The following is a 55,227-nucleotide window of genomic DNA, read 5'->3' as shown; positions in this document are numbered from 1 at the left end:
GGAAAAAATAATTCAGCAATCATTTTGATATGCACGAAATTTTTTGTAACAAGTTGATAATATAGTTGTACCCAAATAGCCGTGACACTCGTAATGATGATCATTTTAAGTACGACCGAATGCAAATATTTCAAAAATTTTACCCATGAGTATGCACGATATCAGTACTTTTTACAGTCAATATAGCTTATATAAATAAGAGAAAGATACATAAACAGTTTTACAGTTAGGAAGTTAGAGAGAGTTTTCTTTCATTCTAATCCCTTTCAATTATGTAACAATTATGTAAATATAATACGTAACATATGTAAAATATTGAAATAAATATGTTTAAACTAACAGTTATGAAAAAATTTATAAAAAATTCTGATATGGACACTTAACTTGATTTTAATGTTAAAACTACTTTATTTTAATGTTTAACCTATGTACAAACATTCCACACACGACAGTGTTATATTTAAATATATTTTCCTACTATATTCCTCATATCGACCAACTTCATCTTAACAAAAAAGAAAGCATCCATTCGTTGATCATTTGAAGTTAGTCATTTGGAAAAGCCTTTAAGCGGTAGAATATGAAATTGATGTAAGATAATTAAATCTATAATTATGTTGGCGAATAAAATATCTAACAATAAAATTTATGATTGCCTTGTCGAGGCAATAATAATCGTTCTTACTGATAAACTAGTATAAATAAACGGTATAGTTTTTCAAATGCAATTTAAATAACTCTTTTTGTTTCTAATGGCAGATTAACATAATGTTCATCTTCATCATACGCAATTTACTCTATCCGTGTTGGCCCATTCATAATCAACCCATGTTGGCCCATTCGTAATCAACATTATTAAAGTAACTCTTGTAACTTTGAAAGTTACTGTTATAATTGTCTAACTTCCCTTCTGAACGGAAGGTTCCGAGTGCTGAAAACTAACGATTATGTATACATGCTCGCTCTCATTACTGGTCTTTGTATCCGGTGATTTTAATGTTCATACACCTTTATTTTGTCTCTTTCATCAGTTACCTTTGGCATTCTATAAATAAATTAATATTTTAAAATATGTCTATACAATTAATCCGATTAACATGTTAAAGTATTTGTTTTGTAACAGAAGTATAAAATGATATATTATATCTTCTCCAAAAGATGACAATCAGCAAAATAGAGAAAAACAGAATCCCTAAAGAAGGTCCAACACAACACAATTGAAAATGTTGCAGGCTCGGTTTGATTGAGCCTGTTCATGGACGGTATTGGAAAGTGCAAGTTACCGTCCACGCCCCCTAGCACCGGCTTAAGCAGAATTCAACATTTAACACGAACATGGTGAAATTTTGAATTTAGAAACATCCGCAGATGTGTTCATACGGCGGTTATCATGGAACCTTCAATGTGACACAGTAGTGCCATTCCATGAAAAGCGGCGTATGGTCCCCAAGTAAAAGAATGCTTTTGCCCTAAACGAGAAAACAATGGGCGGAACTAAATAAAATGGAATTTTGAAAGGGGATCTGAGGTTATGAAGCCTGCATATCACAGATAAGACGTCAAAAGACAAATTTAAAAAGCAGGCAACATACCCTAAGGGTGATTATACAGTATTCAAGCAGGAATACTGGAACCACCCAAGATGAAAATGTCCAAATAGATGAAACTAAAAGTACCACATTACATGTAAACACAACAACAATGTCGTGCTGAACGATCTTCAAGGATCGAAAATATAACATCATTGATTAAATGTACGGGGAGACTTTTTACAGCCGCCACACGGCACAAATAACACGGATGTGACAATAAAATAGAGAAAAACAGAATCCCTAAAGAAGGTCCAACACAACACAATTGAAAATGTTGCAGGCTCGGTTTGATTGAGCCTGTTCATGGACGGTATTGGAAAGTGCAAGTTACCGTCCACGCCCCCTAGCACCGGCTTAAGCAGAATTCAACATTTAACACGAACATGGTGAAATTTTGAATTTAGAAACATCCGCAGATGTGTTCATACGGCGGTTATCATGGAACCTTCAATGTGACACAGTAGTGCCATTCCATGAAAAGCGGCGTATGGTCCCCAAGTAAAAGAATGCTTTTGCCCTAAACGAGAAAACAATGGGCGGAACTAAATAAAATGGAATTTTGAAAGGGGATCTGAGGTTATGAAGCCTGCATATCACAGATAAGACGTCAAAAGACAAATTTAAAAAGCAGGCAACATACCCTAAGGGTGATTATACAGTATTCAAGCAGGAATACTGGAACCACCCAAAACCACAGATAACTGCTACCATAAGGCCAATTATTGATATTATAATAATTAGCAGATCGTGATCGTCAGCAGGCGCTGAAAAGATATCGGACCAATCATTTTTAATTGAAGATATCTACAACTTGTGTTCTGTTTTTAAATATACATTTACAGGTCTTGTTATTCATTTTAAATCAATGAAATTATCTGTTGTACCCATTAAATAATTTTAAAGAATTAACAAATAATGCGGTTTAATATTAAAGTTAAAAAAATGCAATATAGTTTCAACCACATGATAAACGTTACGAAGAAAATGCATACATCAATCAATTGATAACATTTTGCACAAATAAAAGCATACGTTCGGTGTTGTTTTCTTTTGATTTATCGCCATTGCCTGGCGTGTCAATAACCTCCGTAACACGTCCCGAAGATTTTTTTCCAGTGTAACTGTGGTACTTGGATATGTCATGACAGATGAATCTTCGCTAGTTGACGTGAACTTGACACTAGCAGAACTTACTTTATTACCTTTATATTCGATTGTCGGTGTCGACTTTCTGCAGTACTTTCCCGTACAGTTGTGGTAGCTTTTGGGGTTGTCTGTTAAGGCTGAACTATAATCTTTAAATATTAAATGATGTTAGAAATCAAATGACAAAATTAATCATATAAATATCGACATTTTATTTAATTAAGATAATGTGTTATGCTTGATTAACAAACAATTATCATACACCATGTAAATGTGATAAATAAATTATAATTACCAAAACAATATATTTGATGACAATTTTATGGCAGATCAAAGAAACATTTTGCAAATAACTCTTCACAATTGACAGTCTTAACCTGTCGCTGTTAAAACAACAGCTATCAAAGTCTCTGAGAAAGGAAGTACGATTTACCACACGTTCTGCCGGTTCTGGGTTCTGACCTTAAAACAGTATGAAATATTAACCAATAACAAAGGTCTCTTCTTTTTATGTTTTACTTTTCAAAAGGACATTAAGTAGGTCATAATGTGAAAGTCCAAAAGTAAAAACATACCCCATGTCCGAAAGATAAAATCGTCATGGCATTTTCATTGTAACCTGTTACTTAAGCTTAAAATGCATTAACAAAGAAAACAGGAACAAACAGACATGCAAGTGTTAGTTTTGTATCGGGGTTTTATTATGTTGGAAATTTAGAAATTATTGAAGAGCAGATGGATTTCGTAAGCATGAGGTCTATTAGAAAGTATCAATAATAAATTAATATTTTAAATAACAAAAAAAGTTTACTCTTTGCTAGTTGCTGTAGCACAAAAGCGCTGAAAATTGATCGGCTTTCAGCGTTATTCAGTCTTGCCGATGAATGGCTGTCGATGTAATCATTAAAAAAAGGCGAATGGCCGATGACGTTACTAAACTTGTTTTTGACCCTTAAACTTTAATACCCTATAACTTTAACAGAAAAACATTTTTGAAGGTATGGTTTGAAATATTTAATAACGAAATGTTGACGTTTACGAATCGTATGATAACAGGATTTATTATCATAAGAAAATATTAGTTTTTGTGACTTTAAAAAAGGCCGCATCTCATCGGATAGTGTGGTTATTTTCAGTCAAAATTCACGTGAAGTAAAGCTTGCAAAGAGTCAGAACTTTTTAAGCATGATCCTCTGGATGTTGACTATAAATCCATAATATTGATTTACTCGAACAAAGTTGGGATATGGTAAAAAAAAAGATGAATACTTACTGTTCGTCGATTGTGTTTGCTGCGCCGACATCTATATACTGATACAGCTGTCGACGCTTGAACTGCTGTCTGCACATTTAATTGCACGGTGTGATGACATTATCTTTGGAAGTTGCATTATACGGAAAAATAACTTTCAGACATTTTCTTTTTATTAAATTATACATTTGTTATTGCTTGTATTTTTTTGTATAGAAAATCCATTAAATAAAAAAAAAACAAAAAAAAAAAAAAACAGACCGACAGCCGAACGTAGCATGTAGTCTTATTCACAAACCATGACGATGTCAAACATGAAAGCTATATGATTTCAGATTTTGATATTCATCATACCGAAATTTTAAGTATTATTACATATCATAAGTATATTATGACTGTAAATATTTTCCCATATAAATCATTAAAATTATCGGATGTTGTGATTATATCGCTGACGTTAATATTGCAAAGAAGGGGAAAACCGGTAAAAGTAATATAAATATGAGCTGATAATTTGAAAGTTTTCTTTGATATATTTATTGTCAGTTTATGTACTCGTTCAAAAAATCATTAATTCAAACATATAAGTATGCATAACTGGTTATTCGGGAAGTTGAAGATAAAATATTGCCTCACGCTAAATATTTGTACTTGTTAGGCTTAAAGGCACATTATGCCTTAAAAGCAATGGGTTCTTAATTCTTAAGGAAAGACAACATGAATTTTATAATGTTTCAAAAATACTTGTAGAACATGTTAGGTGCTTATTACCTGGCGAAAGTAGCGCTAAATGTGAAATTTTTTGTGATACAAATATCAAAATGTAACCAAAGTTGTATTTTGATTTCGTAAAGAATACTTTATCAATACAGCTGTACTCTGAAAAACTGAAAATTACTAGCATTTCTGGGGCAGAATGGACCTTTATTTTTTTCGTCACAAATTAAAAAGCTTTGTAAAATAATCATTATACATTGTTTTTTTTTCAAGTTATTAAATTCTAAACTTTGCGTTGACAAACTAAAAGACTGTTGACATTTTTTAAAATCAATATTTACGAATAAATTAATGATTTAATATGGGTCTAACTTAAAGCTTTCGGTGCTTTTTGACAAACATTCAAATAAAAATATTTCCAAGTATCCAAATATTGGCGCAATAAAGTCTTTACAAAATATGTTATAATATTTTAGAAGGAAATGCACTATTTTATATTATTTTACTTTACAACGAAAAAAAGAAACAAAACTCATTCGTGATATTTAATCTCTTAACTTTTCGATATTTATTTAATACACGAATAATCAATGTGTTTTATAAACAATACGAATATATAATAAAATATCCAATTATATTGGTGTTAAATAATAGCTGCATATAGCTCCCAACGAATATAGCTCCATGGAGAGTTTGATCCGATGGCACCAAACTATAATTGTGAATTAGCATTTAGCACGCACAGTATTAAATAGTGCTTGAACATCATATGTCGCAGTTATGAAAAAACAAAATAGCATGGAAGTTATTTCTTCGTCGAAAATAGAAATCATACCTTTAAACTATCATTTCGTTTTTCTTAAGTGATAAGCATATTGAAATAAAAGCAGATATCAGTTTTTCTTTTGATTTTAGAACCATGATGTATTGTTTATTATTCAAATGAATTTGTTGCTTTAGGCTATCTTGAAATTTTTTTCTATTTAATTCAACATTGACACCGTAACATCATAATAAAGAAATAATTGAAAATGTAACAAAAAAAAGGAGTTGAAATAGCCAATATAAGTACTCGCTACTAGAAATATTAGGAGTCATCGACTAAGACGATAAATTTCTGACATAAATAATAACATTTATATTGACGAATGTGTCTCTGAAGTCTTAGTTTTTTTAAAGATAAATCTCCCTTAAAGAAAATTCATCACCTAACGTTCAGTAATTCTTTTGAAATCCTGCTTGTTCTCACGCCCGTTACGAAATGTATTCAATCCTTCATTTAATTTTGATGCGATAAAGCTTATCTGGACCAATTGATATTGTTTTTTCCCTTCTATATGCTGGGTCATTTGCTGAACCTTTATTCGTGTATATAGGAATGGTAATACCTTTACATCAAGCTTCAGCGACATTGTCACTAAGAACAAACAAATTAAAAATCTTAAGATATAAAGTTTTATTTGGAATATTTGATATTTTTTATCTGACATTATCAGTATCACCATGTTTATTTTTTCTTTGTTCTATAACTTTCTATATCATATCTTTTTCTAAAATAGCAAACAAAATAAATAAAAGTATTATCAAAATAAAATTAATGAAATATTTATTTTCAGAGATATTCAAATTACTAGTGTTTCAATGCTTTGGGAAAACGTCTAATGATATTTAATTTCTTACTTAAGGTATAGTGTTACCTAAAATTCTAACCTTATGGGCCGTCATCATACTCTCTAATTTTTTGTATCATACCCTGTTATTCTTAGGTTTTTGCAAATGAACACCCGTTTATTTCTTGAACTGTCCTACCACGAAAATTAAAATATATTGTCAAAAATGCCAATTAAAACGCTATGTTACTTTTCTTCAGGAGAGTTGAACAAACTGTTCGAGTAGTAGGAATATTTTATGTTAAAAAGTGATAGTTAAGTAGATGGGAGGTAGGGACATGGATCTTGGACGCTACACGTCTTCTTGATATGGTAGACATTTTTGCCAAATCAAAGTTATAACACAGTACATTCAACTCTTCTAGTGAGAATGAGTACCTTCAAACTATGAGTGTGACTTTGACCATGGAGATAGGGACATGGGTTTTGAACGTGACAAGCCGTCTTGATATGGTAGACATATATGCTACATTATTTAAAAATCCTTCCACGTATGACAGAGTTACAGTCCGGACCCGAATATGTGTACCTTTAAACTGTGAGAATGTGAACATTTAAACTGTGAATAAAACCTTGACATTATAGGTAAGGACATGACTCTTAAACACGACACATCATCATAATGCGTAGATATTTTTGCCACGTTATTTTAAAATCCTTCAATGCATGACAAAGTTACATTCCAGGCACGAATGTTGTGAAAGTGGTGTATATTCAACCTAAACCTTTAAGAAAATTACATGCGTCCTAAAAACGGCACACCATCATGAATGTGGTAGACCTTTAAGCCAAGTTATGTATAATATCCGTCAATGTATGACCAAGTTACAGTTCGGACACGAATGTTTTATAAGTGGGAACGCACAGACAGACAGTCGAACTATGTGATTAATGACGCCCTTTTAGGTGATAAAATTATAATAACATGGTCGATTTTGAAAAGAGTTGTAACATTGAATGTAATTTAACAAACTAAATTTTATGCTGCTTTTTAAAGTAGGGTTTCAAGCGTTCAGTCGGTTTCGTTTATATGCCATCTTTCTCTAAAAGAAATATACAACAACCTATCATTTTCAAAATATATTTATTTTTAAAAAATCAAACCACATTTTTAATTCTAAAGGCAAAAGTATTATTCACTTTAAAAATGTCAACTGAACACAAACAATTATTTTAATGTAAAAAACAACATTTGAATAAATAGTATCTGAAATAAAAAGAAGCCGCACCTTTTCTAAAATAACATCTTATTTATTTGTATACTCTTTTTCTGTTGAGTCACTATTGGAGTGAACATGTTCATTGTGTGTTATAAATATGGCGTAAACAGAAACCGAGCGTTAGAATTTCCATTTTGTTATTATTTCTTCTTTTAATCTGCATCTAGTAATAGTTGGTTACAGTGAATTATGATTACAAAGTAATTATGAAAAACATATTTTACTGTTCACTTAAAAGATTTTGACTAATGAGAAGATTTCATTTTTTCAAATGTTATATTTTACTGTTTACTTAAAAGATTTTGACAAATGTGTAGATTTCATTTTTATTCAAATGTTAAATTTTCAGATGTCTAAAAAGAATAAATGGTTAAAAACTCGAAAATACTTGATCAGTTATGCACATTTTTATAAAACTTTCGAATACGGACACTTATTTTTAATTTTAATGTTAATCACACGTACAAACATTCCGCACACGACAGTGTTATATATAATTATATTTTCCTCATATCGACCAATTTCATCTTAACAAAAAGAAAGCATCTATTCGTTGATCATTTGAAGGAAGTCATTTGGAAATGCCCTTAAGCTGTAGAATATGAAATTGATGTAAAAAATAACCTGTTATTATGTTGGCGTATACTAACTTAATTATACAATTTATGATTGCCTTGTCGAGGCTTTGACATTCGCACATACTGTTAAATTAGTATTATTAAACCGGTACAGTGTTTAAAATGCAATTGAAATAACTCTTTCTGTACTTATGGCAGTGTAACATAGTGTTCATCTTCATCATAATGTACTCTCTCCGTGTTGGCGAATTGGTAATCAACATTGGCACAGTAGCTCTTGCAGCTTTGAAAGTTACTGTAATAATTTCCTAACTTCCCTTCAATCTGAACTGCGGGTTCCGAGTTGTCAAAACTAACGATTCGGTATACATGCTCGCCCTCATTACTGGTCTTTGTATCCGGAGATTTTAATGTTTCATACACCTTTGTTTTGTCTGTTTCATCAGTTACCTTTGGCATTCTATAAATAAATTAACCTTTCAAAATATCTTTATACAAATAATCCGATTAAGAAGAAGAAGCATTTGTTTTAAAATAATTCAAAGTAATAACAGAAGTACAAAATGATACATACCGTCTTCGCCAAAAGATGACAATCAGCAAACCACAGATAACTGCTACCATAAGGCCAATTATTGATATTGTAATAATAAGCAGATCGTGATCGTCAGCAGGCGCTGAAAAAAAGTTTGGTTTATAATATTATATTTTAAACAAGATATGTCTTTAATAAATCTACAAATATTGTTTGGCTTTTTAGTACGATATTTACATGTCTTGTTGTTCATTTTGAATGTTTATTTGTTATACCCTATCAATTATTTTAAAGAATTAACAAATAATACGGTTTAATCTTAAAGTTAAAAAAATACAATGTAGTTTCAACCACATGATAAACTTTGCGTAGAAAATGTCAATTATTAATCAATTGATAACATTTTACGCAAATAAAATCATACTCTCTTGTGTTGTTGTGTTTGATTTATCGCCATTTGTTGACGTGTCAATAAATTTCGTATCACTTCCTGAAGTTTTTTCCGGTGAAGTTGTGGTACTTGGATATGTCATGAAAGATGTATCTTCGCTAGTTGACGTGAACTTGACACTAGTAGAACTAAGTGTAGGACCTTCATGTTTGACTGTCGTGGTTGGATATTTCGTTTGAATTTCTGTAGTACTTTCCAGTACAGTTGTGGTGATAGTAGATTTTGTGGCTGTCTGTTGAGGCGCAGTGGTAGATTCTGAACTATAATCTTTGAATATTGAAAGATGTTAGAAACCATAAGAAAAAACCTTATTAAAATACATAGAGGACATTGAATGAGTGTAGTTTAATACTAAATTTATTGAACGAGTTGAATAAAATCATATTATGCGAGCCTCTGGCGAGCATAATATTGTTTTATTCAACGAGTTTAATAAATTGAGTATTGAATCTAGACGAATATAATATTCTTTTTATCACATACATAAAATAAGAACAGTAAACTTAAAATGAGTAATTTTTCAACGACGCGTTTATAGTGTAACGCTAACATTAGCGCGCTTTAACGCTATGTTTATATATAGCGCAAATGACGTCACGTCAAAGTGTTATTACACTAGTGTAATATCGTTTTTATTAAATGGCTTTATTACACTCCTGCGCCGCGGTTTATGTGATAAATTAAGGTAATGTATTTTACTTTATAAACAATTCACAATGTTTAATAATCATAGACCATGTACATTAGTTTTGCATAGAAAATGCCATACATTAATCAATTGATACAATTTTTTCGCAAATAAATACATACGTTCGTGTGTTGATGTTTTTGATTTTTCGCCATTGGTTGATGTGTCAATAAACTCTGTAACAATGCCTGAAGTTTTTTCCTGTTTAGTTGTGGTACTTGGATATGTCATGACAGATGAATCCCCTTTAGTTGACGTGTACTTGACACTTGCAGAACTAAGTTTAGTACCTTCATATTTGACTGTCGTGGTTGGATAACTTGTTTGAATTTCTGTAGTACTTTCTAGTTCCATTGTGGTGCTGGTAGCATTTGTGGCTGTCTGTTGAGCCGCAGTTGTAGATGCTGAACTATAATCTTTAAGTATTGAATGATGTTAGAAATCATATTAAGCGAAAATCAATCATATCAATATCGACATTTTATTTGATTAAGATAATGTATTTTGCTTTATTGACAAACAATTCGCTATGTATTATCATCATACACCATGTAAATATAATAAATGAACTATAATTACCAAAACAATATCTTTGATGACAACTTGATGGAAGATCAACGAAACAATAAGCCATGTACTCCTTACAATTGACAGCTGTTAACCTGTAGCTGTTCAGACAACAACTATCAAAGTCTTTGAGACAGGAAGTACGATTTACCACACCTTCAGTCGGTTCTGGGTTCTGACCTTAAAACCGTATGAAATATTTAACAATAACAAAGGTCTCTACTTTTTATGTTTTACTTTTCAAAAGGACATTAATTAGGTCATAAAGTGATTTCCGGGAAACTTATAAATTACTGAGTCCGTAATTTTAGGCATCAAAATTTTGATATATTGTAGTTTACATTATGTTAATTCATATCATAAAAACTAATCTATTTTTAGTAGTAACATTTTGTTTCGGTTAATTTAAAAATTGAATTAAACCTAGTATATAGATTTATTATTATTTTATCAATAGTTTATTTACTCTTCTTGTACTCGGAAAATGTTGGCTTTTTGCCCCATCTAATTCCGGGGAACATACAAAATTTTACAGTTACAACTTAATAAATACAACAACGCGTTGATCACTCTTTTGTGAACGGTAGTGATCCGTAAAGTGATAACTGTACCCGAGATGAAATGGCAAAAAACTACATTTGCTGACTTTTAAATAATATAATGTTATCTGCAAATCTTACCGTTCATCCAGATAGGAAACTTTGTTCCACACATGTACATGCTCGGACAACTTGTGCTCATCAGTGTTTTACTTCTGTACCATTGGGATATATTAATTGAATATACGTCACAAAATGTCCAATGTGACGTTTCCGTTGTCATCACAAACGTTGGATCTCTTGATGATAAATTCGGAATACCTGGAATCTCGGCACTGCATATGTCTGAAAGATAAATTGATAATGCACATGTTACGACGCATTATCGAGATACACACTTATTATTTTCTTTATATAAGTATGAGCTTCTATTCAAAACTATTTTCATTGCATTTATCTTAAAAAATCATAAAAATTGTTTTTGTTTACATTTTTTTAAAATCAATTATTGTCTATCTATGTTTTTGTTTATTTATACAATAGTCCACGAATTTACCAGTATCTATTGGAAATATTTGTCAATTTCGACAAAAAACCTATAAATAACTAATGACGAATATGGAACAAAAAGAAAAAAGCTGTTTCGATGCTCTTGCTGAACTACTTTTCATTAGATTTAAAAACTAATAGTTTTATCGTTATGAATGAAACTTAATGTCCAATTTCGGACTGAAACTTTAGGATATGAACTACCAAACAGCAGATTTGTCCCTATCTTGAAAATCAAATCATAATTTTGAACATTTCTTAAGTAAATTAAATAACACATATACCTTTTGTTGAACTGAAGCAATCTAAGGCAGCTGCACCTACAGTTATAAAGACATAAAAATCCTGATGCATCGATATCATTACCTAATATTAAAATTGACATATCATATTTGTAGATAAAGTTGATTAAACCACTTCATAAAATGCATGGTATACTCAAGACAAGTAGAATAGTGGTCATACATAAAGGACTAACTGAGATTCTTATTAATATTTTTTGTATTAAGGAAAGCAATATTCATATTAGGTTTCTCATAATTAATTCAAACATATACTCGTACTAAAGAAATTTTATCTTGATGATACAGCTTTAAATCATATTATGTAAGAGCAAATTTAAACGAAGGAATCCTGTGTCTAGACTTTATATTATTATAAAATTTAAATTAAAGGTAAGAAATACTATTTTTTTAACGACAAATTATTAAATATATATGAAAATTAGCCTGTATCTAACCTGTAAAGAATCCGACACTTAGAACAATCAAATCAACATAAATATACATTTTGCAAGCGTACAGTGAATATGTAATATTTCCCTATAAAAGAATCAACCCATCTTGAAGAACATTATGATATAATTTCACTAGTAAAGTCTACATATTCACAAAATAACGCTTATTTAAGATTTTAAGACATCCGATCATAACGTTATCTAATTTATCTAAAATTTTCTTCCTGTTTGACAAATAGTCGATGCATGGGTAGTTTTATGTTAATGTTGTTAAAACAAATTTTAAATTATATTGATATAAAAACGTTTGAATTATTACTTTCTTATTATTATGAACTTTGCGTTCATTGAACGCCGCCTTTCCTTATTGATCTTGTTTATCATATTTTCTGATTTTCGCACATCGATTTGCGTTGATTTTATTATATCTATATTGAGAAATGGAATAGCAGAAATTATATTAATATTAAATGTACTAATTATTTCCCGTAAATGAAGAAATGTACTTGTGAAAGCATGACACAATTATCTTTTCTCGTCTCTTGTATATGATAAAATAAAATGTTTTGCTGCTGTAAAGTTAATAAGGTATAACCCACTTTCTGTAATTATCAGACCTTTGTTCTAATATTAAAATGTTAAGGGTAAAATTCTGGAAAAAGATATATCCCTCGGAAGCGGATATTATAAGAAAATTGAAGACTCGCTTTAATTGAACTTGTTAGTGAGAGATAATGTGAAATTTAAATGTTTCACTGTTGCAACGTATCGTATATTCAATTCAATTTTATTGTAAATTCAAAACACTACAGCTAGATTATGTACATTTTAGAAAAATATTTTACAAAGGCAAAAAAGGAACATTGTGAGTGGCGTCGAAATTTTTCTTTAAAAGTAATAAGGTCATTATCCTATCTTTTGAGTTATCTGACCCTAGAATAAATTTTCGATTTGTAAGAATTACTTGATATTTTTCAATTACAGTCTTTCTACCTAATTATGAAACACAAACACTGTTAGTTTAATAAACACACACCTTATATAAGGTATTTGTTAAATTTAAGCTGTAAATTGATAAAAAGCACTATGTCGTTTACAATAACATTTTTTTTCAATACATGATAATTTATCTCTGTATACTTGCCTGCCGTGTATAACAACATACACTACATAATTTATAACATGAATTTATTAAGCATTCACAAAGGGGTATTTCTATATCTGCAATAAATTTTATCACATTGAAACATTTTTATTTCAAATAGCACAAAAACCGATTGAACCGGGTGATGCTCCCTGAATAGGTTTTAATTATGTCCCGTCCCGGACAAAGTTCAAAATGTAAAAATGAACAAAGGGCACTGCATTTCTACCCAATGAAATCTATCTACCTACAAAATTCATGTTGATATCTCTTATAGTATAAGGGTTATGTCACGGACAAAGTTCAAAGTATAAAAATGAACAAAGGGCAATTACTCCAAATTAAGGCTAGGCAGAGTAACGGTTCTTTTGCACTGCACTTTTACTCAATAATATCTATCTACCTCCAAAGTTTCATGTTGATGTATCTTATGGTTTTAGAGTTATGTCCCGGACAAAATTTAAAGTGTAAAAATAAACAAATGACAATTACTTCAAATTTAGGCAAGGCAGAGTTATGGTTCTTATGCACTGCCTTTCTACTTAATGAGATCTACAAAGTTTCATGTTGATATCTGTTATAGTTATCGAGTTATGTTCCAGACAACGAAATGAACGAATGGCATTAACTCCAAAATTAGGCAAACCAGCGTTATGTCCTTGGCAAGATAAACGGACGGACGGATGGACAAAGCAGCGACTATATGCTCACTCTTCGCTCAGCGTAAAAATCAATTAAACAAAATTCATATCTTTTTTCTGAACGAAATTCATCCCCTTTCCAAATTCATCCCACCTTTTTTGTTCCGCCAATTCTTTTATCTTTTAGGGTACATGGATTCTGTACCTTGGGTATATACGCCGCTTTTCATCGAATGGATCGAACGTGTCACATTAACGGTTTATCAAAATTATCATCTTAAATTAACATAACCAGTTTAAATGAGTAGTGCACACGTGAATATTTATCATTTATGTGTTCTACTTTCTATTTCAAGATGTAAAATGATAAGTCATATGACACATAGGGACATTCTATAAATATTTTTTTTGGAATTTACCATTAACGTTTTTTTTTAAAGTGAAGGACAGTCCTTTTATATTTTAAATAGGTCATATATTTTATCATACAAATTACCATCAATTATTTATTAATTACCTTTATTTTAGAGACTTTTCGAAACCTATTGTTTATTCATCTCAACTTAACAAAATGAGCAAAATGTCATTTTAAATGTTGAATTCTTCTCAGGTCTGTGCTCTGTTTACCACTTTCGTCAATGAACAGTCTCAATCAAACCTTGCCTAAAACAATTTTGAATTTGCTATAATGAGAGAGTATTAGAGATTCTTCTATCATTTTCTAAGTTTCACACCTTTATCATGCACTTCTAAGGGCGACGAAAAATGGTCCCTTACACATGCTGACTAGTTTGAGATTATTATTTTTGATGACTGCAAACCGTCCATATACATAATGCTTAAATCGTGTCTAGCTCACTTTATTTTAATTTTATGATTTTATGCCATGTCTTATTTTCTCCGCGTGCGAATGTGGACCAAAAGTTCATTATCTTTGGAAGGATATGCCTTTATCCTTGCCATTTATTGCACTAAATAATACATTACAAAACAGCTTGGCTCATATCCTGCTGTGACAATAACCTTTGAGTCATGAATGTCACACATTTTCTACTCTACTAGAACTCTACTGGTCGTGTTCATGTGAACGAAATATGTTATTTTTTGAAATCCCATCTGACATGTAGAAGTTATGAATCTGACAAAAACCCAAACTGCATATTAACTATGATTGGACCTTGACCTGGGTCTTACATAAATAACATTAAGCTATTGTATTCAATCCATTTATTCGTCATAAACAATTCTAATACAAATAATTTTTTTTTTATTCTGTATATATAACAAAGGTTACTAAAGTGAATATAAACATGTTAAAAAGGTATTTGAAAACAAAAGGAAACAGAACACTTCAGTAACTGTAAAATGAGTATTTTTAGCATCATATTTGAGCATAATATATCTTTAATAGAAATAATTATATATTGTATAATTATAATTCATATCTAAAAGCAATATTGCTATTTGCGTCTTCTTTGCAAGCGTTAAAGATCCTGCATGTTGTTATTAAGCATGTAACAACAATTAAGTGAAATATATATATTTATATAAGTAATCTCCAAACATCCAATAATATGTTTAATTTCTACTGCAAACATTTATTTGCATTATAAGTAATCTTTAAAATATATGCATTCATTTCTTATTGAAAAATTTGACTTCAAATAAATTTTTAATTACCTCCCTTTATTTACATGTAAATTCGGTAATATCTTTATAAATAATGCTTTTTTACAACTTACAATATTGATAAAATCTTTATTTGAGCATCATATTTATGATATAAAAAATCATAAAATTGAGTTACAGGATCTTTAAGAGACTGTACAAAACAATAAAAAATCAACAATATAATTATACTTGCTGTAATTTTCTTATGAGCAATCTCTTTGTATCATGGTTCTTATTTGCATATAATTAAAATGTAAACAGCGAAAAACAAATGATGAACATTTAAAATACAACACAGAAAAGGAAATAAATATAATGATGAACGTGTGTTACATAAACAAAAGCTGTCAGAGCGCTTGAATTTTAAAAGTGCTTGATTGAAAAACAAGTGATAGCCTTCAATAATAAAGACGAAGATTTTATTCGAAATACTATAGTCTCAGATATTTATATAGGGTCACTTCACAAAATCCATTCAAAATACTTGTCTGTGTTATGGGTCTTGGACAGTGATCTTATTATAGCACACTGGAAAATAATTTATTATTTCGAAATCATTGATTAGATTTCAAGTGAATACCTTCAGTTATTTTAAAAGATTAAGGATGCACAAAGTCATCACTAAGAATTAAGTTTACATAACCCCTTAATCTGATGACTACCAAAACAGAATTTGGTTTGAGGAAAGGGATCTCCAATAATGATCTCAAATATATTTAATAAGTATCTAGCGAATACCTCTAAGTTGATGGTTAACATTGAATGCAAAACTTTAACCATGATTTCTCTTAAATCACAAAGGGCCATTATTTAGTCAAAATGCATGTCAGAGTCATCTAATATGATAACGAAGGAATATGTAAATGCAGATCTAATTTGTATTTAAAATTGACATTTAACGCACAAGGCCATTATTTAGGCAAAACCCATGTAAAAATGATGGACTTCTGATATTGACTAGAAATTATGTTGTCAAAGACATGTATTAAAATTCATGTGGATATCTTAAATCGTTTTCTGAGATTGATGAACATGCAAAACTTTAACCAATAATTTTCTAAGTTTACAAATAGCCTGATTTATGAACTTTGGACAGCCACCTTCAAGTATGATCATGAAGAAATGTTAAAAAAGATCCAAGTGAATACCTTATTTTTGTTTTTGAGATTGATATTGCATGCAAAACTTTATGTTTATCTCGAAATCCATAATCGAGTCATGGGTCAAAGATTGATGAGTTTTATTACATGCTTTTCGGTGAATGATAAAAATATATTAGTGCAATAAAAACTATTAATTTCACTGTTATAAACAGTGAAATTATCAATTTGCTAATTTCACTGTTTTGAATGTTTGAGCCCGTTACGTTGTTTCAGTGAAATACAAACGTTCACAGTACTGGAAACTAGCTTAATGACGTGACGTCGTAAATGATGTCACATTGTATTATTATTTTGCGCCCTTTTCATTTAGTACTAGGTTTAAATCTTTTTAAACGTTTCTTTGCATATAATAAAAAGATTATTTGTTTAGTTTAATGTAAGATGGAAATATTTCACCTCGTGAACACCAAAAGTTCATATTTCATTCGTGGTGCTCACTCTGTAAAATATGTTCCGATCTTACACTGAACTAAACAAATATCCTCTATACAATGTAAAACAAGAAATAGCTTATAACTGTAAACCAGTGTAACAACGAGGCCCAGCCCATTATTCTTCTAATAATCAAACTAAATACATGTTAAAACAAACGAAATAAAACAGATAATGTACAATTGCAGGGTGAAACACAGTTACGTTACACTATATACACGTTTAATACACAGAATAAAAATATATGGATGATGTAAAGTAAAATCAAACTTGCTTTACGCTCGACAGAAAATAATATTTAGCAAAGACATTTGTAATACAATGTTATGATTTGTGTGAAACGATTATAATTTAAATGTAAACTTCAAACTTAATAGTAGTAGCAAAAAACAAAACAAAACATTTAAAAAACGATAATAATTTAATACGCCTCAATTTAAAATTGAACAGGTACACGAGTTTAAATTCTTCTATCAATTAACATTATTTTTAATTACTTACAGGTTTTTATTTTTACTCAAAGCTTTTTTCATTTATATTAATAATAATGATATATTTTTACATGAAATGCTAAATAGATATGAATAAGTATTTAAATCATTATGTTATATAACATTCCTTTAAATTCTATTCTATTCTATTCTATTCTTAAACGTTTTTTAGCTTACTTTCAATTTGTTTATTATATATTTGAACTATCTTTTCCTTTATACATTTTTCTTAGAAAGCAATATTCAATAACATAGCTTTTTATTGTAAGTATTAAAACGAACAACTGACAATCAAATCAAAATTTCAATTTTAATATACAACATGCGCACATACAACAAAAGCAAAATGTTAACACGTCGTTTTGTATGAAAATCCATAATAAATTCAGTATTCTTCACTGATTATTATACTGCATATAATGTTGTTGATTTCCCAGCTTACAAATTCCTTCGAGATATAAACGTAATTGTGACATTGTGAATGTTAATGTCTAGTAATGTCCATACTTGCAGGCAGGGTACTCAACAAGTATATCCACTTGATCTTCTGAAGTTGACGTCATGATCTGGGAAGTAACTGTCCGGTTTGAAAGTTCGGCCACTTAGTTGGTTTCCGTACGAACCAATGAACCAATGACCTGAACTCTTAAATCTGAAAAGTTGTAAATCAGCCATTTGACTTTGTTTAGATTTAGAAAATCGTGTTTTATTTGTATGATCATAATTGAAATATTCATTCGTATTGAAAAAAAAACGGAAGGAAATCTATCGTTTAGTAATCTTTATAGGTTTTTAAATAATTTGATTGTACAATTAAAGATATGTTTTATTGATTGTTATACAAATAAATATGCAAATATTAAAAGCGAGAATTACTCATTTATAATCTGATGATTGTTGCTGTTATACTCCAACTTGTCCTTGATTCGTATCTTACGAATCGTTAAGCAGGCAATTAGCATAATGATGATCGGCCCGACTATTGCACAAACAACAACAATGACCACAAACGTCAAACCAGCTGTAAATAAAAGAAATATGAAATGAAGCAAATATAAAGGTAAAAGACAAATGAAAGACTTTCGTATGATGAACAGTATTGACAGAGCTATGCAATGTTTTCCCATCTTTCTCATCAAATATTTGAAAAATATGGATAAAATGATAATATTTATTGTCAATAAAAAGCTAAGCATTAATGAAATCATTCATACGAAGCTAAAGATTTAACTTCGTTACAACATTATTTCATCCTAATCAATTATCATTTTTCTACAACATTTAAGATCTTAACTGATAAAACTATGATTCATACAATTATTGTTTTACAACAAACCGGGCAAGCTTTAGGAAGATTCATATTTGATCCATTACTTACATTCATCATATACTTCTTTAAACCTGCAATTAAATATCACCTGTTACAGTACACTTCCATTTGACAACTTAATAATTCAATAGATTTCAATTTTCTAGGCAATAAAAACAACCTGGTTTATTTTACTTCTCTAAATAATTTTTATGTTAAACACGTTTAATTTTATATCTTGCTTATCTTTCATCTTATTCATGATAAATGACAATAAAGTGATAACCATAGATAACAAGTCCATAAATTAGCAAAACTACAAGAAAAAAACCTAACGGCATTCAAGAAATCAAAACTGTTAATCTATACTTACACACAAGATGGCTGTCTGTTCACTACAGAGCAATGGTGATAAGGAGGGCACATTCCTTTGAGTGTTTCGTACATTTTACACACTGATTTATCATCTGATACTGAAGTGTTAGTAACTGAAAGATAAATTACATTCTTGTTAGAGTTAGTTACACTGGCAAAGATTACAACAATTACAATCATATTCATGGTACAACACTATATATTTTTAAATTCATTTGTAAATTAAATTTATCAAAGCAGATGAAAAAAACCTAGTATGCTTCTTATCTTTGCAACCTGAATCAAAATAAAGATTCGGTTATATTTTATCTGTTTGAAGACAAGCTAAAATAATCGCTTGGTTTAAGAGAATACTTATGATTATTTTCAACATATAATTAGACTCCATATAAATCAAGAAGGAAATATTCATAATATTTAATTTATAAAAAACAACTTGCAACCACTTACCTGTTACATCATTAAGTTTCAAGGACGTTGCTGAAACAGTTTCATTTAATACTTTTATGATTTCTCCTCCACTTAGCAGAGCTATATTGACCTCGGTTATCTTAGTTGAAGCAGCTGATGTATCGTTGGCATATATCAACTCATAATCAACCACCAAACTTCCTTTACTGAGAAATAAACAGTAATTTTATATACTTATACAGTAGTACTATAATTTATTTATTCAGATATCAGGTATCACAGGGTGTTTCCGGATAAAGTTAATGCTATAACTCCTGTACTATTTATCATTAATTTAAAGAACAAGAGCTCCGCTAAGGCGAAGCAACTTACGCTCGATGGGAATTTTAGAAGAAGGTATCAAGTTCAAGATAGATAGCTTAGCACAGTAAGGATGATGTTTCGTCAAATGTGAAATATATGCAAGAGAAGATAATTTAAGATACGTGTGTGCATAAAAAAGGGCATAACTGAGTTTATAATGAATTGATTGCAGATAAAATCAAAATCATAATATAACAAAACATAATATGCATGCCAAATACAAATACAAACATTGATGTCCTTCAAAAATTATTCTAATGAAATCAATAATTTCGGGAAAAATTATCTTAAAAAGGGGGGATAATTCTAAAAAATATTTTTAGTGTAGCATGAAATAAACATAACCAGTGTTTTGATTTAACATTCTTTCATGCCAAATAAAAACACAATCACGAAATTTCTTCAGAAAAATTATCCTGCGGAAACCAATAATTTCGCAGAATATTTGCTTAAAAAGGGACATATATAGTCAGTTGCTTGCTGCGAAATTCAAACTTAATCTTTTTTTTTCATAAAGTATACTTACATGCTAAGTATAAACATAATCGTTGAAATTCTTTAAGAGTTATCATATCTATGGACGGACAGACGGAAAGACAACGCCTTAGCACAATAAAAACAACAATTACCAGAAACGGATCATTATATTATATAAATTACCTTATGCTTTTAATTACTAAATCTTTCAATGTTTCTCCCATATAATCTTTGTATAGTGTCATCAGCTGAAATAAACAAATCAACGATTTATAAAAACGCAATAGTATACAACAACAGCAAAAAGAAAATAAAAACAACATTTGCACAATAAAAATAATAAAAAAAAAACATTCCAGTACATATACGCTACATAAATAAATGTTTAAAAGTATAAAAGATTTGTTGATAATTTGAGATAATAACAATATCTGCTTAAAACACAGGAAGCAGATGTGACATCAAACAACACGAAAACAAATGATTATTATGTTATTTCAATGAATGTTAAAAGAATACCTATACAAGTTTAGCAATGCAAATAATGGGAAATGCACGTCAAACTGGTTTACTACTTTGAGTTTAACATTATGTTCAAAACCTCACTGCAACCGCCAAGACAAAGAAGTAAGGCTCTTGTTTTTGTAAAGAATTGTTTAAAAAATGTTTTTGTGGTGTTGAAAAATACTTTAATTATAAAAAGTTGCAAAATACGAACTTTTAGTATAATTACCTGATTTTTTACATCATCTTTTAATTTTGGATCTGTAACATTGAAACTTGACTGGACTGGAAATATCATGGTGACAGAAGCTCGTGCCAATTTCTGATTAGGGGACTTGGTTGTTGTCTTGATTTCTTAACAATAAAAGTGCATAATAATAAAAACTATTATGAACTTAACTATAGCTACTTCGAAGTTAATAGTAGTCACCTAATTCGTAGTCATAAACGATTGTTTCATTTGTTAAAAAAGCTATGAAAAGAAATATTGTTAAAGTGACATGGCAGTAAATTATGTTGTTCTGATTATATAATTAGAAAAAGCTGTCTCACCATTATCACAATCGGTTCCGTCATATCCATCAACACATGTACATTTATAGTCATTTACAAGATCCTTACACGTAGCACCATTTTTACATGGGTTCGGTGAACAATCATTTACATCTAAAAAAATCAAAATCATAGTTTTATTATTTTTAGGAATATAAACATCCAAAATAAAATAATAATTTCAAAAAATTCAAACAATAAAGACGAGTTTTGTGAGAATCGTGTTAAACGGGAGAAGACAAATTTCATTTCATATTGATATGTGATAAATGTATGAGTTATTCTAATCATATATAAATAAACATTTAAATAAGTGCATCTTCTCGATTCAGCAGATGGATATATCTAGACATATTTAGCAAGATTTGTTGGTTGTGCTAACAATAAATTCACTACAATCTTCCATTTAATCCGGGGACACATTCGTATAATATATACATGTATTAAAATATTAACTTAATATCCATTTTTATCCAATTTTATAGTCATGTGTAACATAAAATATCCGGATAAGAATATGATAATAATATAATTTTACTTCTAATATATTCTTATTAATTTCTGGCAAACTTACTAATATCACAGTTCTTTCCGTTATATCCATCAGCACATGTACATTTATAGTCATTAACAAGATCCTCACAGGTACCACCATTTTTACATGGGTCAGGTGAACACTCATTTATATCTGTTAAGGTATACAGTTTAATAAAATTAGTGTTACAAGAGTTTAAATGGACTTTACTGTTTTGCACATCTGCCTATTTTTTAACGTTTTTTTCCAATAGATATTTATTTAACTTTAATATTTTTGTTGTAGAAAATTAGATATAGAGATTCAAAACAAAAACATATGACATTTTCTACGAATGTTCACAATATTCTGATCGTGTATCAAAATAAGAAGTGTAAACTATTTTTGCAGTTTATGCCATCAAACCCAGCAACACATGTACATTCGTATCTATTAACAAGATCCTTACATGTTCCACCATTTTTTACAGGGGTTGCTCGAGCATTCATTAATATCTGAATAGGGGTTTTTATTCGAATATAAAAGTCAAAAATTTGATTTATTTTTGCAAAAGACGATAGAATAAACTTTTAACTCCTTTTATGAGGTTTATATTTTTGTTTTACAGTACAAAATTCCACGAAAAAATTTCCGTCGGTTGGATATAGAAACCGTCCAAAAAAACAATTTTTGTTTCAACAAAGTAAAATCCCCCAATTTCAAAATTATCTTTTGGCTTTTAATTTTTTAATTGATTTTTAAACCGAGTCTATTTTGAGAAAGATAGCTTTTTGATTCGTTTTTTTTTTCAATTTTTTTTTCCCAAATTTTTTTAATAAAAATTTTTAAACTTTTTTTTAAAAATTTTTTTTTTTTCCAATTTACAGATCACTAAGAGTTAAAAACTTAAGGTTTTAGTTCCTTTTTTTTTTAGCAAGAATTTCTCAGTTTTGTTTTCAAATATTTTGCAGGCACAGTTACTACTTTTGTCATAATTTAGCACATTATTTAGAGTTACACGATATCATTAAAAATATGACTTTTTATATTTTTCTTGTCCTTCGGGATCATTGATTCTATCACATTTAAGTGTTGAAAATTAGTTTATACAAATTTATTTTAGTTCGATTGTGTTGGAGGCTATAAGCTTATTGAAACACTCTCGAAACACTTGTATTTTTCTTGTCCTTCGGGATCATTGATTCTATCACATTTACAATTTGAAAATTGAGAAACGCTCAAGCTGGTGAGTACTCCGGTGCTAGGGAAATTGAGGGATGTTGAACTTTTTAATATCCGTCATGTGCAGACTCAAACCGAGTCTGCAATTTTCCAGTAATTTTGCTGTTTTTAATGCTTTCGATGGATTTTTTTCGAAATATTAATCAGATATTTAAGTGTAAAACAAACAGACGTGTAATAAGTGTAATCATACTATTTTAACATTCCTTTTTGTCTTATTCAGGAGGACATTGAAATTTTTGACTCATTTACAGGCTTTAGAATGGAATACAAATGCCGAAAACAGGATAAAAAACTGAGCTCTCTGTTAGCCTATCTAGGGCTTTCTTTTGCACGATCACAACAATTGAAAATTTACCAAATAAATAATTTTATTTTGATCATACAATCAAACAGTAATTTCAGTCTCCGTGAGCATTCTAGCATCGGTCCGCCTAGTCTCTATACCTTTGCTAGCTCAATGTTTGTACATTTTTGTAATCTCATATTGAAATCAGTGATACTTTGGACGAATTATTCCAAATATAACGCATGGGAAATACATCACTTAGTTAAAACAGGTCAAAGGTAAAAAGATCGTCACCTGCTGTGATGAGGTAATGTAATAAAAAATCCTTAGTTGCTATGAACCAATATCATGAATTAAAGAAATTCATTTCTGTACCATTCAGACATATTAAAAATAATACAAACTATTTGGGACATAATTTGATTTAATATGACAAACAATTTTCCCGTCTTTCAATTGACGATCAACATAAAGTGACATTGACCTCGAGTCTAAATGATATTGACTTAAACCAACTTCTTAATAAAGCGATGCTACGTCACATGTATTATGGTTACGTCAGATCTTAGGAAACGTTGATGGAGCATTATATGAGAAAAGTCTCCTAGACTTTCCAAACTACTCAAGTGGAGAGACATACCAAGATGTCAACATCAGCGAAGGACTTACTCCTGAACAGAGGAAGCAAGACCTATCAATATTAACAGTTTAGCGAAGCACTTTCAGAGCGAACAGGAACAACTCCACTTATAGAGCACCACGTTGAATTAACAGACAAGAATCCTGTAAGAGTGAAGCAGTATCCTATACCATATGCTAAGAGACAAGATGTAAAAAAACGAAATACAAGACATGCTAAAGGCTAATGTGATTGAACTATCTGTGTCACAATACAATGCATCAATAGTCATAGTCAAGAAGAAAGATGGAAGTAAAAGGTTTTGTATTGATTTTAGAAGACTGAATACTGTCACCAAATTTGACACCGAACCATTTGCAAGCGTTGATTACATCATGGCAAAGCTGAAAAATGCTAAGTTATTTACCAAGATCGACTTGTGCAATGGTTATTGGCAAATCCAAGTTGCCGAAAAATGTCGCAGATTTACAGAATTTGCAACGGATAGAGGGAATTATTAATATAGGAAAATGCCTTTCGGCATTGTTAACTTTGGGACCACATTCAACAGAATGATGCAGAATGTATTGTCAGGATGTGATTATGTTGACAACTGTGTTGACAAAATGATAGGGCAGACAACAACCTAGACGGAACATATGACAATGTTGCGGGTGCTCTTCCGAAGACTGGCATAAAGAGAGCTTACCATAAAACCATCGAAGTGTAATATAGGATATAACAACATTGGCTTTACAGGACATATGGTGGGAAATGGCATTGTTCAAATGGAAAGGTAAAAGCTTACAAGAATCAAAGAAGTAGAAGTGCCAAAGACTAAAAGACAAGTTAGAGCGTTCTTAGGACTTGCCTGGTCTTACAGGAGATTTATAATATCGTTTGCTGAGATTGCGGCACAACTAAAGACTTAACGACGAAAGGCCTACCGACAATATAGATGGGAGATAAAGTCAAAACAGCTGCAGCATGTCTTTAAACCCAGCGCAGCAAGTTGAAGGAGTGCACAATATTTTTTAAAAACGAGGGGAATGTTTCAAAACAAAAAAAACTTCTTAACTAATAACTAAAATTCCCAATACTTTATGAAAGAATCAAGTTACCGCTCATTTCAATAAAAATCTCATAAGTTATAAAACAAATTAAATCTAAAGTACCGACAATACCTTTGAAAATTTTTACCTCTTTTTCTTTCCTTAAACATCCAGATGTATCAATTCAAAAGACACGACAATGAGTAGATATATTTGATGAAATTTTTGACATATATATCTTTAAAAAGAGTTATTTTCTATATGCTAAACAGAAAAAAAACGTTTTCTCACCAATGTCACAGTTAGGTCCGCTATACCCAGCAAACGCATGTACATTCGTATTTGTTTACAAGATCTTTACATGCACCGCCATTTTTACACGGGTCACTCAAGCATTCGTTTATATCTGTTTAAAATAAAGGAGATAGCTGTGTATCAATGTGATATTAATAAAGTTTCATAAAGAACAATGTGAAATAATGCGTCATTTCCTAATGAAATAAGTGCAGTTTATGTTAATTTTGTTAACTCTGATATAATATTGTCTCCTGTTTCATACCGTAATGTTATGACATAATAAATAAATTTGTCTTGGGCGCTAATGAAACAATAACAAAGAAGGATAAGGATAACAAAAATGATCGGAAGTCTCCATTCAATTACCTCAATCAATTTGCTGTACTATTCCAATAACACGATAAAGGGTATTTTTTATATTAGTTATGCAATTATAAAGACAGATTAAAAAGCGTTTTCTCACCAATGTTACAGTTAGGTCCGTTATACCCAGCAACGCATGTACATTCGTATTTGTTTACAAGATCTTTACATGTACTTCCATGTTTGCACGGGTTACTCAAGCATTCATTTATATCTGTTTCAAATGATTTGCAATATTTTGAAATTGTGGAAAAATGTGATTTCATTTTACTTTTTACTGCCTATTGATACGATATTACTCATTGATAAGATAGTCAAGATTGATCTATTTTCATGAACAACATAAACTATTAATTTTGCGATGAAAGTGTGTCTAATAATTTATAAGACGATATATAGTATTTCAGTAATATTGACAGCAACAAAAATTAAAAAATAAGAGATAGAACAATTTCTTTGTTTTTTACTTTACTTCAGAATAAAATTTGTCAAAAATATAAAGGTAAATATGACAAGTAAATTAAATATATGCATACCATTTTCACAGTTCATTCCGTCATATCCAGCAACACATGTACATTCATATTCGTTTACAAGATCCTTACATATTCCACCATTCTTGCAAGGATTGCTCGAGCATTCATTGATATCTGTTTAAAATAAAGGATATAGTAATGTCTAGAAAGATGTCACAATAATAACAAATCTCCAGTTTTTATCAGAAATAAAAGAATTAAAGAGTCGTTTCATATTTGGGGAAGAACAGGTTAATGTTTGTTACATTAACTGTAGTAACAACGAAACATTAGATGTTATACTGATAATGATATAATGTAATATGAGTATATCTATTTCCCCATGAAACAATAGCAAATGTGTCAGGAAAGGAAAACATTCGTACATTAAATCAGAAATCTTATGTAGACATTTAAAAGACACGCCACCGGGTAGATATATTGATGTTATTTATGTAAGAAATGCAGTTATATTTATCTTTGGGAGAGTTATATTCAATGTGCTTAACAAATATTGCTTTTCTTACCAGTGTCACAGTTAGGTCCGCTATACCCAGCAACACATGTACATTCGTATTTGTTTACAAGATCTTTACATGCAGCGCCATTTTTACACGGGTTACTCAAGCATTCGTTTACATCTGTTTAAGATAAAAGAGATAGCTGTGTAACAATGTGATATTAATCTAGTTTCATCAAGATCAATGTGAAATAATGCGTCATTTCCTAATGACATAAGTGCAGATTTATGTTTTTGTTGTTAACTGTTATAAAATATTGTCTTCTGTTTCATACCGTAATATTATGACATTATAAAGAAAAAATTACTTTGCGGGGTAATATTTAAAATGCCTGAGTAAGGAAAAAATCTTATTTATTTTACTTTGTTTTTTTGCACTTCTAATTGATTTAGAAGTTTAAAAAGTGATCTATTTTTTTAACAAAAATAACCCTTTTCCATTTTATTTTCCCTCATAATCCCGCAACCCCATGTACATTCATAAATTTTTTAACCCAAAATCCCCTTTCATATTCCACCTTCTTGGGAAGGATTTTTCCCCCAGCATTCCTTTATATCTGTTTTAAAATAAAGGAAAATAGTAAAGTCTTTGAAAAAAAGTTTAACAATAATTTAAAAAATCTCCCCGTTTTTTAAACAAAAAACTTTTTAAAAACTGGGGGAAAAACTGGTTAATTTGTTATATTAAAATGAGTAACAAAAAAAATCAATATGTTATATTGATAAATGCTATGATGTTATATCATGAGCATATCTATTTCCCCATAAAACAATAGCAAGTTTGTAAGAAAAGGAGGACATACGTACATAAAATCAGAAATCCTATGTAGACATTTAAAAGGTACGCCACCGGGTAGATACATTGATGTTATTTATGTAAGAAATGTAGAAATATTTTATCTTCGGAAAAAGTTATATTCAATATGCTCTACAAATAATTTTACTTACCAATGTCACAGTTAGGGCCGTTGTACCCAGCAACGCATGTACATTCGTATTTGTTAACAAGATCTTTACACGCACCACCATTTTTGCACGGGTTACTTGAGCATTCGTTTATATCTGTATAAGATAAAGGAGTAAGCTGTGTATCAATGTAATATTAATATAGTTTCAAAAAGTGAAATGATACGCATATTCCTATTTAAAGAAGTGCAGGTTGATTCTTATTTTCTAAACTGTGATAACTTGTGTCTCCTACTTCATGCCATAATGTTATGGCATTGTAAAACAACGTGCCTTTAACGCTAATGAGACAATTATAGAAATGTTCAAAAAATCATTAAATTACCTCAATCTATTTGCTGTACTTTTTGAGTGACACGATTTTAGGTATATCATTTGATATCAGTCATGTAATAAATGCAATTTTTAGAAACAGAAAGATTTTATACACTTAATAAAAAGCGTTTCCTCACCAATGTCACAGTTAGGTCCGTTATACCCAGCAACACATGTACATTCGTAATTTGTTTACAAAGATTCTTTAACATGTACTATCATGTTTTGCACGGGTTTACTCAAGCATTCATTTATATCAGTTTTCAAATGATTTGCAATATTTTTGAAAATTTGGAAAAATGTGATTTCATTTTACTTTTTACTGCCTATTGATACGATATTACTCATTGATAAGATAGTCAAGATTGATCTATTTTCATGAACAACATAAACTCGTTGACATCTGTTTCAAACGGTTAAAGAAATGTAGAATATTATAAAACTCAGAATTCAACTGACGAAACAAGAGCCGGTTGAACCTTGTGATGCTCCCCGAATAGGTTTTTAACACAGAAAAGTATACCTTTAGTAGTTTAAGAGTTACGTCCCGGACAAAGTTCAAAATGCAATAATTCCAAAGTTAGGCTACTACTCAATGAGATCTATCTACCGACTAAGTTTCTTGTTGATACCTCTAGTAGTTTCACAGCAATGTCCCGGACAAAGTTCAAAGTAAAGAAATATACAAAGGGCAAAAACTCCAAAATAAGGCAAGGTAGAGTTATGGCGCTTTTGCACTGTACATCTACACAATGAGATATGTCAACCTACAAAGTGTCTTTTTCATATCTTTTATACTTTTAGAGCTATGTCCTGGACAATGTTCAAAGTTTAAAAATGAACAAAGGGCAATAACTAAACAATTAAGCAAGACAGAGATACGTATCCCCTTCCCCTGTGCGTAGTAACTACTTAAAATTTTTGCACAGCAAAGCGTCCCGCCCTTTGTTTTAAAAACTGTTTAATTTAAAAAAAATACAATTTTAGTTAAAAAAAAATATGCACTTCATTCCCATTTTTCTTTTTTAAATTTTTAAACTTTTATTTTTTCAGAATTAGACAAAAATTTTTCAAAAAAAGGGATGCGGGAACAATACCCCTTAACTTTTCTTTAAAGAAAGGGGGAAAAAACCCACCTATTTCACCCGTTTTTACCCTCAAACCCTCAAAACAATGGCAAAAACCTCCCCTTTTCTTTTTTTCCCCACGGCCTTTATTCTCACACGGGTTACTCAGACATTCATTGATATCTGCAATATATAAAATGTGTGAGTTGTTCATTTATATAACATTTGTAATTATTGCAATAAACAATTACGTTGTCACGGACGACTGATAAAGAATTATAATAATACACATTTTTAAACTAACTAAAACAAAGGTAGCATTATTGTTAATCAGAATAGAAATGGACATGTTTCCTTATTTGAAACACTGAAAAATAACCACCACGTACTTGTTGAGCAATTAACACCAAAGAAGCCAGCCACACATGTACACGTGTATCCGTTTACACGATCTTGACAGCTACCATCATTTTTACAGGGATTCGGTATACATTCGTTTATATCTAAATGTTTTAAAAATAATTTTCAAAATAACATTCAATTATTTTCTAAAGTTATGGTTAACATCATACTACAAATTCAATGTATTCTTCTCGTTATACTTATACAAGTGAATACCAGGCAAACAAATGTTCGTGTAATATACGACTTAGATTTTTTTGTCTTTGTGAACAAAGGGCACATATGTGTTTTACAATGTCATTATAAACTAAAGTGGATAACATTTTTGATGTTCTGTACATAGTCAAAAGTACATGGACACTATTGACAAACACTATTAATTGAATGACATTTTCTGTATTCACTGTGTAAACCGATCATACTAAACAAATACTGGTGGAAAATTAACTTACTTATTTCACATTCTGTTCCTTCAAAACCAGGAGAGCAACTGCATGTAAACATGTTGATCCCGTCCCTACATTCTCCGTTATTTTTACACGGGTTTGGTGAACATTCGTTAATATCTAGAATATTTATAACATATTTTGATAATAATCTATATGTACGAAGTATTCCTTGACTTGTTTTCTTATTTCGCATTTCTAAATATATGCTTGGTCTGATGATTTTAAAGTGACGCTGATACCGTTAAGGTCATAGGGCATTTTTTTCAGGTACCCTGGTGCATCATTTCAGTTTTCCGTATGTTAAGTGAAAACTTCCTCAAATAAAATAATCAAAGAAAAGTCCCTAACGGAAAAGAACCCACAGCTGTGTAGGACAAATGATTTAAGTCGGCAACCTTAACAATGTGACATTGAGGCATCTAAAACACATAAGATTTACATGTGTTTGTCCATCTTACAAATTAATCTTATTATTATATTTTATGCAAATCGCGGTACAATGGTCAAGTGATCACGGGTTCAAATCCTATCAAGGACATTGCTAATTTCCGTGAGCAAACAAATTACACTTTATTGCTTAACTTATTACACTCAGGTTAAAATAGGCAGGGTTATTTCTTAGCGCCAGAATGTGGGGTATAGGCGGAATGGCTGACTTCCTGTGGGTATCGAAACGAAAAGCTGTAAAGCCAGTATATGAAACATAGACTATGAAAGGCATTTTACTTTTCTATTACTTATAACAGTCGTGCAAATCTTTATAGAATACCGTCCACGCCCCTTGCATATGCTTAAGCAGAATTCAACATTAAGACCTGAAAATGATGCAATTTTGAATTTAGAAACATCCGCAGGTGTGTTATCATGGAACATTCAATGCAACACTTTCGTTTCCTTTAGAAGCGGCGTATGGTTCATAAGTAAAAGAAAGCGTTGGGCGGAACTAAGCAAAATGGAATTTTGAAAGGAGATCAGAGGTTATGAAGCCTGCATGTCACATATTAGACGTCAAAAGACAAATTTAAAAAGCAGTCAAATTATCCTTAGAGTGATAATACAATATTCAAGTAAGAATACCGGAACTACCAAGTTGATTAAGGTCAAACCTTTTCAAGCAATGTTACAAAGCAATTGTAAAAACAGAACAAAAACATGTACATCGTTTCTTTGCTAAATTAAACCTTCAATTGTAATTTTCAAGAAACTTATTTTTGAATTCACTTCTATATACTTTGAATGATATAACACTATAGAAGTTCGAAGAAAAGGTAACCTTTCTCTAGATTGCTGACAATAATGCAATGAATGGCATTGCAAGTAGCTATAAAAATTGATAATCTCCGAGCTGTTACATAAGATGTAACACAGCCACATCGTGCCATGACTGTCATTCAGATACAATTCTTACATAATCTCACGAAGTGAAATATTACTAAACGAACCGATAATAGAACACAAACTAAATCATATTGTTACACTCCATCTCACCATTGCCACAGTCACTTCCATCATATCCAACGACACATGTACATTCATATCCATTGAGAAGATCTTTACATGTACCACCGTTCTTGCAGGGATTGGAGTAACACTCGTCTACATCTGTTTGAAAATAATAAAAAAATCATGCTTTTTTCTTAGTTTAAACACTTTCCGAATTCACACAAATACAATCAAATATGATAACACAAATCAAAACATGCATTCAATAGAAAATAATTGAAACAAAGACAAGGTTCAAATATTCCATCTTCTTTTCCGCACTTACCTTGAATAAGCAATATGCAACATTTCAGTATGATACATTAAAGATATGGACAAACATTGAAATATAGTTAAATACTTAATTATATTGTTATATCAAGTGTAATAAGAATATTTATGAACAAAACTCACTGTTTTCACAATGAGTGCCATCATATCCTTGATCACATATACATTCATATCCATTGATAAGATCTTTACACATTCCACCATTGCTACACGGATTTGATGAGCATTCGTTGATATCTGTACAATTATTAAAAAAGACCATACAACATTTATTTGTATTGAAATTGATAGATAGATGTTTATTTTTCCTCATTTACAAAATACGTACACGCATTTCAATGCAATGCCACCGGTGAATATCAAATGTGCATAACATGTTGTTTGATTAATTTTGCTTTCTTAATAATTTTTTATAGCAAAAACATTTAAAGTAAAAAATTCTAAAACGCTGGTTGAAGATATTATGCTCAAATTTGATATACACACTACAGGTAATCACAGTATGATTACATAATGTCGTTAGAAACTTGCAGTTTTGTTATAGAAAGAGCATCAAAACACGAGACTATCTGATTGGTGCGAGGAAGCGTTATCAGATTGCCGAGTGTTTTGGTGTTCTTTCTATTTTGTATCATTATCAAACATAAAAAAACGTTACCTCTTGTCACAATATGAAACCCCCACAAAAGTAACTTATAAACGAGCATCTGATTTATGATATTTCTATCGCTTTCCCCTTCTCTGCCATCACAATAAGTAAACCCCAGCAAAATTTAGTCAATCAATGGACATGTTCTGGAGTGCGGTTTACTTATACCTGCACTCCAAATAACGCACTGTGCATGTATATGTATACAATTTAACTCTGACATAATTTCAACAGATATGTCCCCAAACTATGATACAATATAAGAATATACCAAATCAATATGACAAGTAATAAGGAATGCAGCTTGTCAAACATAGTTTATACTTTTGCTTATTCAAATTAGACATATTCTGGAATAATTTACAAGATTTTCAATATATTTCTTAAACAAAAGCATTTTTCTAAAAAAATAAGGATAATATATCTTTAAAATTGTTATACCTTATATCTGAATAAAAAATACTTGCCATTATCACAATTTGATCCGTCATATCCAGCAGCACATGAACATTCATACCTGTTTACAAAATCCTTACAGGTACCTTCATTCTTGCAAGGGTCAGAAGAACAATCATTTATATCTACAATGTAATAAATGCTAAAACAATGTCACAAAGATAAAAGCTATGTCTTTGTATACCTTTTTCTATAAACATTAAAGATATACTATGCTCATTTTTTGAGTAAGCTATTTTTATTTCAGAAATTTATTAAAATCTAGTTACTTCTTTCTGAATATATCTAATTATATTAGATATATAATAAACAAATGTTTGAGAAGCTGAATTCCCTATTACTTGTCAAATTAATTTAGTTTATTCTGATAAACACTGCCAGTGCTTTAATCATACTATGTAATCATACATGTACTGTGATTACCTGCAGTAGGTTAAGTTTAAAACGTAACATATTGTCTATGTGTGTATTCAAAAGATGTTCATCTTACCTTCCAAAAGAGACTGTACAGTAATTATCAGTTTGTTTTTCAAATATCAAATTTAAGCATAATATATTTTTTTAGGCAAAAGTGTATTAAATAATTTAATGTAAGTAAAATATAATCTGTAAATAATAAAAATTGTCGTTTTATTGCTTGAAAAAATAAGACATCTGTTGCCCAGCAAATGTTTTATTCCTCACCATTTTCACAATTATTGCCATCGTATCCTGGCACACATGTACATTTATATTCATTGACAAGATCATAACAGGTAGCGCCATTCATGCATGGATTGCTTGAACATTCATTGATATCTGAAGCATAATGTGTTTGTGTTTAGAAACTTGTATTTTAATTTATTTGCAAAAAAGTGAAAAAGTAAAGAATGACATGACTTTTCAAACAAAAATGACATACCTGTTTTGATAAAAGTATAAACAATGCAGTAACATTAGATAATCATGTTATTTTCTTCTAATGAAACTCTCTGAACTTTGCGTTATGCATTATTATTATTTTAATGAACATATCTTACTGTTTTCACAATTTTTTCCGTCGTATCCATCTACACATCTGCATTCGTAACTATTAACAAGATCGTCACAAGTACCGCCATTCTTGCAAGGGTCAGGGGAGCAATCATTTATATCTGTATAAGGACATTAATAGTTTAGATTGATAAAATAACCTTTATATAATGCATGATAATAAGTAATAAATCTGGTTTATCAGTATATATTTTCCAAATGATCAAGGCTTCTACCCCGCTTCACAAACAATACATAACTATAAACTTTGTTTATTTTGTCTTCTTAATGTATAAAGATTATATTTCTCACCATTATCACATACAATTCCGTCGTATCCGGGCGTACATATACATTCATATCCGTTTAATCGATCAAAACACGAGGCTCCATTTTTGCATGGGTTGCTTGAACATTCATTGATATTTATAAATAACATTCAATTTGTTAATTAAATAAAATAAATCTTTATAGATTCAAATCCATTGGAGGGCAAACTTGATTTTTATAACGTTAACATTATGGTTTTAGAGCAAGTTAGATGCCTTTTATCTGAGAAAAGAAGAGCTTAACGTGAAAATATTATTCAGAAAGTAGCAAAATGTAAACTGTATGTGACTTTCATACAAGATACTGTTTCACTATGGAACATTCATTTATATCTAAACGGAACAAAAAATAACGAATTTGAAAAATCGGAAAGAAGGGATGTTGAATACGTGAGCAATGACCAGTTTTTGAAAGAAATAAAAATTGTCCTCTTCAATTAACAGCTTTTGTAAGTTAAAGGTTCCATTGGAATAAGAAAATACAATACTCAATATACTTTATATATGTATAAACTGGTACTATAGTAAATGTTTGTTTAACAGAAATTAGGAATATCAATAATGCTTGATTTCATATCAATAAGTATTAATCCAATATCTAAATTAACCATGAAACATACTATATAACTTATTCATTATCTCTCATGTACAGACTCAATCAAACCGAGTATGCTGTTATCATGTTATTTTGTTGTGATAAATGCTTCCGAGGTACAAATTTGCTTCCAAATTTTCACAGAAAATGTCCCTTATTTGCAAACCTCATACATTTAAGAGATTTACCAAATCAATTGTTGATAATATTGATAGTGATAACAATTACTGCTGTCGCAATTCATTCTTGTTCAACCAAGAAATATGTAAATAAGTACATTTATTTATTAATAAGAGCTTTACCATATTGAATTATACGGAAGCGACACAATAGAAACGTTTATGATTTATTGAATAATAAATCTTTGTTCGTATTAAATATAGGATTTTCTAATTATGTACTATTATAGCAGTTTGCTCCATCATATCCAGACGCACATGTGCATTCGTATCCATTTACAAGATTCTTACAACAAGCACCGTTTTTACAAGGGTCGCTGAAACATTTATTTATATCTAAACGGTACCAAACGAAGACCGAATTTTGTAAAATCGGAAGGAAGGGATGTAAAATAGGTGATAAATGATCAGTTTTGCAAGTAATAAAAGTTGTCCACTTTAATAAAAAACTTTGTATGATAAAGATGCAAGAAATTGCAATACTTGATATACTATGTACATGTTTTTATTCTGAATCAATGATTCCATCGTATCCAGCAGCACATGTACATTCGTATTTGTTTACAAGATCCTTACAGGTACCACCGTTCTTGCAAGGGTCAGGAGCGCAGTCATTAATATCTATTGGGAAACATGATTAATCAAAGAATGCATTACTTTTTTTACTTCATTTTATTTCTATTTTAGAATAAAACGTCATGATTTGAAGTAAGTGTCTATAAAACTCCACGTTTGAGTCCGCTCAACTCATAATCTCCATTTCATTGTAAGAAACTGATCTATACATCTTCCTGATGAGCAGAAAACTTATTCAATTGTATCGAACCACTGATTACATCATGACAAAGCCGAATGAATTAAACAATAATGATATTTAAACAGGTATTTACTTGTTTTCATGAGATCTCCGTGGCCACGGGATGATAACATTTTATCCCGCATATCACATCAGTATTTCAAAAAATAATTAAACTTACCTACTTAAATCATTTTATTTAATAAAATAGAACATAGCTCGTTAAGGCCAATTGAATTATGAATAAATCGTGATCGGGATCTTTTGCCGCTGTTTATAGCTATATACAGTATAAACATGATCTCTCTAAACCTGGGTTTGTTATATTTTATTTCTCACCATTATCACAGTCCGCCCCATCGTATCCAGACATACATGTGCATTTGTAACTATTGACAAGATCAGTACATGTAGCACCATTATTGCATGGGTGGCTCGAACATTCATCTATATCTGTGAAAAATATGATAAAATTTACTTTTTGTATCTGTCAAATTGACAAATTGTGGAACAAGTTCAGAAGGACATCGGTCTTACTTTTCAAATACCAGTTAGTTTAATATATGAATAATTAGTTTTATTATAACTCTCGTTTATTTCTGTTGAGCAATATAAAAGGTAAAGGAAAATAAGATTCTCTTCCTTAATCGCTATAGTTCAGTCTCAAAGATATAAGGTAGGGAAATTATGAAACGTGCTGAGAGATTTGGGGTATTTTGGTATTTTAAAAATCTCATACGCACCCACCACTAGCTTAAACAGTATTCACAATTTCACACAAAATGTATTGTAATGAAACTAGAAAATAGATTATTTCTAGAATGAAGTAAGAAAAACATAGCTTATATGCAACTTTTCAGTTTACTGACGGAGCAAGATATCAGGTTTCCCCCAAGACACAAGCATGCGCTTGAGTAAATCCACGTGTTTCGAGAAAAAAGTGCATTTGTAACCTATTTTGTAAATTACATGGTTACTAAACCGTATATTTTATACCGAAATCTTAGTTTGAACTTATGTACGGTAGCGCAGATCCGAAATGAGCTTTTCTAATTTATCTAAACGGATCGAACCACAAGATGATTATGTTGTTAGAACGAGAAATATACCTAGAGAAGTTATGGAATTATGTAGCCTTTTCACCGAATCTAAAATTGATTAAAATGCTTAAATCAGTTCCGTAAAGAGATAATACCTCCAAAGCAATGTCACCCATATGCAAAATTGTTGCCACATGATTGGACAGACATTAAAATCGAAATTGCTGTTTTTGCTTATTGATTTATGAAATGTTGTAATGCCATTTCTCTTTTCTTATAACTTGCTCAGCATTTGTTCATACTTCATTCTTACCATTATTCGCAGTTTTTGCCATCGTATCCAGCAACACATTCACATTCATATGCATTTACTAGATTCCTTACAGGTACCACCATTTTGACATGGATCGGTTGAGCATTCGTTGATATCTGCCAAATGACATGGGAAGATTCGTCATATGATGCAAAAGATTAAATATTTAGTATTTCAGAATCGTAAAATCTTTACATAATTGCAATTAATGTATGACAATGTTATTTGAAAGTAGAGACAAATATTTAAGAAGTGATAATAAGCTTGATAAGCTTGCTTTTTAATTATGATGATAAAAATGATTAAACAATCTTTTAAGTACGTATTTATTAGTCCTACTATTCCTGTAACAACGAAAAGAGCAGTCATTGATATCTTACAGATAATAGTAATCTCTATCTATTTATATATAATCAAATATATTAAGGTTCAAGAAATCTACAAACGAAGATGAAAAATTGATAATCGTTAAATTCTATGAATGAAACAGGATCAGATATTAAATTGTTTCCGCCAATTTAATCGAATACCGATATTACTCATAAGTCTAATAATAATCAGAAATACATTCTCACCATTATTACACTCATTTCCGTCGTAACCCGGCACACATTCACATTCATATCTATTAACAAGATCCGTACATGTAGCTCCATTTTTTGCATGGATTGTTTAAACATTCATCGATATCTGTGAACACATTTCGTTTTTAAATCATATAGAATCTTATAGTAAAAGTTTTTATTTTGACATACATATTTTAGAAATCATTATAAATTCATTTACAAATTAACGAACAATCACTTCTTTAAGATAACAACGGCGTAAGCAAGTATTAAATAAAAGGCGTACATACGCCGTTAATTCATCTTTTAATAATAATATTAATCATCGATTTCCGCAAAATTGCAAATAATTCAATTGAAATTCAGTGTATTATTTAATTTCTTAAAAACACTGAAAGTATTTCTTACTATTATCACATGTAGTTCCGTCATATCCGGCAACACATGTACATTCATATCCATTGACAAGATCCTCACAGGTGCCACCGTTCTTGCAAGGTCGGAAGAACATTCATCTATATCTACGAAATAAGTAAATTCGGTACATCAATTTCTACTAATAATTCATGGATGGGGTATATTATACGGACTAAATACTTCATAAGCCATCCTATAACATTCATACACAGTAAATACTTACATTATTTTTAATCTTGTGATGCTTATCAATAAACATTTTTCACTTTTGGTCATACTATGTAAGATATAGGTTCATGAAAAAAATGAATGTAAATGATTAATGAGTAGTTAGCCAACAGAGATGATTCCTATATGTTCAGAGTAATGTACGTTGGCATAAACCGAACATGTGACATTCTTATTCGACTCCATGATTTTGAGATGATAGCTCTTTGCAACGTCGCAAACAATGATTATGTTGTGTGAACAAGAATACAATCCAAATAAATAAATAAAATGTATGTTATCTTTTTTATCGCATCTGAAATTGATTAAAATGCACATATCAGTACTGGAAAAAAAAGATATAACCCTTCCAAAGCAATGGCAACAATAGACAAAAATGATCGTTATTCAAAAGTCAAATCTGCTATTTTCTTTCGTTGAATTTTTAACTTTTTAACAAAATAGTTTTCCCTATTAAAATCGTTTATCATTTGCTTTCGCGGTACTCTTACCATAATCACAGTTGCTGCCTTCGTATCCAGCAGCACATTCACATTCATATGCATTAACTAGATCTTTACAGGTACCACCATTTTTGCATAGATCGGTGGAGCATTCGTTGATATCTGGAAATGGTATGATTAATCATCATAAAATATGATGCAATAGATAAAATATTCAACTATCCCCATTATTTTATTAAAAATTATCTCTACGTTACGAAATTGTCTTTAATGTAGGAAAATAAGTACCTTTGACTAAATATATCAAATTTAAAAGCTAGGAAATTATTGAATATCTATTTAGATAAGGCAAAGTGTTGTCTATTGCCATATATTTGATATCTGAGCATACTGGCCATACCAGCATCCTATATCTTAATAAGTCTTAACGCACTATGTGAACAAATAAATAATCAAAAAGTTGAAATGTTAAAATGAGCTCGATGCTAAAATATTTGAAATATATCAATGTTTGTTTTTAAAAGAGAAAAAAATCCAAAACCTCAAAAATGCCATGACCAATATTTCTTTTAAACTAAAAAAACAAGCAGATCGTATATTGTAACAAAAGAATAAACTACTTTGAAGGAACTCAATACTATAACATGTTACAATGTTGCTGATTTATCTAATAGGAGGTTTTTACCTGTTTCGCATTTGGTTCCTTCATATCCCATTCACACAAGTACATTTATAACCATTTACTAAATCTGTACAACTTTCCGCCATTTTGACAAGGGTTGTTCTCACAGTCATTTATATCTTAAAATGCGAAGGAATCTTTACAGTAATTAACTTAATTCAGCTTTGACCAAAGCTTTTGTCATTCACTTACAAATTTTATGTTTCTATTAATATGTTTCTACTTACTCATACAACTTAAAGGACACATTTTTTTGTCTTAAAAGTATAAAAACGCTATAATAAAAGGAGCCGCTAATAATAAAAAAAACGGACTTAGAACACTTTAAAGACAAATCGGTACTGTATCAACATGACATCATTTCTAATCTTATCAGGTATAAAAAACGTTCTGAATTATATATATTTTCAGAATCATCAATTACAGGTAAATGAAATTTACCTATTTCACAGTTACTACCCTCATAGCCATCAACACAATTGACATGTCCGTGCATTTATCATGTTCTTACACGTTCCTTCATTTCACATGGATTCTCTTCACAATTGTCTACAAACTGGGATATCATTTTCGTATGAATAAACAACATTTTATCAATAACATAGGTGCTCAAGAATTCAAGTCTTAATTTTCGGTGAATTGAACAGATAAATTACAATGCATTTACAATATTTGTTTAATTATTAAAATACATATTGTTTCTGAAAACGTTGCATTTCGACTGAAAATACACATAATACGTATGACTAAGTATACGAATCAGAAAAAATATTTCAATTCATTTTTTATCTACACTATATATTAACGATAACATTAAAAGTATTGAACCATTTAAGTATTTATAAGATATAAGATAATTAGAAGGAATACCAGCAGAACAATTGACTCCAAAATATCCAGCCAAGCATGTGCAGGTATATCCATTTACAAGGTCTGTGCAAGTACCTCCGTTGTTACATGGATTTGCCATGCATTCATCTATTTCTGAAATGAAAGATATTCTTTGATTTTAATATGGTTACAAGCGTATTGTTTTTATGTAAGATATTGGGTTGAAAGAAACGCACAAACGACATTAAATTAAATTTTAATTAGCGTTTAAAATAAACCTTTATTATCGATAAATTAACTTTGGCTTGAATACTTATATTATATAATACTTAGTAAAAATTTGAAACCTACACAAAGAAATTAATTGTACCAACCTTTTTCACAGTGAGTACCATCAAAATCTGGTGAACACTCGCATGTATACATACTAATTCCAATAACACGATAAAGGGTATTTTATACTAGTTATGTAATTATAAAGACAGATTAAAAAGCGTTTTCTCACCAATGTTACAGTTAGGTCCGTTATACCCAGCAACGCATGTACATTCGTATTTGTTTACAAGATCTTTACATGTACTACCATGTTTGCACGGGTTACTCAAGCATTCATTTATATCTGTTTCAAATGATTTGCAATATTTTGAAATTGTGGAAAAATGTGATTTCATTTTACTTTTTACTGCCTATTGATACGATATTACTCATTGAGAAGATAGTCAAGATTGATCTATTTTCATGAACAACATAAACTATTAATTTTGCGATGAAAGTTTGTCTAATAATTTATAAGACGATATATAGTATTTCAGTAATATTGACAGCAACAAAAATTAAAAAATAAGAGATAGAACAATTTCTTTGTTTTTACTTTACTTCAGAATAAAATTTGTCAAGAATATAAAGGTAAATATGACAAGTAAATTAAATATATGCATACCATTTTCACAGTTCATTCCGTCATATCCAGCAACACATGTACATTCATATTCGTTTACAAGATCCTTACATATTCCACCATTCTTGCAAGGATTGCTCGAGCATTCATTGATATCTGTTTAAAATAAAGGATATAGTTATGTCTAGAAAAATGTCACAATAATAACAAATCTCCAGTTTTTATCAGAAATAAAAGAATTAATGAGTCGTTTCATATTTGGGGAAGAACAGGTTAATGTTTGTTACATTAACTGTAGTAACAACGAAACATTAGATGTTATACTGATAATGATATAATGTAATATGAGTATATCTATTTCCCCATGAAACAATAGCAAATGTGTTAGAAAAGGAAAACATTCGTACATTAAATCAAAAATCTTATGTAGACATTTAAAAGACACGCCACCGGGTAGATACATTGATGTTATTTATGTAAGAAATGCAGTTATATTTATCTTCGGGAGAGTTATATTCAATGTGCTTAACAAATATTTTTTTCTTACCAGTGTCACAGTTAGGTCCGTTATACCCAGCAACACATGTACATTCGTATTTGTTTACGAGATCTTTACATGCAGCGCCATTTTTACACGGGTTACTCGAGCATTCGTTTACATCTGTTTAAGATAAAAGAGATAGCTGTGTACCAATGTGATATTAATCTAGTTTCATCAAGAACAATGTGAAATAATGCGTCATTTCCTAATGAAATAAGTGCAGTTTTATGTTAATTTTGTTAACTCTTATATAATATTGTCTCCTGTTTCATACCGTAATGTTATGACATTATAAATAAATTTGCCTTGGCCGCTAATGAAACAATAACAAAGAAGGTTAAGGATAACAAAAATGATCGGAAGTCTCCATTCAATTACCTCAATCAATTTGCTGTACTATTCCAATAACACGATAAAGGGTATTTTATATTAGTTATGTAATTATAAAGACAGATTAAAAAGCATTTTCTCACCAATGTTACAGTTAGGTCCGTTATACCCAGCAACGCATGTACATTCGTATTTGTTTACAAGATCTTTACATGTGCTACCATGTTTGCACGGGTTACTCAAGCATTCATTTATATCTGTTTCAAATGATTGGCAATATTTTGAAATTAAGAATGGCTGAGTGTTTGGAAAAAATGTGATTTCATTTATAATTTAACTGCCATATTAGATACTTTACTCAACTTGAGAAGATATCAAGATATGTATCTATTATATGAACAACAATAAAACATATAATTATTGGAATGAAAGATTTGAATCTAATAAATTAGTATAAGGGAACGATTGATTAGTAGCTATTGACAGCAACACCAATTTAAGATAAAGAGACAGCTAGTAACAATCTTGATTTTTACTACTTCAGATAAAAGTTTGTCAAAATATGGAAAGAGTCATAAACTAATGACAAGTAAATTAATAATGCATACCTTTTCACGAGTTCATTCCGTACAGATACCATGCAACAAATGTACACTTCATATTACGTACAAGATTCATTTACATATTACCTAAGACCTCTGCAAGGGATCTGAGCATTCCTTGGAATCTGTTAAAGTAATAAGGATATAGTGTATGTCTCAGAAATAAATGTTCACAATATAAAATTCTCTTATGTATATATTATCAGACAATAAAAGAATTTAAGAGGTCCGTTTCATATTTTGGGGGTCGGAAGAACAGGTTAACTTGCTTTGTTACTCATTAACTGTGTAGTACACAACAACTGATTAGAGTTATACCTGATTAATGATGAGGGTCATAATGGTAATATGAATATGACTGCTCTAATAAATCCGCGATGCAAACATAGATTAGCAAGTTTGTTAGAAAAAGGAAACATTCATCCTACATAAAATCGAAAAGTGTACATGTATGACACTACATATAAAAGAACAACAGCCAAGGGGAGATTAGTGGTAGAACATTAGAATGTTATTTTACGTAGTGAATAGCAGTTATTAATTTACGTTCGAAGAGAAGATATCATCAAATGGTTAACACGATATTATTTGACTACCAGATGTCATCAGATAGGTCGCGATAAAAATACACCAAAGCTCATTAAGCATGTTGATTCGGTATTGTTATACAAAGAATACTTACATGACAGCGGCGCCTATTTATCACTGAGATTACTTACGAGACGTTTACATCATGATATAACAGGATAAAAGAAAAGATATCTGAAATACACAATGTGATAATCTCTAGTGTGCAATACTTATAAAGAATCAATGTGAATTAATGCTCTCAGATTTCCTAGACCAAATAGGCAAAGTTATTATGTTAATTTTATCTTATATAATATATCGTTCCTGTCCTCATACCAGCGTAAATGTATATGACATACAAAGATGAATTCGCCTATGTCCGCTTATGCAACAAGTAAACAGAAGAAGATTAAGGATACCAAATCATGACTCGGAAAGTTCTCCATTCAATACCTTCGAATTCAATGCATGACATATCGATAACAAAGAATAAGGGTAGTATGATTATACAATAGTTATAGTAATTAAAAAACAGATTAAAAAGCCCATTCTCAACCATAATTGTATACAGTAATTACCAGTAATAAAATCCAGACAAAGGCATGTAGATTCGTAATTTGTTTACAATTTTACATGTAACTACCATGTTGCACGGGATGTTATCAAGCATTAAATTTAGTATCTGTCCTCAAAATGATTTGCAAGTGATATTGAAATTTAAGAAGGTCCTGAGTGTGGAAAAATGTGATTTCATCTTACTTTTTACTGCCTATTGATACGATATTACTCATTGGGAAGATAGTCAATATTGTTTTTACTTTACTTGAGAATAAAATTTATTAAGAATATAAAGGTAAATATGACAAGTAAATTAAATATATGCATACCATTTTCACAGTTCATTCCGTCATATCCAGCAACACATGTACATTCATATTCGTTTACAAGATCCTTACATATTCCACCATTCTTGCAAGGATTGCTCGAGCATTCATTGATATCTGTTTAAAATAAAGGATATAGTTATGTCTAGAAAAATGTCACAATAATAACAAATCTCCAGTTTTTATCAGAAATAAAAGAATTAAAGAGTCGTTTCATATTTGGGGAAGAACAGGTTAATGTTTGTTACGTTAACTGTAGAAACAACGAAACATTAGATGTTATACTGATAATGATATAATGTAATATGAGTATATCTATTTCCCCATGAAACAATAGCAAATTTGTTAGAAAAGGAAAACATTCGTACATAAAATAAGAAATCTTATGTAGACATTTAAAAGACACGCCACCGGGTAGATACCAATGTGATATTAATGATTTCAGATCAATAAATATTTATTCAATATTAAAATCAACCATCAATCATACTATGAAAATGACATATTTTCCTTTTTTCTAAATGAAAGAGATCTTAAATATCTTACTATTGTCACAATTTGTTCCATCGTATCCAGCAGCACATGTACATTCGTATTTGTTTACAAGATCCTTACAGGTACCACCGTTCTTGCAAGGGTAAGGAGCGCATTCGTTTATTTCTATGAAGCAATGTAGAATGTAAAGGAATATAATACACATTTCCTAAACCAATATAGTTCGGTCTCAAGAAATAAGGTACGGAAATTACGAAACGTGCTGAGAGATATGGGGTATTTCGCTACCTTAAAAATCTCTTACTCACCCAGCACCAGCTTAAACAGTATTCATACCTTCACACAAAATGTATTGTAATAAAACTAATATATAACTTATTTCTGGAATGAAGTATGAAGAAAATTCTGACTCATGTCAAGTTGATATGCAACTTTTCAGTTTACTGGCGGATCAAGGTCTCAGGTCACTCACACTTTCACACAAAATGTATTGTAATGAACTAAAAATAAGATGATTCTTCCATAGCAATATCAACCATAGGCAAACTTGTTGGCACATGATTAAACAGACATGAACAAATCGAAATTGCTGTTGTTGCTTGTTGATTTGTGAATTGGTGTAATGCGATTTCTCTTTTCTAAAAACTTGCTCAGCATATGCTCATTCTATATTCTTACCATTATCGCAATTTTTACCATCGTATCCAGCAACACATTCACATTCATATGCATTTACTAGATCCTTACAGGTACCACCATTTTGACATGGATCGGTTGAGCATTCGTTGATATCTGCCAATGACATGGGAAGATTCGTCATATGATGCAAAAGATTAAATATTTAGTATTTCAGAATCGTAAAATCTTTACATAATTGCAATTAATGTATGACAATATTACTTGAAAGTAGAGACAAATATTTTCGTCATATGATGCAAAAGATTAAATATTTAGTATTTCAGAATCGTAAAATCTTTACATAATTGCAATTAATGTATGACAATATTACTTGAAAGTAGAGACAAATATTTAAGAGTGATAATAAGCTTGATAAGCTTGCTTTTTAATTTATGATAAAAATGATTAAACAATCTTTTTAAGTACGTATTTATTAGTCCTACTATTCCTGTAACAACGAAAAGAGCAGTCATTGATATCTTACAGATAATAGTTATCTCTATCTATTTATATATAATCAAATATATTAAGGTTCAAGAAATCTACAAACGAAGATGAAAAATTTGATAATCGCTAAATTCTATGAATGAAACAGGATCAGATATTAAATTGTTTACGCCAATATAATCGAATACCGATATTACTTATAAGTCTAATATTAATCAGAAATACATTCTCACCATTATTACACTCATTTCCGTCGTAACCCGGCACACATTCACATTCATATCTATTAACAAGATCCGTACATGTAGCTCCATTTTTGCATGGATTGTTTAAACATTCATCGATATCTGTGAACACATTTCGTTTTTAAATCATATAGAATCTTATAGTAAAAGTTTTATTTTGACATACATATTTTAGAAATCATTATAAATTCATTTACAAATTAACGAACAATCACTTCTTTAAGATACCAACGGCGTAAGCAAGTATTAATTAAAAGGCGTACATACGCCGTTAATCATCTTTTAATAATAATATTAATCATCGATTTCCGCAAAATTGCAAATAATCAATTGAAATTCAGTGTATTATTTAATTTCTTAAAATCACTGAAAGTATTTCTTACTATTATCACATGTAGTTCCGTCATATCCGGCAACACATGTACATTCATATCCATTGACAAGATCCTCACAGGTGCCACCGTTCTTGCAAGGGTCGGAAGAACATTCATCTATATCTACGAAATAAGTAAATTCGGTACATCAATTTCTACTAATAATCATGGATGGGGTATATTATACGGACTAAATACTTCATAAGCCATCCTATAACATACATACACAGTAAATACTTACATTATTTTAATCTTGTGATGCTTATCAATAAACATTTTCACTTTTGGTCATACTATGTAAGATATAGGTTCATGAAAAAAATGAATGTAAATGATTAATGAGTAGTTAGCTAACAGAGATGATTCCTATATGTTCAGAGTAATGTACGTTGGCATAAACCGACATGTGACATTCTTATTCGTCTCCATGATTTTGAGATGATAGCTCTTTGCAACGTCGCAAACAATGATTATGTTGTGTGAACAAGAATACAATCCAAATAAATAAATAAATAAATAAATGTATGTTATCTTTTTTATCGCATCTGAAATTGATTAAAATGCACATATCAGTACTGGAAAAAAAGATATAACCCTTCCAAAGCAATGGCAACAATAGACAAAAATGATCGTTATTCAAAAGTCAAATCTGCTATTTTCTTTCGTTGAATTTTAACTTTTTAACAAAATGGTTTTCCCTATTAAAATCGTTTATCATTTGCTTTCGCGGTACTCTTACCATAATCACAGTTGCTGCCTTCGTATCCAGCAGCACATTCACATTCATATGCATTAACTAGATCTTTACAGGTACCACCATTTTTGCATGGATCGGTGGAGCATTCGTTGATATCTGGAAATGGCATGATTAATCATCATAAAATATGATGCAATAGATAAAATATTCAACTATCCCCATTATTTTATTAAAAATTATCTCTACGTTACGAAATTGTCTTTAATGTAGGAAAATAAGTACCTTTGACTAAATATATCAAATTTAAAAGCTAGGAAATCATTGAATATCTATTTAGATAAGGCAAAGTTTTGTCTATTGCCATATATTTGATATCTGAGCATACTGGCATACCAGCATCCTATATCTTAATAAGTCTTGACGCGTGAACAAATAAATAATCAAAAAGTTGAAATGTTAAAATGAGCTCGATGTAAAATATTTGAAAATATATCAATGTTTGTTTTGAAACGAGAAAAAATCCACAAACCTCAAAAATGGCATGACCAATATTTCTTTTAAACTAAAAAACAAGCAGATCGTATTATTGTAACAAAAGAATTACTTTGAAGGAACTCAATACTATAACATGTAACAATGTTGCTGATTTATCTAATAGGAGGTTTTACCTGTTTCGCATTTGGTTCCTTCATATCCATTCACGCAAGTACATTTATAACCATTTACTAAATCTGTACAACTTCCGCCATTTTGACAAGGGTTGTTCTCACAGTCATTTATATCTTAAAATGCGAAGGAATCTTTACAGTAATTAACTTAATTCAGCTTTGACCAAAGCTTTTGTCATTCACTTACAAATTTTATGTTTCTATTAATATGTTTCTACTTACTCATACAACTTAAAGGAAACATTTTTTTGTCTTAACGTATAAAAACGCTATAATAAATGAGCCGCTAATAATAAAAAAAACGACTTAGAACACTTTTAAAGACAAATCGTACTGTATCAACATGACATCATTTCTAATCTTAGCAGGTATAAAAAACGTTCTGAATTATATATATCTTCAGAATCATCAATTACAGGTAAATGAAATTTACCTATTTCACAGTTACTACCCTCATAGCCATCAACACAATGACATGTCCGTGCATTTATCATGTTCTCACACGTTCCTTCATTTTCACATGGATTCTCTTCACAATTGTCTACAACTGGGATATCATTTTCGTATGAATAAACAACATTTTATCAATAACATAGGTGCTCAAGAATTCAAGTCTTAATTTTCGGAATTGAACAGATAAATTACAATGCATTTACAATATTTGTTTAATTATAAAATACATATTGTTTCTGAAAACGTTGCATTTCGGCTGAAAATACACATAATACGTATGACTAAGTATACGAATCAGAAAAAATATCAATTCATTTTTATCTACACCGTATATTAACGATAACATTAAAAGTATTGAACCATTTAAGTATTTATAAGATATAAGATAATTAGATGGAATACCAGCAGAACAATTGACTCCAAAATATCCAGCCAAGCATGTGCAGGTATATCCATTTACAAGGTCTGTGCAAGTACCTCCGTTGTTACATGGATTTGCCATGCATTCATCTATATCTAAAGAAAGATATTCTTTGATTTTAATATGGTTACAAGCGTATTTTTTTTATGTAAGATATTGGGTTGAAAGAAACGCACAAACGACATTAAATTAAATTTTAATTAGCGTTTATTATCGATAAATTAACTTTGGCTTGAATACTTATATTGTATAATACTTAGTAAAAATTTGAAACCTACACAAAGAAATTAATTGTACCAACCTTTTTCACAGTGAGTACCATCAAAACCTGGTGAACACTCGCATGTATACATACTAATTCCGTCCTTACATATTCCATTATTTTGACATGGGTTTGACGAGCATTCGTTTATATCTGAAAAAGTTCATTTATATGTAAAATAGAGAAAAAAGGAATCCCTAAAGAAAATCCAAAACGGCAAAATTGAAAATTGTGTAGGCTCGGTTTGATGGAGCCTGGTCATGGATATTACTGTCAAGTGCAAACTACCGTCTACGCCCCTATTTTAAGATATCTAATTGAATGAAATAGAAGGGGAAAAAAACTTGTTTCATGTCAAGTTGCAATGATTAGGAAAGGTTACAAACACAAATACATATAATTTCAACTTCTTTAGAAAGAAGTAAGAATTAAAATGATTCGTTTCGTTAGAAGTGCATACAGACAAATTGTTGTTAGTTTAATTTATTTAAAAAATACTATATCCCAAACTGATTTTATTGCTCGATACAATCACTGTTTTGAGTATTTATATCACGAGGCCGTAGCCCGGGTGATATAAACGACAAACAGTGATTTTATCAAGCGATAAAAATCACCGATTTGGATATATTATTTCGATTCAATCACAACAACAACAGATAAGTACTGCTGTACCTGATATCTAGCTAAATTGCGCCTGATTTGTTTTATCAAGAATTATTTATCTCATTTTTACTTCTGTATTAACGAAAAAGTATAATCAATATATACAGTGACAATAGTTTAGACAAATACTTCAGTATATATCAATTTATTTTATACAAATTGATTAATATAAAGTTCTAACTGAAATCAAAATACATTTGAAAATTAAAAAGATATGGGTTACTTTTAACAAACTTAACGTTTTGAACATATTGAATAGTACCCAAATTGCTATTCATATTTTCAGAAGATGTACATTTCATTGAAGTGGTAAGGAAATGAAAAAGAATGAAGATTGCTTAGCAATTTTATATCATCTAACTTACTAATTTCACAGTTTGTACCAATAAAGCCGTCCGCGCAAGAACAGCTGTAAGCATTCAAATAATCTATGCAAGTCCCGTCATTTTCACATGGATTGGACTTACATTCATTTATATCTGTAATTAGTTTGAAAAAAGAAACATCAAAGTATTACTCTATATAATCATTGCTTAAAAATTCTATTATATACAACTTGTGTTTTTTAAGATTTTTTTTAATGCAGAAATAAATTCGCCCATCAAAGATAGATATTCAAATGTAGGACTTGACTTTATATTCGTAAGTTATACATCTATAAAATTTGGAAACAGGGTTAATACTCGGAAACAATGAAAACTACAATGAAAAATAGAAAATTGCATAAGTTTCACGAATGTGCTCATGGGAGATAATAAAACCCCACCCGCCCCCAAACAACTTGCTTCTTTTAAAATTTGTTATATATTCAGCTTAATAATTTTTTATTCAAGGGCAATTGTTGGAGATACATTACGCCAACATCAAAATCAGAAAAACACTAGCTTATCAAAAGAAAAGAAAAAGTCATTATTTTTCACTTATTTAATTGATTGATTTCTTTATATTAAGTCTCTTGAATAAGTGTAAATGTTACCGATTTCACAATTCTTCCCGCCATATCCATCAACACAAACGCAAGAATAGCCGTTAGTTTCGTCTGTACAATAACCACCATTCTGGCATGGGTTATAAACTGAAACATCATTGATGATTAATAATAATAATAATAATAAATACCACATTTATATAGCGCCCTTTTCATTAAAATGTTCAAAGGCGCTTTACATCAATCATATATGTCTAAAACAATATAAATGAACAGGATTATGAACATTAAAAATATTTTGCATTAACTAATTAAAAGTATAAATTATGGAATTATTTTTACATATTAATACAATATAACTTAAAGATCCTTAAAACTCACTTTACAATATTATTGTCATACATTAAAATTGTCTTCAATATATAAATGTGTAAGAAATAATGTGCCTTTTAACATAAACTCATAAATAAATATTAAAAGCTACTTTAAATGCATATTGATGATTTTCATTGTTTTGTTGTCATACTTTACAACAGAAAATATATGAACGATTAATAAAAGAATGAATACAGCGACATCAGACTAAAAGGATATTGAACCTAACGAACCTGGATAGCATGAGTACTGCTACACCAAGGTCCAGTACCGAGGGAGTCAGATACCTCCCCACAGCGCATGCAGACCCCCAGGATGACATCACTACTATCACCACAGGAGGAAAGGGCCACGCCCCACACCTTAACACTAAATATTCTTGAAATCTGACCCCTCTGCATTCACGAGCCATATATTATATAACACATGTAAATTATTATGATAAATCAATGTTAGTTTTTTTGTTGTTTTTTTTTTTTGATTTAAAAAAAAGAAATATTCTGTGCTTAAAAATGCTAGCAATGGATTTATAATAATAGATAAGATCTTGCTAAATCATCGTTATAAAACAATAGAAATACTAAATTGATTTAAAAATTGTTTGTTTAAAAAAAAAACTTTTTAATAAAACTAATATTCAAATAACAGATACTTCGTATTCACTGTTTATAAAATTCATTCATAACAGTCACTGATTATTTTCCATAAGCTAAATTGAAGTAGTGTGTTTTAAGATGTTTTTTGAAACTTTCTACTGTGTTACAGTTTTTTAGATGACTTGGTAGTGAATTCCATAGCTTAGGAGCTGATGCCGAAAAACTCCTTTCACCAAATTTCAGTTTAGTTTTTGGTTGCACTAATCGTACAGGTGCATTTGAAGAGCGCAGATTTCGGGAAGTGGAATAAACTTGAATCATTTCCTGCATATATGATGGAGATTGTTGTTTCAGTGACTTGAAAGTATGTAATAAGATCTTGTAATTCACTCTATATTCGATTGGCAGCCAATGAAGATCTTTCATCACTGGTGTGATATGATCTTTCCTAGATGTACGTTTAATCACACGGGCTGAAGTATTTTGAACAAGTTTGAAGTTTTTTCATGGTTTGTTGAGGTATACCATATAGAAGAGCATTGCAATAATCCAGTCTTGATGTCACGAGAGAGTTAACGAGTGTTTTTGTAGCTTCTTCGTTGATATATTTTCGAATACGTCCTATCTTACTTATTTGGGCATACGAAGATCTGCACACGGAGCTAACATGATGTTCCATATTAACCCTTGAATCAAGGAATGCACCCAAATTCCTTACACTTGATGACTGTTTGATTTCAGCTTGGTCCACATTGACAGTTATATTTTTCACTGAGTCTGTATTGCTACCCGACGAAAAGACTATAAGTTCTGTTTTGTCTGAATTCAGTTTGAGAATGTTGCTGTTCATCCAGAATGTTATTTCTTTTAAGCAGTTTTTGAGACAGAATAAAGTACAAGTTCAGTTTTGGTGTTGTCCAACGGTTTGAAAGAAATGTATATTTGAGAATCGTCAGCATAGAAGTGACATTGCAGACCATGTTTTCGACAAATTTCGCCGACAGGTTTTGTGAAAAGTATGTAAAATTTTGGTCCTAATACAGAGCCCTGAGGGACACTGTATGTCATATGCACAGGGTCAGATAGTTCTCCATCAATACAAACAGTCTGATAGCGACCACTGAGATAAGATCTACACCAAGCGAGCACTTTTCCAGTAAAACCAAAGTCACATTCGAGTCGATTAAGAAGAGTGTTGTGGTCAATCGTGTCAAAGGCAGCAGATAAATCGAGCATTACTAATATTGTAACTTCGCCTTTGTCAAGAGATTGGAGAATGTCATTTTGCACTTTGATAAGTGCAGTTTCTGTGGAATGAAATTTCCTGTATGCAGATTGATTTGGTTCATGTAGATTGTTAGTGTTGAGAAACATATCAAACTGACAGTCAGCCGCAGATTCTAGAAGTTTTGAGTCATATGTTTCATTAGCAACTGGTCTAAAGTTTTTCACAATTTCTTGATCCAAATTGACTTTCTTTAATAGTGGTCTGATTATCGAAGTCTTATTGCGTGGAGGTACGTCGGCGGTGTAAAATGATAAGTTGAACATGTGCGTTAGATATGGTGATACTTCAAGTTTGCATTCTTTTAGGAGCCAAGTCGGTATCGGATCTAGTTCACATGATTTAGTAGATGACTTTGATATGAGCTTAAGAACTTGCTCTTCTGTAATAACTTCAAATTCACTGAATGTTTCTTTAGGCTTTTGTATTTGAGTTGAATTAGATTCATTTGTTATATTACATTCATTTTTAGATGCTATGTCAAATCTGATTTTTTCAATTTTGTTTTCAAAGAAATCACTAAAATCTTGAGCTAGTTCTTTAGCAGAAGTGTGTGATGGGAGCTTAACTTCAGGTTTGTTTCCGAGGAGATGATTTGTTACTTTGAAAATTTGTTTTTGATCATTACCACACGATTTTATTTTGTCTTTGTAATATGTTTCACGAGATCTTTCAATTACATCATTTACAACTAAGCACTGACTTCTGTATATTTCATGATCTACAGTTAATTTTGATTCCTGCCATTTTCTTTCAAGTTTACGTTTAATGTGTTTCTCATCATGTATTTCTTGATTGAACCACGGGCATTGGGGTCTGAGAACAATTGTTTTTGTTTTCTCAGGTGCATGTTTGTCTAACAAAGATGAAAGGACAGTGTGATATTTCTCTGATGCTTCTGCCATGCTGTCTGGTTTAGGACCAAAAAGTTCAGATGATCTAATATCTGCTTTGAAATCTTCAATGTTTATATCACGAGATTTTCTGTATGTGACTGTTTTACGAATAGGTGGTGGTTTCGAAACATTAACTTTCATTAGGATAGCAAAATGGTCACGTGTTACTTTTCCGTTTGAAGTTTTAAATCCAGGATCAGTTATTTTAATATCAGATACTACATTTTCATTTTCTCTTGTTATGACTACATCTAAAATGTGTCCAGCTACATGTGTCGGTTCATTGACTAACTGTTTTAATCCAAATGTGTTCAGGATGGATAAGAAATTCTGCGCATCACGATTATCAAGTTTATCAATGTGAAAGTTTGTATCTCCTAGAAACACTGTGGTTTTGTCAGTTTCAGCATATTTCGACAGAAAATCAGGAAACTCATTGTTCAAGAATTTTGAAGTACTTAGGCCATTCGTTTTGGATGGAGGAGGTCTATATATTACAACAAGGCGGGTTGAAAAGTCACGAACACTAATGATACAGTCCATGAATTCGAATTGTTCAAAGTCTCCATCTTTACTTGACGAGTCAATTTTGATTTTTATTGAGGTCTTGTGAAGAATGGCAACACCACCACCTTCTCTAATACTCTATACCCGCACTCCAGTTAACGCACTGTGCATGTATATTTATAAGATTTAACCTTGACACATTTTCAACAGAAAGGTCTCCAAACTATGATACAAGTGATTATTTGATACATATGAAACAAGATAAAACCAAATTTTCCAAGCCAAGTGACTTTTTGAAAAACATGTTAAAAGTAGAATCTTTTTTTTTGAACCCAGTCAATGAGTCTCAGTTGATTTATACATTTTCTTAAAAAGTGTTTTCTTGAACATGTCATTATGCTTTGGAAAAAGCATTTTTCTCAGTACAAATTTAACAGTCACTATCAATGGCACAGGTACCAGGCCCCGTGTTCACAAAGGAAAGATCAGGATCAGGATCAGATGATCCTGATTTTATTTTCATTGTTTTATACAACTAAAATTGATGGTATTATGCTAGAAGTAAATGGTACATATTCGGAATGTAAATAATTGCTTACTTGCAAAGAAACCAACCTATTTTGGGGAAAAATCAACAAATAACAAAACAAATACAAAAATAATCGGATCAAAATAAGAATCAATTTCAGGATCAAGATCAAAATTTGGATCAACTGTT

The 55,227-nt window shown here is 30.4% G+C and overlaps 2 protein-coding genes across 12 annotated transcripts; both read right to left on the bottom strand.

The window, feature by feature from the left end:
- Positions 1-7,444: 7,444 nt before the first annotated feature.
- Positions 7,445-12,458, bottom strand: LOC132732949 (mucin-22-like). Its single transcript, XM_060719476.1, has 8 exons — positions 12,244-12,458; positions 11,789-11,824; positions 11,097-11,300; positions 10,429-10,596; positions 9,972-10,265; positions 9,135-9,428; positions 8,750-8,852; positions 7,445-8,635 (listed from the first exon to the last, which is right to left on the bottom strand). Exons 1-8 carry the CDS (start codon positions 12,290-12,292, stop codon positions 8,365-8,367), a joined length of 1,419 nt encoding a protein of 472 aa, XP_060575459.1. The 5' UTR covers positions 12,293-12,458; the 3' UTR covers positions 7,445-8,364.
- A 3,572-nt stretch (positions 12,459-16,030) lies between these two features.
- Positions 16,031-51,420, bottom strand: LOC132732950 (fibropellin-1-like). 11 transcript variants are annotated; one of them, XM_060719478.1, is made up of 28 exons: positions 50,899-51,416; positions 50,288-50,401; positions 49,296-49,409; positions 48,976-49,089; positions 48,554-48,667; positions 48,121-48,234; positions 47,495-47,608; positions 46,765-46,878; positions 46,370-46,483; positions 45,690-45,803; positions 45,063-45,176; positions 44,520-44,633; positions 42,604-42,717; positions 42,137-42,250; positions 41,632-41,745; positions 41,197-41,310; positions 28,133-28,246; positions 26,686-26,799; positions 26,250-26,363; positions 22,348-22,461; positions 21,774-21,887; positions 21,451-21,575; positions 20,901-20,965; positions 19,917-20,083; positions 19,465-19,579; positions 19,161-19,183; positions 18,659-18,803; positions 16,031-18,434 (listed from the first exon to the last, which is right to left on the bottom strand). In XM_060719478.1, exons 1-28 carry the CDS (start codon positions 51,044-51,046, stop codon positions 18,305-18,307), a joined length of 3,198 nt encoding a protein of 1,065 aa, XP_060575461.1. In that variant the 5' UTR covers positions 51,047-51,416; the 3' UTR covers positions 16,031-18,304. The 11 variants fall into 11 exon arrangements, with proteins under 11 accessions (XP_060575461.1, XP_060575460.1, XP_060575466.1 ...); XM_060719477.1 differs by lacking the exon at positions 28,133-28,246 and adding an exon at positions 27,192-27,305; XM_060719483.1 differs by lacking the exon at positions 41,197-41,310 and having other exon boundaries at positions 50,899-51,417.
- Positions 51,421-55,227: the final 3,807 nt, after the last annotated feature.

This window comes from Ruditapes philippinarum, unplaced genomic scaffold (assembly GCF_026571515.1).
Source record: "Ruditapes philippinarum isolate M1 unplaced genomic scaffold, ASM2657151v2 ctg13925_1_1_1_1, whole genome shotgun sequence".
Classification (NCBI taxonomy): domain Eukaryota; kingdom Metazoa; phylum Mollusca; class Bivalvia; order Venerida; family Veneridae; genus Ruditapes; species Ruditapes philippinarum.
This window is presented reverse-complemented; position numbering and strand designations above follow the sequence as displayed.

What these genes read in the sequence shown, in the direction of transcription:
- LOC132732949 (XM_060719476.1), bottom strand. Translation starts at nt 12,292, where the DNA reads ATGTATATTTATGTTGATTTGATTGTTCTAAGTGTCGGATTCTTTACA. An exon ending in TCATCAAAGATATTGTTTTG is followed by an intron (nt 10,266 to 10,428) that starts GTAATTATAGTT and finishes CAATACTTAAAG; the next exon opens with ATTATAGTTCAGCATCTACA. An exon ending in AAACACAACAACACAAGAGA is followed by an intron (nt 8,853 to 9,134) that starts GTATGATTTTAT and finishes ACTTTTTTTCAG; the next exon opens with CGCCTGCTGACGATCACGAT.
- LOC132732950 (XM_060719478.1), bottom strand. Translation starts at nt 51,046, where the DNA reads ATGTGGTATTTATTATTATTATTATTATTAATCATCAATGATGTTTCA. An exon ending in TGGAACAAATTGTGACAATA is followed by an intron (nt 44,634 to 45,062) that starts GTAAGATATTTA and finishes TATTTTAAACAG; the next exon opens with ATATCAATGAATGCTCGAGC. An exon ending in CGGAAAGAACTGTGATATTA is followed by an intron (nt 21,888 to 22,347) that starts GTAAGTTTGCCA and finishes TGATTTTTTTAG; the next exon opens with ATGTAAATGATTGTTCACCG.